General features: G+C 39.4%; 4 protein-coding genes across 13 annotated transcripts in view; 1 reads left to right on the top strand and 3 right to left on the bottom strand.

Annotated features, from left to right (window-relative positions):
* Nucleotides 1-17567, bottom strand: part of fcho1 (FCH and mu domain containing endocytic adaptor 1) — a 70093-nt gene extending 52526 nt beyond the window's left edge. For 2 of the 6 annotated variants that reach the window (XM_023293939.3, XM_023293943.3), the window contains exons 1-3: nt 16022-16134; nt 10233-10281; nt 614-664 (exon numbers count right to left, since the gene is read on the bottom strand). In XM_023293939.3, coding sequence (XP_023149707.1) covers nt 614-640 — 27 coding nt within the window. In that variant the 5' untranslated portion in view covers nt 641-664; nt 10233-10281; nt 16022-16134. Of the gene's footprint in view, nt 1-613; nt 665-10232; nt 10282-12804; nt 13043-16021; nt 16135-17360 lie in introns of those variants that run through there. The other 4 variants (XM_055014545.1, XM_023293940.2, XM_023293941.2 and 1 more) reach the window with 4 other exon arrangements.
* Nucleotides 17568-24922: 7355 nt separating this feature from the next.
* On the top strand, nt 24923-33261 carry prg4b (proteoglycan 4b). Of its 2 annotated transcripts, XM_023293932.3 has the most exons (15): nt 24923-25152; nt 25276-25354; nt 25696-25812; nt 26090-26212; nt 26633-26713; nt 26828-26887; nt 27499-27546; nt 27648-27920; nt 28224-28883; nt 29391-29477; nt 30508-30644; nt 30779-30935; nt 31065-31172; nt 31561-31689; nt 32723-33261. In XM_023293932.3, the coding sequence occupies exons 2-15, from the start codon at nt 25288-25290 to the stop codon at nt 32830-32832; spliced, it is 2157 nt and encodes a 718-aa protein (XP_023149700.1). In that variant the 5' UTR covers nt 24923-25152; nt 25276-25287; the 3' UTR covers nt 32833-33261. The 2 variants fall into 2 exon arrangements, with proteins under 2 accessions (XP_023149700.1, XP_023149701.1); XM_023293933.3 differs by lacking the exon at nt 26633-26713 and having other exon boundaries at nt 24924-25152.
* Nucleotides 32862-57986, bottom strand: tprb (translocated promoter region b, nuclear basket protein). Of its 4 annotated transcripts, none has more exons than XM_023293929.3 (51): nt 57813-57986; nt 57351-57455; nt 57170-57243; nt 56548-56644; nt 56360-56463; nt 55996-56160; nt 55702-55794; nt 55462-55542; nt 55032-55119; nt 54707-54847; nt 54496-54596; nt 54107-54304; nt 53774-53881; nt 53420-53646; nt 53081-53244; nt 52690-52832; nt 51917-52065; nt 51605-51767; nt 50248-50382; nt 50016-50156; nt 49650-49818; nt 49096-49262; nt 48135-48287; nt 47925-48041; nt 47028-47231; nt 46625-46812; nt 46271-46418; nt 45600-45737; nt 45268-45399; nt 44511-44641; nt 44175-44385; nt 43911-44057; nt 43517-43715; nt 43189-43382; nt 42726-42799; nt 41817-42013; nt 41283-41573; nt 40758-40912; nt 40566-40646; nt 39907-40095; nt 39632-39787; nt 37063-37180; nt 36132-36292; nt 35918-35977; nt 35711-35802; nt 35368-35477; nt 35144-35242; nt 34796-34952; nt 34468-34589; nt 34280-34375; nt 32862-33148 (listed from the first exon to the last, which is right to left on the bottom strand). In XM_023293929.3, the coding sequence occupies exons 1-51, from the start codon at nt 57961-57963 to the stop codon at nt 33099-33101; spliced, it is 7134 nt and encodes a 2377-aa protein (XP_023149697.2). In that variant the 5' UTR covers nt 57964-57986; the 3' UTR covers nt 32862-33098. The 4 variants fall into 4 exon arrangements, with proteins under 4 accessions (XP_023149697.2, XP_023149698.2, XP_054870515.1 ...); XM_023293930.3 differs by having other exon boundaries at nt 40575-40646; XM_055014540.1 differs by having other exon boundaries at nt 44190-44385.
* Nucleotides 57987-65073: 7087 nt separating this feature from the next.
* Nucleotides 65074-68662, bottom strand: pdcb (phosducin b). The gene is made up of 4 exons (XM_023293945.3): nt 68507-68662; nt 67214-67275; nt 66478-66626; nt 65074-66303 (listed from the first exon to the last, which is right to left on the bottom strand). Exons 2-4 carry the CDS (start codon nt 67257-67259, stop codon nt 65788-65790), a joined length of 711 nt encoding a protein of 236 aa, XP_023149713.1. The 5' UTR covers nt 67260-67275; nt 68507-68662; the 3' UTR covers nt 65074-65787.
* Nucleotides 68663-71158: the final 2496 nt, after the last annotated feature.

Raw genomic sequence — 71158 nt, 5'->3', positions numbered from 1 at the left:
ATTATCTGTACAGATGGCGCATTAATTTTTGAAACACAAACAATACTTGGGTCAAATCTGTACAAATAAATAGTGTGGGCTAAAATGTGACTTGAATAACCTTGTCCCTAAGGTTCAGCTACTATTGCTCAAGTATCACATTAGCCCTACTGACAACATAATCTTACGTTTGTGATAGGCACCACAGAGTCATAACAAACAAATATAATGACTTTAACATCAAGAAGTAAGTGAAGTAAGTAGTACCTCATAAATGCAAGTCATAAGCCATTTATATAGCACTGCAAGCATTACCTCTGTCTACAGAAGCTTGAGTAAGATTGCTTCTGATGTGGCAGAAAATGAAGTCTGAATACAAAATTGGTCTCTATTGTGTATGCTCTATAGCGAGCACTTCCTATGTACCTGACAAGCGGCAGGGAGCCAGAAGCACGGCTGTCCACAGTGAATATGAATGAAAAGATCAGTGACTCACAGCTGGGATTCAGCTATAATGGTTGAATAAGCTATAAGAAGCATGCTGAAGTTAAAGACCACTTAAAAATGAATTTCTCCATGCACATGTTCTGCATCAATATTCTGACTCACTTACAGGTTCTTCTCTGACACTCACCCAGAAGTTGTTCTGAAAGAAGGCCATCTTCACTCAGAGATTCACAGCAACCTGTAGAAAAAAAAAGAGATAGAGCTACTTTAGGGAAAAGGCTGACGTCAATGCATTTCTTTTTCAGTCTGTCTGCCCTCTGCTTTCTCCACACAACAGTCCAAGTGCTGGAGAGAACGACCTCAACGATGCCTTTCTGTTTCCTCTAACAGTCTGTACAGTGTTTTTATTTTCAGCCTTTTCTCTGCCCTCTGACAATAAACTGCAGTATCAAAGTCTCAGCAAATTGCACATAAACAAGCTTCCAGAGAGTCCTGGCTTTCTAAAAACTCCTGAGACACCTTCAGTGTAGGAACGGAGCTCCTGAGGAGCTTAACAAACGACTTCAAAGGATAAACTCAGAGGAAGGAGGCAGCCGAGGGAGGAGGAGTGACAGGAGAGATGGGAGAGAAAACAGGGAGGACCAGGGGATAAGAGATAGATCGATGGAGGGAACGAGGCAGAGGAGATGGAAGTAACCACCAAGGAGATGATCAGTGCTTGTGAAACAAAGAGAGGCAGTATTTGGCTAACATCACACCTACTGATGCTGTTACAGGAGAATATGCTTCCTAGCAAACATTTTGTTAATAATCCATCAACAAGACGATACATTGGTCAGTATTAACTCACTGCAGAAATGTTAAATATGGTGTGAAACTGTGACAGCATTTTATAGTTATATAGTTGTTCACCAGAGAGTAGTGACACGTTTATTTTTCAACTGGAAAATGCCTTACCCAGTACATTTCTTAGTTTCAATTGTTTACTAAACACATTTAATACGACCTTATCAAAAATGTATGAAATTAAATTGGCTAACATGTCTTTACTGGACTTTTAAACCTCTTAAAACTGCACAAACTACATTACTTCTATGGAAATACAGTGTGGTAGTGTGAATCGATGTTAGACTAAGTGAAATAATTATTTCTGGTCATTAAAGGTGAATCACAAAAGTCTGCCTTTAGTGTTTCTTACCAAAAGACACTCTGTGTATCTTCAATGTCTAGTAAACACACAGAATGCGTTTCCTTCCTCATAAAACAACCATAAAACAAAGACAGTTTTATGAATACTTTAAACTGAAATCTCTTCAGATTCATGTCTCCTAGTTGGCAGTCTTCTTCTTCCTTGTCTTTTGAGACACATTTCTTTGCGCATAAACACCACAAACTGTCAATCAGCCGAATTTATGTGGTTTGAACCCTGCAGCAGATTTTGAGTTGTGTCACCACCACAGTCACATGTACTTTTCTTTGACATCCACCAACCTCATTTTGACTGACAGGTTTTTCTTATGTGGATTATGAGAAATGTATAATGTATTAATAAATAATCCTACCTTTGTACCAGGCATAAGCACACAGATGGTCTTGGTATGGTGACCATGCTGAGGTAATGATTTGCATCCTAGCCTGTTACCACATGCAGTCTACGTGTGATCGCACAGAAAAAAAACACATATTATCCCACAACAAAGCATCTTGTGATTTACAGAAAACCGTTACTTACAGGGGACATATCATGCTCAGCTTTATTTTTATATTCTGGGGTTCCACTAGAGCTTCTTTGCATGACTCATAGTTTAACAAATCCTTATTTATCAGTCTGCCCGTTATGTAGCCCCTGCCTTAAACAGGCATTATTAACTTCTGGCCCTTTAAGGCCCCACACCCTAAAAACCCACTTTCTTCTGATTGGCCAGCTTCCAGAAGTCTGCAAAGGTGCGACACTCCTGCAACCTTCTCTTCCACAGAATATGGAGGTGGTAAACCTGCTAAGCAACATAATTTTTCCTTTTTGGTCTTAAATGTCAATTTCTCAAATCAATCTGCACACATTCGAGTCAAAATGTGTATCCAAAGCAAGTAGAAATCTGCAGCAACACAGATGACAGCAGAACATCTGTTTGATAAAGTGAAATTAGTATTTTAAACACATGTGGTTGATGAAATTTTTTCGAAGTATGTCCTAGTGAAGAGGTGTACATATGGGGAATGCATTAAAACGCCAGCTAAAGTAGAAAACAGCTGAATGGCAAGAAACACCAAAGGTAACATAGCTAGTAAAATGTTTTTCTGCCATCATCAAGTAACTGTGCAGTAACTCCTTGCGCTGCAGGTTATTTGGATGTTGAAGTACATTAAATAACTGTAATACTACTCAAGTAGACTGTTTTGTGAGAATGCATAGATAAATTTACCAGGAAGCCCATAGTTTGACTTAATGGGGCTGCTGTGCGTGGAGCACATTGCTGCACACAAACAAATTAGAAAAAAGAAAAAAAAAGAAACCATCTGAAGCCTAAGCAACTCTCTCACAGACATTATTTTACCTCATTATTAAAATCTTTGGCCACATTTGACATGAAGATCAAATTTTGTGACATCATACATGTGACAGAAAATACAAAAATGCACACAAACATGTAGTCTTCCACACTTTGACATTTGCCTTGTCCTGAATGCAGCGTTTTCATCAGTGTAGCATTTTTAATTGGCTGATGGAGGAAATGCACTGTTGTAGCAGCTGAGCATACACCTTTTGACCCTCAGTGCACACGCAGGTATTAACAAATTAAAGAAACACAAACACATTAAAGAAGCACACACGCAAAGCTCTGGAATCTGGCCCTGCCCTCTCCAAGAGAATCCATAATGTGGTAAGTGTTTCCCCAGGGCTGCTCTCATACAGGGTTCCTGTTATCTGTTATTCTGCTGACTGTGTGTGTTTTCAAGTATGAGTGTGTGTTCATGTGTATGTGCCGACAGCAGCCCTTTCCCTGAACTGGCACAGATCTGTTCAGGCTTGGTGACCTGGCATCAGGCAGCAGCAACACACATACAAATGAAACCAGTAAGACCTACAGTGCACGCACGCACGCACGCACGCACGCACGCACGCACGCACGCACGCACGCACGCACGCACGCACGCACGCACGCACGCACGCACGCACGCACGCACGCACGCGCACGCACACACACACACACACACACACACACACACACACACACACACACACACACACACACACACACACACCTCTCACACCTTGTTAATTAGCTGAGCAGTGGGACTGGTGGAGGCCCCGCTGACAGCTTTCTGTTTGGCAAAGCAGGACAGAGAAACACAGAAACACTGCAGAGCACAGCTACATGACAGACGACAGGAGAAGTCCACATTTCTTTTTAGAGATTTTCAGAAGAATTGTAACAATAATATTCTGTTATAGTTTCCCGCACTAATGACTATAAAGACCCTGTAATTAAAAATTGACAAATTTGTTAACTTTGCATGAAAAGGCTTCTTTGATTGGTTTAAAAACAACTATAGTAACACAACTTTCTGTGTTTTGCTATGTACACTTTGTCACCATGTGAGATTTTAAATTTTGCTTGCTCATTTCTAATTTGCATCTCCTAATTAACACACTGTTATCACCAAAAGAGTCTTCCTCTTTGGCCTTTGCTGTGATTAGCTGAACTTTGGGTTATGCATCACTGGTGTCTCAGGCAGTTTACTTGATGAAAAATCCAATATTCACAAGTGCAAAACAGGAAGATAGTACCAGTGCTTCAATTAAATGATTCAATAACAACAACATCTTGGAGATTAACATTTAAAATCTCAGAACACATTGTCAAAATGGTAAAGGTTTTTAACCCGCTACCAACCCACCACACGCTGTCTGGACAGATTTCTGTGGCAAAATACCCATGCAGGGGGACAGCGATCCTGACCAAACCACCAGATGGTTTCAGGCAAGCAGAAAGGGAGAGAGTCCGGGGGGACAACAGATAAAAACAGACATTCAACGATGGCGAGGGAGACAAAGCCACTTGTTTTCTCCTTGTGACAGCCCGGTGTGCCATATTGGAAACATACTGTAGATCTGAGCTAATTAGCCAGTTTACTTTAATCCTCATAGTTTTGACACAGCACAATCCAGAAACACAAGGACACAGACAGAGAGAGAGAGGTGTGCACCAGGACCCCATGTGGATACCTGCCACTGTGGGATGTATAGAAGTAGCTGACATCCAGCATTCTCCATCTGGTTCCAACTAGACATTCAGCTGAAATCAGCTCTGGAGCAAACAAAGCTCAGAGAAGAAATGGGACACACCGTGACCTTGATTTTTCACACTAAAGATAATTTTTTATCCAGAAATTAAATGTCAAGATAAATTCTGGTCTTGTTTAGAGTGTGTCCTCATGCGCCTTTTGGTTTAACCACAACATCAAATATCGACACAAATACTGAACTGTAAACACAATAAACAGATTCACAAAGAGGAGACAACCAAGGCATAGGCTTGACATTTAAAAAGACGGTCATTTTGAGTTGCCTCAGTGTATCGCAGCCAGTGTCACACTGTCTGCTATGGGATGCATTATTTATATGGCCGGTGTCTGAATAATCATTTTAAAGTTAATGAGGAATTTACAATTCTGCTATTTTTTTTCTGAAAATGGAATCATTTTCTGACCATGGATGCACCTGCCCTGACTGCAGATAAATCATATGACTGGCAGATACATGAGTTAATATTAATCTCAAAACTGCACAACCACAAAGAAAAAGACATTTTAAATATGTCGGAACAAAATGCAATTAATTACGGTAACTGGAATTTGTCTACTAAAAAAAATGCTAACAGCTGGTAAATAAACATCAATCCTGAATTGTCATCAATTCAGTTCCCTTGAAAGTGAATCAATTTAATGAATTAGATTCAGCTATGTTCGCTTAAGATGGTAAGATTCCTAGAAAACCAATGTCTGGTCACTGCTGCAGCATAAAATGATACCAGCGAGGGAGAATCTGTTACACAGACAATTGTATCAGTAATAATCAAACCAAACCTACCGTGCTATTCACTGGTCGCTGCACATCCAACTCCATGTCAAGGCAGCATTTCCTTCATATTATATAGCCTTTTTTTAATTACATTTTTCAAATTTTTTTTTAGCTCTTTTAATATCTTCCAAGATATGTGGGCCAATTCAAAAGGAAGCAGCTGTGCTCAGATTCTAACGCAGTAAATTCAAGGAACCTTAAGCTGCTCTTAAAGATAAATAAATTGGTCACAGAAAGGAAACAGTCTTCAGGGACTCTTACAAAGTGCAGTGAAAAAAGGGCCAATAACAGCATTTACTTGGTGTTGCTGTGAGCAGAAATTAACATAAAATTATTAGAAAATGCATTAAAAAAAAATAAGAACAATAAAACTTGGAGGGAAAAGTGTTACAAATATGCAGCTCGTTTCCTATTAAATGTAAGCTGAATTTAAAATGCCAGTTACCCGTGTCTTGTAATCCTGTTTTTTCTGCCGATCTGTTTACATTCGATCATGCCTGATCAACCCTAGTTTTTGACGCTAGATGACAACGTGTGACAGGTCAACACATAAACAAACAGACAAGCAGAAAGAGACAGCCTGAGGAAACAGAGCAGCAGCACAGCTACGGATAGTGCAGCGAAAATAAACACAAGGTTTGAGGAGAGGATCATATATTTAACAGAGAGAAAGCCAGCAGCCTTATCAATGAAGTCACACTAACCTCTTTTTCTGCCACCCTCACACTGCCTGACACCCCACAGATGGCTGCCATGAAAAATTAGGGCTTCAAAAAAGCAGATGGGGAGGAGTGAAAGAAAGTCTCCTCTATCAAGCAAAACTATCCACAACCCATTTAATTCCTGCAGGAAATAAATGATGCATCCTCTCCGCCCATACTAAGCACTGCTGTTTAATTTCCTTTCCTCTTGCTTTTGCCAGAGGTGGTCTACTAGCAGATGTCTCTCTGAAGGAAGGAGGGGGGAAGGTCAACACAAACTCCCACCTCCTCACCACCTCCACCTGCCTCTATCCCTGTTCTGGGTGAGAGAAAAGATGAGAGCGGTTGGGCAGAAACGACTCCCCATGAGTCTCCTCACAAACGCCAGAGAACAGCTTTCTCCCAGGACTCGAAGTGCAAAATAAAAATGGAATTGGGTTAAATGTAATGACACAGCTGAGTGTGGAATAAAGATGCTTGGCTAACCTCTGAACAGGCACATTTGTCATGAGCTCAGGGAGCAAAGCAGATGGGAGTAAGAAAATGATGTAAAGGAACGGCGGAAAGGAGGAGAAAAAAAGGACAGGTAGAGGTGAAAAACAGATGAGTGAAGCGAGGTGGGTGGATGGTGAGACTCGAAGATAACGCAAACAAAGACATATTGCAGAATCAGAGAGGTAAACATAAACAAGCTTCTGAACAGCTGAAGGACAAAATGAAAGAAGTGGCAAAAAGCTAAGTGACACAGCAGCTCAAGCATAAGTAAGACAGATGAACAGGGTTTTCTGAAAACTGAAGCAGGGACAGTTTTGTGAAGTTTATTCACTGAAAACAGCTATTGATTTGAACTTAGAAAGTGCCAGTGTCCTCTGTCAGAACAGTGAACGATCATAATAGCTTCACCAATACGACTAATAAATCAACTTATCAGTTTTTTAACTCCACTTTTAGACAGCAACATGTAAGAAGTGTATATCAGACTGTTGACTTCTGCCTGTGTCTATCCCAGCATTTCTCCAGACACCTCTGCCCAGCCAGCTAATGCATCTAAAGTCAGTAACAGTAGATGCTGTTTGTACTTTGAGGAATGAGCACAGTAGTTACAGTTGACATCGAGCTGCTCCAGGCAATCATCTGTCTATTAAGATTAATGTTCTCGTGTAACCATGTTATGAAACAAACAACAAGTAAGGTGTGGAGCACAGCACAACCAATCAGACTCCTGAATGTAGACCTGTGTGGGGGGCTCATCTTGGGCACCATGACGCTTTGAGCAAAACACAATTATCTGATCACTGTGCTAACATGCTCACAATGAAAATGCAAACATTGTGAGATTAAGCAGGACTAATGTTTACTATGTTCACCATCTTAGTTTAGCAGCTAACACACCGTGACACTGATGGAAATGTTGATAGCTTTGCACAAATTTAATCACAAACCAAAGAATTGGACAAATTTGACAAGAGAAAAAGTGAATAGATCACTGAAGTAATTTCACTTTATCCTGTAGAGAACATAAATATACTGTATCAAATTTAATGCCAATACAATGACTGAGATTATTTAGTCTGAACTGAATCTGTCAGACAGAAAGACCAGCACTATGCCACTAGCTTGACTATTTATGTCAAACTTTTATTGGTTCCAGCCTCTAAACTATGAGGACAACATTAGTTTCCTATCTTTGGGTTCTGGACCATTACCAGAGCAAAAATAATTTGAAGAGATCACCTGGTGATGCAGTGACGAACATTTTCACTGGTTTTGTCAATTTATCAAAAAAAAAAAAACTTGCAACAGATTGATTAATAATGAAGATATAAATTTGTTGCATGCTTCGTGTCCACACTTAAACACAATTAAATTGATAATTTACAGAGAGTCCAGGAGTGCAGTCAGATTTAGGACCATTACTTAAGTGCCGATGTGTGACAGAGAGAGAGGACAAGGACAAATAGGCTGAATTTGAGGAGCAGCTGGAGTTTACTGCACTGCAGATCGGTTCGTCTGTCCTTCAGTATTACTTTTAAACCCGATTTGGCGAAGCGTGGAGCAGAGATCATTTTGTGTCAGGCCTAATTTCCCCGTCAACGCCGCTGACAGTCTACTGCTCTTCTGTACCAGCGTGGGATGACTCACTGCTGTGGCTGGTAATTTAGAGCAACACTGCATCTGTGGACATTTAGTAGTTTCTTTCATGAATATAAAACTGTGTGGGTTGATCAGTCAAGTTCTTACTATTTTTGTACTAAAGAAGCAAACAAAGAGCTCATTTTGTATAATTATATCAGTCATCATCATTATATTTCCACACCTATGTTTGTCTTTGAAAGAAAAACAACATGAACCTGGAAGGTGATTACACATTTCACGTTCGCCTCACTTAGTGCCACAAAATAATTTATTGTTTGACAGCATCTGAAGACCACACCCATATTTATACTACATGAACAGGGATAGGCTCTAAGGTGCCAGGTGGACAAACATCTTAACCTGTCCAGTATCGTTCTTCTTTCATGCTCTGTTGATAGCTTTGCCACTACATGCTGTGCATGTAATTAATTTCTCCTTGTACTGATGAATTAATTAGTCAAACAACAGAAAATTAATCTGTATGTGAACGTTTCTTGCTAACTTTTGGCAACAAGCTACACTGAAGTAAGTTGATCTGAAGTTTCGGTCACATGATAACAGTCATGTAAGAGAGGAGGTCATCATAGCTATTTTATCAATTAATTTATCCTCTGAAATAATGAGTTATTCACATTGATTTTACTCTAATTTATGAACATGAATATCAGCAAATATTCTTGTTTGAAAAGCTGAAACTACAGTATTTTTTTTACTTTAAAAACCACCAGACTGTTTAACTGATTATTAAAATACCTGCTAAAAAAAAAAAAATCATCTATCTGTTGATTATTGCTCTAAGGTTTTCGGCTTTAAACTTGCAGTGCAGAGGTTTTGTTTTCCCCTCAGACAAACACTGCCCATGTGTACTCATGATGTGTACCTCACCATCAGTCACTTTTCTTTTTAAGACTGTAATCCTTCCTCTCATTTTTTTAGGACTTTTATCCAGAGCATCAGAAACTTTTCCTGAACGCTTCCTGCCACAGCAAGAGTTGGACAATGTAGCTGAAAAATTTAACACAATAAAAGATTTAATTTCAGTTGAGATGGATACTTTGATATTTTTTTAATTACCTATTTTTAATAAAAAAAAAAAACAACAGAAAGAGGTTTATTGAGAACAAAACAACCTTTTAAGAATTCCCTTCAGGATTAAAGAAGTTTCATATTACCTTATATATTTTTTAAGCTATCAAGTTTACCATGCCAGTAATTTTAATGTTAACACAGCAATGATGAACAAAAAAAACAATCTTCCATAGCTACATGAAAAAATAAGGGCATATTATAATTTCTAAGTAAATAAAGAAAGCATGTGGGGCGATTTGGGTGAAGCTGTTTACTACGCTGAGGTTAAAGTTCTGAATGGTTGTCTGGTATGATATGAGAGGTTCCATTATGAAGGAATACGACAGGCTGTTTATGAGCCTTTGAACACGCTGGGGGTTGTTCATACAACTGAACTTTGCATTTTCGTTGTTTTTTTTTTTTTAATGACAGTTTGCATCTAATGCATGCAGGCAAAACTAGTGAACAATCTACTGAACACATTTCTTATTGCTATTGATTCGCTGGTATATATCACTATCGTTTCATCACCCAGGCCTAGACTGCACCATACTCTTAGTTGCTGTAGCTTCCTCCGCTGGCAAACTTATCACTGTCAGTTGACAAAAGACGCATCACTACCAGTGTACCAGTGTGAGAATGTCACCAAAAACACCAGATTCAAAACACTAATATACTGCAAAGTATAGAAAGATTTACCTGCCACTGGTTTGTCGGGCAAGGATTTTAATGGACCAGATGTTCATTTCTGTGTAAAAGTCCCACACTCTAGCTTTAACCAGGTTTAAAAAAATGAAATAATCATTCAAGTCACTTACCAAGCAGAGACACCGGCTTGAATGCAGTAATATTCTCTAGTCTCAGCTTCTGAAATGTAAGAAATGTTTGTGTTATATCGTGTACAATTAATCTTTATGGATATGAATGTTTGGACAAGCCCAGAACAACCTAACACATAAGATGCCTGATGCTATAGATCAGATCAGTGCACATCAGGCCCTGATCCTATTAGACAGACAATATCCTGCCAGTGATTCACTGTTTGTCTATTAGAAGTAAAAGATGATTACTACAATCACTGACAACAGATTTGGCACTCTGAAATTGTCAGCACAGCCTACAAAGCCAAATGCATCAACTAAAGCACACTAAAACAGAGTCTGCACTTTGATGATGACAGACTGAAACCAACAATCACGTCACCGCCAACATGATGACTGAATTACACCCTGTATTTAATGACTAAGCAACAGTGTGCAGAGCTTTTCTCTTAAAGTGATCAACTGGCTTCTTGGTGAACGGTTGCTCGTGCCTTCAGTGACTGAGACCGAAAGAGAGGAGCAGTGAGACAGCAAACACAATAAACAGGAGGAGGCAGTGAAAGAGAAAGAAAAAGCAGAGTGATAAACACAACCCGGGCTGTCAGCTCCCCATTGTCCTGGCCTGAATGTGCTTTTGTCAATGCAGCATGCAGCTCCAGTCCAGTCTATGACAACGTGCCAGACGAGCATCACTTCCAAGCGCTGGCATGACCAGCTGTGTGAGAGCAGAGGTCTTTACACATCTACAGATGAGCATGTTTGATAGTGTTGAGTCTTCTGTAACACTGCAGATGACTGCATCTAAAGAGAGACTGGCAACTAATTTCCATCTGTTTTGTATTCTGTGTTATATTTTCTGCAAGGCCCCTGTTGACAAACTAACCAAGACATGTTTATTTTTCTCTGTCGTGATGAAAAAGAATCTCACCTTGAAATCTCAGCCTTTAACTCTTCAGGCTGAACTGTCAATAAAAAGCTGATATGCCAATCCAACTATTCAAACTACAGTCTTAACATACAAAACTAAAAGGAGCAGCAGGTCTACACAGTTAAGAAACGATAATGAGGGAATTTAACAACTAATGAAGTTGTTGTAGTACAACTAAATAATTCACCAACATAATGAAAAACACTGTTTTTGTTGTTGAACCATCTAATTACTTTCATGATCAATAATTCAGTCTACAGAGGAGAAAAAGTGCACATTGCAATAAACCAAAGTCAAAAATTACACCCTTCGTCTGACCAACAGTCTGAAGCCCAAAATTATAACCTTTAGACGATACAAAACAAAGACGGGCAGAGTTTGCATGTTCTGCGTGGGTTCTCAGTGGGTGCTTCCACTTCCTCCCAAAGACATGCTGAAGTTAATAGGTGATTCTAAATTGGCCGTAGGTGTGAATAAGAGTGATCATGATTCTCTCTATCGGATGTTACCATTTGAGAGGTAATGACAAGGAAATGTTTGACATTTTATCTCAGCAAATTACTTAAACGATTCTGTGATTTTCAAAGTTTTTGCAGGTGACTAATTGTTCCATCCCTGGAGCTAAAATATGTTTTCTTTTTATCTAGAGAACAAGTTGGGGTGTTTAATTGTCCAAAACCAACACATAGTCTATTTACAATGATATTAAGCCAAATAAATTACTTCATAAACCTGTGATTATGAATTGCTGTGGATAAATTTTCTGAAATTCGATGAATTAACACAGTCTCAATTGTAGTTATCTCACATTTGTTAAATTAAAAATAAATGGGAAAAAATGAAACAACATTTTAAATACACTTTACAACAATAGATTAGGAAGATCATTACCGAGTCCAACTATAAATTGTCATTTAATTTGAGGTTTCGCTCCTCGTGGCTGATTTTTGTTTCACACTGAGGTAATTAAAATAATCTCAAATTAAAATCACACTCCATGCGGCTGTTAGGTAAACCACCAACATAATATTCTTTATAATTCCCTTCCCCTTATCACGCCTTCCTACTGAGCACAGCATGAAATGAATCAGTAACCCAGAAACAGACCCAGGATCAGAGCCGGAGGGGCGAGCCCCCTCCATCATCCTGCCCCAGGATCCTCCCATCTGCCACAACAGGACCTTGGCTGGACTCATTCACAACCTCAGGCACAGGTCATGGTTTTACACCGAGTGCTCGTACAAGATTTCCCAGCAGTTTGTCACCTGTTCCCATCTGCATTTCAGACACGTAAACGTAACTCCACTCAACGTATACTGCATAGTACTGAAATGTATTGCACTGTAAATCAGGAGCTCTGAACTGAGAGAGTTCCGTTTATGTTTTCATTATGCAACAGGTCAGCTTCACTGTTTCCTGCTTCATATTTCCTGCCTCTGGGTCCTGCCCTGCTTGGCAAAGACGAGGGGAGGCCTTGCAGCACTCCAGCCCACATGACAGGCTACACATGTATAATTAATATTTGTCATGGGCACCCTATAACGTGTTGTACGAGAGCCAATAGGGAAGAAGGAAGGCAGGATCACAATAAGTAATAGTAATAAGATCTTTATGGGTCAAAGAAAGAGAAAGAGGAGTCACCAGGGATGTTGAGGAGCCCAGCTGATGAGATGTGCATGGCTGCAGCAGTCTGCACATGAGCATTCTTGGCCGTTTGAATAGTCAAGCAACAGAACTGTTCAGCAGGCTGTTGTCATAAAGTGTCAGCTCAGCACAGATATCTAGTCCTCTCAAATCTAAATGCAAAACGGGGAGCTCTTCTTATTCTCCTGCTCCTCTCATCTTCGTCGTCCTTTCTGCCAGCCTTCATAGCTGATGTCTGGAGGGGGGAAAAAAAATCAGGCTTTACAGCAGTGTTTGTGGTTTCGTAACTGGATGTGTGCTGCAAAACTGTGAGGAAACCACCTGTCAGCAAAAGCTTGAGGGTGTCACCAGAGGTTTGGGCACTTATTCACTCCCTATCGTCTGCTCAGGTGGCCAGCCTCCTCGCTTTCTGTGGCTGCATAAATAATGACTAACTACATATCTCAACTGGAGCGATTCATAGGTATCTTTGCTTGTGGCTTCCAACGACTGTATTGAGTTTGTTATGACAGTGTCAACAGGATAGAACAAAATGTCATCATTTTACTGAGGTGAAAACAAAAACATCACGACTGTCCATGTTTGAGGTCAACCAATTATCAGCTTTCTATTTGTCCTCACCAGCCACAACTGCATGTGGTCATTAAACTAGAACACAAAACTAAAACAGGCATGAATTTGTGTTATTTTTTTGTTTACAAAGTACATTTTAAAAACTTTGTGTTTATCAGCAAATTGATTAATCAACTAATCACTGCAGCAAAACTGAAGCGAAACCCTTTCTACAGGTTAACAACAGGTTCTTAACATCTCTAAACACTCCTTTGTTCTGACTGTCAAAACCCCCAATTTAATGTAAAAACTCCATGCAAAATTATCCCCAATGCCCTGGAACTGTTTCTGTAAAAACAGTAAACATATCGCACAGTGTTGGTCACTGTGGAATAACAGACATACAGTTTGTCTTTGGTCAGTGAATGAACAGTGAGCAAATGTGATTGGTGAAGATTGCACCTGTAAACTGAGGAGAGGGGATAAAAGACGACTGTTGCTCCTGACTGGGGTGCATTTTTCTTTATTTAATGATTGTAAACCCTGTACTTTAACTAATTTCTCTCCATCCCACTCACCCTGACTCACTTTCCCCACACCATCTCTTGTTGAAGTCAAAGCCCAAAGGAGACTCCTGTTTACCTCTTTGATATCAAAAGGCCCAACAGCAGTCAACTCGCAGCTCCTGCCATTTGCTTTCAGAGACTGAAAAACAAAACCAGCAGACAGACCATTGCAGCATCAGAAGACAGCTGTGCTACAGGCTGACAATGCAAACCCTGTGGCTTAGGCTATAGCTGTTTGCAAACTAAGTCATATGTCAGTGAAAAACTGAACATCTATCAGGCATTCAAAGGGGAATTCCAGACCGGTTTCTTTGGTGCAACCAGACAGAGGTCGACTTGCACTTTCAAAAAAGTGATGCAAGGAAGCCATAAAACCCGGAACTTACTCAAATCATTGTTTTGTTTCAACTCCTGCAGATATATTGTCCTACAAACTAAAACTCAATACACAATCTGCATTTTTTTAAAGACTATTTTCATCCTACTCTGCCTTTATTTGATGGAGTACAGTAAAAGGTGACAGGAAATGTGGAGAGAAAAGGGGGTTTGTAAATACAAATCACATGTTGTGGTCACAAACGAGCAGGCCAACATGAAACCCCCAAAATGATTTTTTATCATTAAGGTTTAAGGCATATGAACCATCATTAAATGTAGGAATATTTTTATTCCAGTGGTTTCAAACAATACTCGTACCTGATAACAGTTTAGGTTTTGATTCAATGTAAATGTTACTAACAGACTATGTTTAAATCCTTAATTTGAACTGACAGACCAAGTTACATTTTGAATACAGATTGTGGATTTAAAGTTTGAGGCCCACAAAGGAGAACCTTTTCCACACTGATCCTGCCCAGGATTTTGTTTGCAGTATAATCTTTTAAAAACTTATGCTTCAGTTCAATATTCACTACGTAATAGATTAAAAACATATGATGGAGCATTATCACATGAAATGCAATCAAAAGCTTGACAATCCCACATAGAGGACAGAATAAATTTGTAGAATTATTGACACAACAGCTCAAACCTCGATGAGTAAGATGTGCCGCATAAAGTCAATTTTAAATCAATCAATTGTTCAGTTCCATGCAGCAATTCCAGTTCAACTCAGTATCAAACTGAAATGTGAAATTACAGCTGAAAGGCATCATTCTCCAGTGGAGGCAAACAAATACCTGCCATAACTGTAAGAGTTCATGTAGGAGATGTAGGACAGTCCAGCTAACATCTGCAGTGATGAACAGCTCTCACTCCATCTAACCTAGAAACCCCATAATGTGTCCAGCAGAAAAACTAGGACTGGTTCTGATTCAGTTTGTGTTTGCTAAAGGGTCAGTGTTTTTTTTGTTTTTTTTTTTACCATTAATATCTAAGGTAGCTAGTGCCACAAGTGACATTACCCTTGTATAGCCAATACTATTAGGTGATTTTAGCTTGCTACAGACCGAGCTTATTTGTCATCCGTAATGTCTAGCGTTAACTTATCTTAGAAACACCTTCCTGGACTTAAATGGATTTTTAAAATATTAAATATCAACATCAATATCTGTCTCAAAAGCCCTGTATCAGTAGGGTTTAAGTCATACTTTTACATGATTGTTTAAACTTTTCTAGAAAGATTCCTCAGCACAAAAGGGACACATGAACATTTTTTTCGTTCAGTGCAATTCTGTGATATCCATTTTAGCCCACTGAATGGCAACAAATCCACATTAGCCCCAGAATGACAATGAAGCAGCATCAGAGAGCAGAAATAACCTGAGTGGGAGCCACACTATCAAACATATGTATGTCAGTAGGACTAATATCAAAATTCACTCCACTGAACCGGGACACACCTCGGTATATCATGCAAATGTTAAATTCCTCTACAAAAAAAAAACACAGCTAAAGTTCAAATTCAGTCTATGCATTATATTTTAAGCCCACACATTTACTTGTTAAGTTTTGTCTCCAGCGTTAGCTAAATTTCCCTCCGTTCATATGTCAAACAAGCGTGTCTCCATATCTCTCACAGCCGAGCGTTAGCGCAGTCCTTCGAGTCCATTTCTGAATTACAGAGGGAGCTAGAAACACAAAGAACATTTCATTACCTGGACAGAGTTTTCAGACAGCGCTTATAGTACATTTTCCATCCCCAGTCTTAAAGCAGCCTCGGTCCGACACTTGTGAGCACCCGGAGCTGTTCGAGCATTATAGTAGATACCCAGCAGCCTGCTCTCAGTATGAGCGCAAACTCCCTCCCTGCTCAACGCTCATTGGCTGAGCCCGTCCGTCAATCAGAGAGAGGCGCGGAGTAGGCATAGCAACCACATAAAGGCGGGTCAAAGAGTGTATAGCAGCAGCTCATTGGATAGATGTTTCCCAGGTAACATCCCCAAAGTTCAGAATTTAGAAATGCAATAAAATTAACATGAATGATTTCTGCGTTTGTACAGCAAAGTATAACAAACAGTAGGCAAAGTTTAGTCACCCAGTAACCTTTGTGGTGTGCTTTACTGTAGTGTTTCTACAGAGTAATGTTATTTCAGTGTTGAGGACTTGGAGTTTCTGCCCAATTTTACCTTTAAAATTGGAAAAAAAATCATTTTGTTCTACATTGTCATGGACTTTAATTCAATTTCTACTGTAGCCCTGAAGCATAAAACACAACACATCACACAACAATACTTCAAAACGCACAACAAAATCCCATACTAAAAAGTAGGGAAAACAATTCTTTATTGTCAGACAGAAACCAGGTCCATTTAGAGTTAACTGCCTTTTCTGTTTAGAGAAACATTACTGAGGTTTCTAAAATCTTCTTGTGCTTCACGAAATGTTGCTGAGTTTAATAAAATTAAGTGTTTTGTCAAACGTAGTTTTTTTTGTTTGTTTCAGCGTGTTCCGGCTCATTATTTAAGTTCCTAGACGAGTGAATTTTAAATCTGTTTAAATCAATTTGTCACATACATGATCATTCAAAAGTTTGGGGTCACCCACACAATCTTTTATTCATGTGCTAACATAATTGCACAAGAGTCTTCTAATCATCAGTTAGCTTTTTAGCACCATTAACTAACACAATGTAGCATTAGAACACGGGAGTGATGGTTGCTGGAAATGTTCCTCTGTATCCCTATGTAGATATTCCATTAAAAATCAGCCGTTTCCAGTTAGAATAGCAATTTATCACAATAACATTGTCTAGACTGTATTTCTGATTACTTTAATGTTATCCTCATTGAAAAAAACTGCTTTTCTTTCAAACATAAGGATTCCTAAGTGACCCCAAATTTCTGAACGATAGTGTACATATATTCCTACATTAGGACTGTCACAATATCAGATTTTCACTACACAATTATCACAGACAAAACTAATAAATATAATGTAATAGGAAATGTGGAGAAAAAAATTACTATCCTTTCTTATACTATGGGTCAGACTCACCTTGTTTTGTTCCTGCTCTAGCCACTGCCCTTCTTTCTCCTCCCTCCTTTTTTCTTCCTTCTCCCTTCTTCTTCCTGTCTTTGTCATCTGTCTCTTTTGTATTTCTCTCCTTCATTCTCCCTCTTGGTCTCCTTCTTCCTCCTGTTCTCTTTGTATCTGTCTCCCTTTGGATCCCTCTGTTTGTGTCTGTTGGTCTCTGCGTCTGTCTGTCTGCCTTGCTTGTCTCACTCACCTGCCTGCACTTTGCTGATTGCTGTAATGCACATCAGCTGCAGTAATCAGTTCATTCCATTCACCTGTTCTCCACCTCATCTCCACCTGTTTGAGCTCTGTGCTTTCATTCACTCCCCGCTCAACTCACATTCCGTCACAGACTCTGTTTCCCCTCCTTGGATTTAGTTCTCCACACCAAGCCCTGTGAACCCCTCATCTGCTTCAGGCCGTTGGACTCTCCTGTTTTCCCCCCCATCCTGGTTTTTCCCCACTTGGACTCTGTTTTGCTCCGACCTGTTCGTGGATATTCCCCAGCCTTCTGTCTGCCAGTTTTGTTCCCCCACTAACTTCTGGATTCCCTGTGCCCGCCTGCTTTGTTTTTGTTTTAATAAAGACCTGTCTGTCATATCTGTACCTGCGCCTGGGTTCTCCAACCCCCTCCCCCCCGATAACACATCTTTACTTTGATTGTGTTTCATCTCTTTTGGGCAAACGAATTAGATTCAAAATACAAGTACAGAGAGAGCTTGAAACTGCAACTGTACAAAAGCATTTCAAAAAAAATTGTAATTAGTGGATTATGAAAAGGCAACCAGATGAATTGATGATCAAAAGATCCACATGACCTAAAATCTGACATCAGTATAATATCAACTTAAACTACCTACAGTGTTGGTGTGTCAACCAGACAGTTACTGGATTGCAGGTGCTGCTATATATGATATTATGATGCATGTATTAGCATGATGTCAATACTTGATTTTTAAGATATTGTGGTTATTGTCAACATCAGTACACTGATACATCCATAGCCTTCCTGTAAATACAGTGCACTCACTGGCACTAATATATTAATGCTTACACGCTCATGCACAACACATACGGTAAACAAAGGCACATGCATATACACACAGTCTGCTTTTTATATTTAATTGTTCTTATCCTGTATCTGTTGATTCAGTTGTTTATTTAAATGACATGTGCTGCAATACATTTCCCTTTGTCACAAGATCTAAAAGCCAAGATGTCATGTTTGTAATGCTCCTCAGTTCCATCAAATTGTCTCTTTTAAACCTTTGAGATCACGGCTAGACTTTAAAAGAGATTTTTAGATAATGGTCCAGAGAGGTTGCAGTGATTAGAAGTGTAGCGTCAGGAGGTCTGTTAAGAGCAAACACACAGTAGAAACAGAGCTTCATCGTCGTCCTCTTCAATCAGTGCTCATCTATCATATTGACTTCTAGTCCACACTGTTGGGCTCCGTGGGTCTCACAGGCATCTGTTGTTTATCCTCAACAAGGAAAGCCGTACATGTGCACTGCCTTTTGCATACACAGAGGTGCAATTTAGAGCCAGAATACAATCCCTTTGTTTAATTGTTTTGTGTCTTTGGGATGAACTTGTCTTTCAGTAAAAACCCTCACAGGCTGCAGTGGGATAACCAAGAAAGGTGGCTCGATTTATCTTCTAATGTCACTGGATCTTAGTTGTAGTACAGTTAATGATCTGTGCAATTGAAAGGGAACGGCACCTTATTCTGGCCAAGGATAAACACTCTCCTTTGTTTCTATAAAGAAAGGGATAAATATCCAGTTATGTACAAGCAGAAAGCAGTATGCTGCATGCAATTTATGCACATCTTAGCAGGTGGTGGTTTGGAGGTCAGTAGATCGTCTTGTGATATGACCTATAAAATTTATTTTAAGACACTTTTAACCTGCATGTCTAATCCTGGAAATCAACAAATATGTGCACGAAATAGGAGTGCAGCTCGAAAAATGATGCTGTGATTACCGCAGGATACATTTCTGGGGGTGAGTGACAGGAATATATTTACCTCCACACCAACCTCCTCCTGACAGTCAGAGAAATGATGGCTGAGATAGTGACTGTGGGCCTGAAGGAGGTGATGACAGCAAGCTGATTGACTGTGAGAAAGTCAAGCTGTCCTCTCCATCAGTTCATCTATAAGGCCTGGAACATACGTATGGGCCAGTTGATGTGAGATATAGAGCCCAGGCATGCAATACTAAGTTCTACAGTGCTTAGGTTCTCAGAAGATGAGGACACAAACTACAGATAGGGAGTCTTAGCTGAAAATGGTTATGGATCAATTCAGCACTGCTGCAGCACCACGACATTGTCAACAGTGTGCTCTTCTGTAATTACTTGAATGAATGTGAGTGAATATATTGATGAAAAAATGAACAACAATGAAGTCTAATCATGATGACATAGCTTTTGATTTCCTGAACAGACTGTTAACAACTCTTATTGCTCTGCTTGTGAAAAGGTATGAATGTTGTTGCATTAGTTCTTACAACCAACAACCTGGTAGTTCATTTTAAATTGTGGTTGGTAACAAATATCAGTGCTAAACTTCTACATTCATGTCTTCTAGTTTGAGGTTGCAGCCAGTCATGATTTTGTAGGATATTTGAAATGTAGAAATGTGGCTAAAAATACCTGCAGTTGATGTTTTTGTTGATACCAGCTGTCATGACTGGCTGCTGTGCACTTTCACTTGTCCTTTCAGGTTCTGTTGCACATCAGGAACAGCAGCCAGAGTCCTCGGCTGGAGGTGTCAGTGCCTGATTTGATGTTTCGTGATGCAATATTGAAATCAATACAGGCTGCAGGAGAACATAATGTCAAAGAAAGTGTATATCTTTAGTGCATATCCTCTGTGCTGTTCTTTAGATTAGATTATCACCACTTCCACCTTCAGGTTTAAGTTGAGCTGTAGCCATGAAGGGAAAATTTGATGACAAAGTCACGAAGCAAGACATTTTAAGATATCCGAGGGTTCGATTTGTCACAAGACCAAAACAGAATTTCTCTTATCCCCATGTTGACTTTGAGATAACACGCAGGAGGATGACATACAAGCTGTGTGATTATACAAAAACCTGTTTTTGTCAACACTATGATTGGCAGTGTCCCTTACTTCCATCTGCAAACACAAATGAAAAAGGGGGATAATTATTTGAGCCTTTAATCCGCAGTAAAATCTCCCAAATAAAATCAAATGAGCTGTTGAATTTAATTATGTATCATCACTCCCTGCCACCTGTTGATGTGCCTATTTTTATCCAGCTCAAGTGTTACACCAGCTGATACGCTTTCATTTGTCTCCCTCTAAAGGTTCTTTCTGATCATGTTCTCATTTATCATATCAATACATTGTAAACAAAAGGAGTTTGACAAGCATTTTCACAATTTCGGCTGGATTTTGCAGAAGCTACATGAAGAGCTGTCACTGGTTAGGTCATTTCACTCACAGCTGTCTGATCTTCTTCTCACTGCCTAAAGGAGCCTGTGTGATGCAGTTTTATTTCAATGGAAACAAAAATCAAACAATAAAAACATGCAGGTTTATGAGACAAAGTGCTGTGGTTGTTCTCTAATTATAGCAGAGCAGGATTGTTGTGTTATTTCCTGCTTTGAACTCAACTTCAGTGTGCTTTTTTTTTTTTTTTTTTTTTTTTTTGCAGGAACACTTTGCACGCAGCCAGGAAGTTGCAGAGCTTCTATTATCAGTCTTACTTTCAATTTCGAAGTTGCAGAAACCAAAAATGAGGCCCAGTGTGTGAACTCACATGCTCTCTATCACCTCTCCTCCTGTGTGTCCCCCTGTTTCCGCTTCTCATCGGGCTCTTTCAAATCAGCTTAACTCCTGCTTGAGCAGACCGGCTGATTAAAGCTGCCAGCACAGAAGATGTCCTCCACTGCTCACAAGGCACAGACGCAGTTTTGGATCGAGAAAAACAAGCTTACTTTCCCCTCAGCGGTCCTCTAATCCCCCCAGGAGATCCAGTGTGTGGCACATCTATCTGTGGTAATAAGCACTTTGTGCCTGGTCTCAGTGATATTGCTGCCTTTAGCTGGCTGTATCTCTGTGCCAGGTGTCTGCCTCTCTGTGGGTTTGTTGGTCTGCAGGGGAGCTGAACAGAGATTCTGCTCAGGTCTGTGAACCATCAAGATAAAATGATGGAGAGGAAACCACATCATCTAACCTTTTTTTTCTAACTGTTAAAAAAATAGCTGTAAGGTCACATAAGAATTCTGCATTTCTTTTGGTTCTCTGGGGTTGCAAATCAATTATTTAAATTGTTGATAAATCTACTTGTTATTTTCTTGAGTAATTGTTCGGTTTGAAAATGTCTCGCGCGTTCCTATTTCCTAAAGCTTGAGGTGATGCCATCAACTTGATAGACAAGTCCACACAAATATATTCCGTTTATGATCACATAAAACAAACAAAAACATCATGTCAGCCACATGGCTCTTAATAATATACTGTATAGGTTGTCATTCCATATATCTTTGCAACACAGCATCTTGGGTAGTACTGGATGTGTCTTCTTTTATAATAGGAGGGTGAAGATGGTCAGACTGTCCACTACTATGAGACCGAGTTTGAACATTAAGTTTCAATATGTTACTGAAATGAGAGAGAAAATGGCAAACACATTAGTTTATACTGTATATGTACAATGAAATGCTGTACTTGGCGGGAGTGACACAAACTGACAGTGTAAGTTTGTTCATGTTAGTCAAACTGATTTCTCTATTTTTAAGCCTTACATGTTATTCAGTGTAGTATGTTGCTGCAGTCTTTCTGAACAAGAAAACGTATTCTTCTCTCAAAAGCAGGCTGTTGTTGAATATGTTCAAGAGGCACAAGAGGCAATAGTCTGGTAAGAGAAGACAGCTCCCACACCACAAACTTTTAATTGTCAGACTTAAATTAGATCGTTTTCTGCAATGCACTGCAGGAACTCTTCTGTCAGACTCTTGCAGAGCAGCACTGAGACTTATAAACACAAGGGGGCATGCTGAGTGTACTTTCTGAACTTTCATCTCCACAGTGTGGCACGTCCTGCTCTAAGTTTTTCAGATTAATATGATATGGGCCGGATGCATTCCGTTTTCAGAATGTTATAGTGGGGAAAGTGCTGTGTGGGTTTTTCCTGTAGCGTCTGTGTTTACCTGACTGTTTGGTTGGCCGAGTCATTTCAGCCAGATCCTGTTATTGTTATTGCCTTGACACAAGTGTACTAATGAGCAGTTTTCCTCTAATTGGACCATGACAGGATGGGAAAATACCAGACGCATGATATGGTCCATCAACACTCCCAACCACAAAACACCCACAGTGCAGACAAGCCCAAAATTTTAAAAATACATCAACACAGTAATCAGTCTTGCATATTACGAAGGATCCTGTTTGTTGTTGTTTGTGCAATGATAAAACCTATAGTAATCCTATAAACTTAGAGAGGAATCACAGCTAAATGTGGTAAATCTAGAGAGGCCCTGTTATAAAGTCTTAAGAGCATATAAATACACTGTTTAAAGTATAATTATTACGATTACCAGCTACCTCATAGTTTCCAACATGGAGATCAGAATCCTTCCAAGAGGATCCTGGATAAATCTGAGAGCTCATGAGATGGAACAAGTGAAGCAGGATGTTCAGAAAGATTGTTATGCTTCATTTAATTTTGTTTTTATGAATTACTGGATCATTCTGTTCCATTCAGACTTTGAAAACAATTTAAGAGAAGCAAAGAAAGAAACAAAATCAGTCTTTGGTTGAACCGAGATACAAACTGCTGTGAGATCCCTGTAGCGCATTTAAGAGGTTCAGAAGCCAGAGAGGCTGGAAAACCAGTGAATCAACTCATCCTTGTTTGTGTATTATGATCTCAGCTTTGAAGACCCCCTCTGTTGAAAATACCTTGTCCACATGTCCACTTGGTGTTTATGCTGGGAGACAGATCATGAGTGAAATAAGTAGTCATGTTTGTGACCTTGAGACTACTGTGTACTGGTGACAATCTCAAAAACACAGGTTCAGAGTTTTGGGTTTCATATGGAACAAACTAAGGAACCAATCCTGTCTACTTGTCAGGTGGAGCTTTCTGTACCATTATTCTTTTTCAAAATCGGTTTCTGGATTGAACATGTATGACTGAATTATTCTAACAATGCAATGGACTAGCTTTACAGAGTGAAACAAAGTCGTATGTGAGCTGTGGACATCATTGATCTGCACATTCTATAAGAAGGCAATGGTGTAGAGAATCACATCGAAGCCATTTTGAGACAGAATAGGAATATTTTCCTGGAAAAATTTACACCAAATTACATACAGTACTGTTCAAAAGTTTGGGGTCATCCAGGCAATTTCATGTTTTCCATGGAAACTAATTGCACAAGGGTTTTCTAATCATCAGTTAGCCTTTTAGCACCATTAGCTAACACAATATAGCATTAGAACACAGGAGTGATGGTTGCTGGAAATGTCCCTCTGTACCTCTATGTAGATATTCCATTAAAAATCAGCTGTTTCCAGATAGAATAGTCATTTACTACATTAACAATGTCTAGACTGTATTGACCCCAAACTCTTGAAGGATAGTGTACATATATTCCCACATTAGGACAGTCACAATATCAGATTTTCACTACACAATTATCACGGACAAAATAAATAAACATAATGTAATAGAAAATGTGAAAAAAAAAATTACTGTCCATGCTCATACTATGGGTCAGACTCATCTTTACTTTGTTTATTGTGTTTAATCTCTTTTGGGCAAACAAATTACAGTCAAAATACAAGTACAAAAGGTACAAAAAATGCTTTTCTTTCAAAAATAAGGACATTTCTAAGTGACCCCAAACTTTTAAACGGTAGTGTATGTAACTCTGATACACATGACATGAGCTTTGTGGTGTTTGATCAGTGACCATAGAGGGACTTTAGAACAAGAGCAGCCATGTATGCTTGTTATCAGCTTTGGACATCCTGTAAAGTCTTTATTTAACAGTACAAAGACACTTTCTGCCCACTGACAAAATAGCATTTTATCTTATTGATATTATATTTTATAGTATTTTATTTGAGTAGCCAAAAAACACAGCTGTCAACCTGAAATTATTGACATGCAGCCTATGTAAAAGCATAAAATTAGCTTTTATCCTCAAGCTACAATTTAATACGTGTTAAATGAAAAATATAATAAATATATTGTTTGCTGTATATAGTGCAAATGCAAGCAGTGATTATATGTTTTCTTATTTTAAAATGGCCCCAAGGAAGAGTAGCTGTTGCTAAGGTTGCAACTAACAGGAATCCAAAAAAAGAATTCAACCTTAAAGAAGTAGAAAGAAAAGACTTGACCTCAGCTAAGTGGGTTGACTGTCCATATGGTATTGATCTAATAAACCTCAAAACTCTGGCATGAAGTTAAAGTGTCCAGTTCTCCCATTTGTGACTGAACAGCGAGTCCCCGCCGCTGTTTTTTTTTTCTTCTTTTGCTCGGAAGTGTGTAAAGTCAGCCGTCTGTCTGGCACAGATGTGTGCTGATGTGCTTCCAGCTGTTTGTGGGGAATGGTGATGTCTGGACCTGTGGTCTGGACTAGAGGACCCTCCCTGCAGCCTGTGAGATCATCACACTTTTAATTAGACCGGATCTGCCAATTAACAGGAGGTGGACGGACTCTGGCAGGCTTTTAAAAGCAGAGTGAGTCCAAGCATGAGCAGTGTTCAGACAGAGGCTCACACGAGGTAGGTTACAGCTAAACTTCTATATGATGATGTTTTGGATCAAGACTGTCAGTCATGAATATAGAATCAGTGACGCCATAATGTGATTTATTTATTGTTCATGTGTCTTGTGTTCCGTTTCAGATTTACAGCAGGATGTCTTCCACAGCATTTTACACTGTTATTCTGCTGGCTTGTGCTTTGAAATTTAGTGCTAGTCAGAGTGAGTATAATTTATGTTACATTTGTATTGCATAGAGAAACATTTAATATAATTATTTTCTTTAATATCCTGTGCCAGAAATGTATTTTTGTGAAAGGTTTTTCCTAGAATGTAGCAAATGTTTTCTGTGTTTGTACTCGCTCATGTTTGCTCTGTTAATAATTATTTACTAGAGAGGGAACCTAAGGAGACACTATGTTTTCTGCTTAAGAAATCAATTTTTGTCTCTTTTGTGCAGACTGTGTCCTTCAGCAGACATGTTAACAGCACAGATGGGATCTTATTGTTCTACTTTCTGTCTTTCTCTGACTTTTTTTTCCTTTTTATGCCTTTCATAATAGCAAGCTGCAAAGGTCGATGTGGTGCTGAGTACTACAGGGGTTACATGTGCCAGTGTGACTATAACTGCCTCGCTTATGGAGAGTGCTGCAGAGACTTTGAATCTCAGTGCACCACAAGTGAGGCTTTTTTAAAAATATCTTTTCTTCCATAGAAACTTGATTTTGTGTTGCTGAATATAATTTTTTCACAAATAGACTGTAGTTTTCAAGTCAATCTATGACAGATATTTCAAAATTACACATTTTTTCCTTGCTGAGAGCAACATTTCATACGTTTTGAATTTTCCTTATAAATGACCATTCTTGCACTTGATGATGCAGTTTGTCAAATATATTTGTAGTCTCACTGTGTCCACGCCTGTTGTGTTGAGCCTGCTGTGTTTGTGTGCAACAGAAAACTCATGTCTCGGTCGATGTGGAGAACCTTTTAAGAGAGGCCGGCTGTGCAGCTGTGACCCTGACTGTGTGAAGTACAAGCAGTGTTGTCCAGATTACAAACTCCACTGTGATGCAGAAGGTAACCAACACATTCAGCCCTGTTGTATGTGTTTTTGCTGCATGTTAATCACTACAGATTTCCTTTACAGATGTATGCCCATCATAAAAGTAGTCATACATCTCAAATGTAGTGTATGATGTTTGGCGGTTATTTGATACATGATCTTTGAATGTAGTATTGATGGCTGTATGTTAAAATCAGTCTAATTATGCCAAACTGAGACTAGTAGATGTGCTACAGACTTTATGACCTGTGCATGACAGGTGGGAGATTAGAGAATCTATCTGACACGACAAATTAGTCATGATAAGACGGCCTGCATGTCCACCACCAGCATGCACAGCAGCATGTACAGCAGTACAACCATAGCATGCAGTGACCTGCACCCATGCATTGGGTTAAAGTTGACAATATTTTCTGTCTTGGCAATTACCACAGAAGAAATCAGTGGATCATCCAGTGCAACAGCACCAGTGAAGACTAATTCATGCGATAATATAAATAATAACAAACCCAAAGGTATAGTTTTCTTGGCAAAGGTTTTTCTTATTGCATTTTCAGTAATTAGGATTTAACGCAAATAGCTGTTTACAAAGCTATCCTGCTAATGTATATGCATGAATATTCCCACAGAACCAACTCTGAATGATGCAACGGAGCAACCTTCTACATTCAGCGAAGGAAACGATGCAGGTGAATGTATGCTTTTGGAAAATTAAATCATGAAGCGTATACAAAACTTTTTTTCCCACTTGATTCCAATAACAGAAACCAATGCTGTTCAAATGTCACCCAGAATGTTTTAGATTACATAATGGCTATTATAAGCTCAAGCAGTGGATCTAATAAGGCGTATGTTAGGAAGACTGCAGAAGGATGTTTATGGTTGGCTTCCACTCTGTGGCTGTGTCACGATGGTTTGCTTTGGGGGCCAAGTCTCAACAGAACAAGCCAAGAGCATCAATGTCAGGCCAAAGGAAACACAAGGAAGCAGTGTTGTCATGAGTGGACTGTGTGTAGGAGGGCTGGGCACAGGCTCAGTCACAAGAGAGGAAAGCAAAAAACGAAGCCAGGAAGGTTGACAGAACATTTTTCTTCAGGTTTTTAAAAAATTATCGTGTAGTTTTCTTTCAACCGTTTAATGGGTGGAAATACTTTTGCACCTTTAGTCAGAGTCAGGGAAAGAAATGCCAGGATATTTCTCTCAAATGCAGGAAAAATTAAATAGTCTTGATTATCACATTTGTGTTAACACAACCGATTAGGAACATTTATATTATGTGATCTTGCCTTATTTGCCACAGATGACTATGTGATTCCTCCAGACGGTCTAACAGATGAACTCAGCGATGGTGAGCATTGATGTCTCTGGATCATAAATCTAACAAAGCTCCTTCCCAGTCAAGTTTTATGAGTGTGCATACCTCTTCTCACCATGGTCACATTGTTGTAGATACTAACAGCAAGATCTATCCGGTTGATGACTTTTCCAACAATGGAGTGGAGGAGCTGGAGGCAAGTCCAATCCCAGAGACTAGCAGTGGTTATGGACCCACTACAGCTGACCTGCTGAGTCAAGGTTCTACTGATCCCACTGCGGTTACAGACACTATGGAGTTCACTACAGAGCCAGTTACAGTCCTTTCTCAAACAGAGACTCCTCCAGATGATGCTGACCTCTTCACCCTTGACAACACAACTGGAGAAGCTCCAACAGAGAGCACAGGTGTGTAATAAATGGTGTTATATAGGCGTTATGTACTGTTTACTATACTTGTTTGTGCAATGAATGTTTGTACTGTAAAGTGGTATTTTACAGGTTTAAATAGCTCAATGGAATATGGAAGTTATCGCCCATGTTTCTGTGAATGATAAATATTTTTGTTAAGGTGATGCACAATTGAGTATACACTATTTAATGTATGTAATGTATGAAGATATCTGCGTTCAGTAATGTTTCATCACTCATTATATTCTGTTCATGCTGCTGAGTTTATCAGAGTTTATTATCATGTTTGTCAACCTCCAGATGCCAGTGATTTTACCAGCTCCCCTGATGTAGGAACAGCTCCTCCTCAGCCAACAACAGCAGCTGATGCTGATTCCACTCAACCCACTGCAACCTCAGAACCCCAAACCGAACCTTCGACACCAACCAGCATCCCAGAGCTCGAGACAGAAGGGCAGTCAGAAATACCACCTACAGATGCAGTCTTTCCTTCTGAAGAGCCAGAGGCCACAACCGTTCCCTTCAGCACCGTCCCTGACCCTTCAACTCTGGACTCAACAGCCACTCCAGAGGAAACCACTTCAAACCCCAACACTGAGGACAACTCCGGCGACGTCACAACCAGCCCTCCGTCCTCTCTGGCAGACGTTGAAGATGATTCCACCAACATTTCTCCAGAGGGATCAGAGCTCGATGCTGCAACGACCGACCTCCCCTCGTCCACAACTGCAGTGCAGGATGACACCACAGATGATGTTCCACCAGAGATAACCACTGCTGATCCGCTAAAGGTCACTCCAAAGCCCACTAATCCTCCAACATCTGAACCCACCACTAAACCTCAGGACAAACCAGACCCATACAAACCCCTGCCAGATAAACCCACCTCCAAGCCTGAGACGAAGCCCCTGGATGTTGAGCAAACCTCAAACATAGAGGATACAAGAGGTTTCCAAGGAGGTAAGACATGTTCTAATCATCGATGCAGATCTTTAACACATCATACATAGAAAAAAAAAAACCTTTAAGACACATTTTTTGATTCGGAGAGGGGAAATTTCAACATAGGTATGGAATTTTCCATCCTGTGGGCTCTTCAAAAATCCAATTTATTTTTACGTGGCTGACATTCTTGCAGAGATGGAGGATTGTAGATTTCTCAGCCTAGTTTTATGAAGTTAATTGTTTCCTCATTATGCCTCTGGGTGAACAGACAAATGTTACGTGACAGCGGTGGCAGCTTTCTCACATTCTAAATGAATGCAAGAGCTCTCTGAAATTGAAAATCAAGCTCAGGTACTTTAAAGAATGGAAAAAAGACTGTTGACAATGTGAGAAAAGTCCCTGCAACTCCTGGAGCAGAAAATTCCACTGAACACCCACAAAACCAGCCTGCGATAGCATGTTTTTTTATTGCTTGTTTATCCAAACAGATGTTTTCCTCCAAAATGTGCTTTTTCTTCCCAGATGACAGCAACGATACAAACCTGTGCAGTGGGCGGCCAGTCGGTGCCGTCACCACCCTGAGGAACGGAACAGTAGCTGTGTTCAGAGGTTAGTGGCAGGCAGCTGTAGAATAGCTGATTTACATACAGGAGAGCAGGCATGGAAATAAAGTAGATTTACCCAGGAAACTCTGAAGATGGAAACCTTTGTACTTCGCGGCATTAACTGACAACTATAGTGACTAGTTGCTTTTAAAATTAAGAAAACAATATTACTATTAGCTGTCAGTTGTTCAACCAAAGAGGGATTTCATTTAACCAGTTTAAAATGATACAACGGAATGAGCAGATCTTCACACTGATGTCAGAACTGTGAATGTACACAGCAGAATTTTGATTTGTATGTTTTTCTACCCCCAAAATCATCATACATCCCCATGTACACTACCGGTCAAAAGTTAGGACACATTCCCATTCAGTTCTTTTTATTTATTTGTATTATTTTCTACATTGTAGATTAATACTGAATATTAACACTTTTTTGTTTACAACATAACTCCATATGTATTGTTTTATAGTTTTGATGTCTACAGTATTAATCTACAATGTATAAAATAATTTAATAGAAAACATTGAATGAGAAGTTGTGTCCAAACCTTTGACTGGTAGTGTACATTAGGTTAATCTTGTGACCTGTAGATGGGACCAGGCCCCTAGTTTGGGAACTGCTGGATTAAACTGTCAATAGTTAAAATTAGCTCCACTACAACCAGGTACAATAATAGCACGTAGTTCACACTGTACCTTTACATCACTACTGTTTATATAAGTAATGTTTATCTCTAATGGAGTATTTTTACATGTTGGATTTGTACTTTTTACTTAAGAACCCGACACCAATTCAAGAAGACTGATAATTAGTATTTGGAATCAATATATATATATATAATATATACATCTTCTTGTCAACATTTTGAAATTTGTTGGAATTTTGTTTAAATTAAGTGCATTAAGAAATGTATATATTTTACAGAACTGATTTTCAAAAGTAATGATAGTTGAAAAATGCTAATATCCGATTTGATGATCGTTACTTCCAATAGCTGGTAGATCCCTAATATGGATGTTACTTTTCTCAGGTCACTACTTCTGGTTTCTGGATAGAAACAGAGTTCCAGGTCCGGCTCGAGGCATCACACAGGTGTGGGGCGTCCCGTCCCCCGTCGACACTGTGTTTACCCGCTGCAACTGCCAGGGCAAAACGTACATTTTCAAGGTAAACTGACTTTGAGCGATTTCAGTTTGTGAACCTGGTTCTTCTCTGATGAAACCATCTCATATTTCTGCTACAGGTACATTACAGTTGGATGAGGTTGAGCTGTTTTGCTTTGTTCTACATTCTGCTCACAGGGAAACCAGTACTGGAGATTTGAAAATGACGCTTTAGACCCTGGGTATCCAAAAGCTGTTTCTACAGGCTTTGATGGGCTGCGTGGCCACATCACAGCTGCTCTGTCGGTACCTCAGCACCAGACGAGGAGAGAGTCTGTCTACTTCTTCAAGAGAGGTGATGAAATGAGTCAAGTTTTTCAAACAAAAAGGAGTGTAATTCTTTATTTCTCTCACTGCTTTTGGGTTATATATATCTTTTCAGTACTGAGTATGATGCTAATGCTCTGGATTCTGGTTCTTCCAGGGGGATATGTCCAGAAATATTCATACCAGTTTGGCACCAGTCCAACATGTAGCAGGAAGCCTCAATACGCCATTTACACAATCCGTAACCGGGTGGTTCGACAAGCAGGTAATTTAAGACAAGAAATTTGTATTTCAAATGTTTTGTGTGGTGAAAATTCAGATTAGGTAGAGTTTTATAAACGTGTGTTCTGGATGTTTGGCTGAAACACGTTTTGTTTGAGTTGCAACACATGCAGTTCCCTGAAAAAGTGAGTCATGGTTTGGTGGAAGGACGAGGGCACTGCTTGTAAATAACTGACAAGTGGAAACAAACGGCCTGTGTGTGGTTTATGGCAGCACCACTGCGCAAGTGTTGGGAGTTTTCTCAGAAAATATCAAAAACAAAGTCTATTAAATGTATAAAGAGTTCAACTGAAAGAACACTAGTCAAACAGGGCATCAAACATCCAGTTTGGTTTAGATGCAGTTTCTACATTTGATTGTTTTGCTCTCAGTGTCTGTTTTAGAGCCGGCCATCAACATCCGGACGACCTGGAGAGGCTTCCCCTCCACCATCACAGCTGCTGTGTCCATCCCCAACAACAGAGAACCAGAGGGATACAAATACTACGTCTTCTCCAGAAGTAAGTCATCAATACATGCTCTCATCTCACCTCACCTTCTCTTTCAACAGATTTGTCAATTAAGTAGTTAAAAAAAAAATCTGCCCAGTTTCAATCAATAAACTGTATTTAACAACTGAAGAATTCTGATTTGCCTTAAAATCTATCCATTCTTCAAACTGAGCATCAAATTCACATCATTATCTTATTCACTACTTTTTATATAACTGACTGATAGTTGGACTAAGGTTTATTCTAAAGTAAGCAGTAAAATGAGATATCATACGCCTCATTATCATTCCTTTGTGTCGTCACCGTAATTTTACGGTCGATTTAGTTTTACCGATCCTGGCTGACTTTCTCCAAAACAAGCTGGTTTAAAACACACTTTGCAATGCATAAATCTATTTCCAGATCTTAAATAAAAGCTGCAGAGGTGTTTAAGTAGGGATTGTGGTTTCCCTTCAGTTCTTTGTTAACAAAATGTCCTTGGTCAACTTCAAAAGTACAAATTGTCCTCTTTTCTGTCAGCAGAAAGCTGTTAACCTCATTCACATCACGTCTCAAATGAGGACCATGTGTGTGTTCGGGTGGGGTCCTGGACACATGTAAAGATCATTAAGGGTGGTGTCTATTCACCTACAGCTCAAATGCATTATAAAACACAACTGGCAAAAGGTTCCAGTAAGGTTCAGACCACGGTAAAATGTTCCATCTCAATGATACCAATAGTTTGGAAATAACTGGAGTTCCTGAGTAAAAGGAAAGAAACAGATCACACAGTTTAAAGCCTACAGTGTGTGTGACTTGTCAGGAGGGTTTACTGTCTAGCCATTTACGTCACTCACAAAACACAACAGCAGTCCTGTCGTGGTCGACAGCTGCCCAAGTGAATGTCTTAAAAACTTAAAAGTCAAGAGTGTAGGAAACAAGACTGCGTTATGCCAAATTTGTGTTCACTAAAATGGAAACTGAATGAAAAACACTCTAAACACCATTCATGAATGTAAATGCTACATAAACGCACCAACTAACCCTTCTGCTTCTTTTGCAGCAAAATCCTACAATGTGAGGATGAATGGTGAACGTCCTGTCATCGCTGCTCCTAAAGCCAACACTGCACCTCAGTCCAACGACATCTTCAAATGCCCAAAGAAAGTCTGACTGAAAAAAATCTGCCTTTCATGCCAAAGTCACTACAATTTTAAATTTTATTATATCCTTCTTAAAACACACTGCTTCAGCTTGGACTGTAATTACAAAAAGGTACTTTCCAAAGACATAGAAAAAACCAAACCCAAACAAAAGAAAACAACAAGCTTCAGAATAAGTGAACATTTTCAAGACTGAAGAGTGATAATAAATGTGTGATGTGTTTCTGACGGGAATGATGAGCTGTCTGGTTACAGTGGTCGAGTCTGATCAGTGGTTCATCTTGCGAATCGTCTCCCATGTATACCTCGAGAAGGAAAGGCTTGACCTAAAGAGGTGAAAAACATATTTTTAGACAAGTCTACTATACTGATGTAAAAATTCTTTACAGTGACTTTACAAACTGTGTTCATGAATAAACATTAAATGTATGATAATGTTTCCCATTTCTCTTTTCATCATTAAGAATGTAATTATAATAGATAAAATGCATTAAGTCTTGTGTTAGTGGGACATCAGAAATACAAAAAGTGTCTTTCCAAAGCTTTGTGCACGTTAAAATAATCTTTTTCTACAACATGGAAGTTAGTCAACATTTGAAATCAGAAGAAGTTGCTTCTAAATGTTTGGCCTGAAGTGTCGATAAATCAGTTTAAGATGATTTAGTGCAACAACTATTTTTAATTTATTAAAGAGCAATAATACTAAATGATTTTAGACACTTGAGATGAAATCTGCAATTTTACATGCGATTAACAATAAGGATGGAGTGTTAAAACATTTGTGGAAGCCTGCATTTTATTTAAATGACACATTGCAAAACCTTCACAGACAATCTAAATGTCTGATATGTGGTTGATTTTAATGTGAAAATATAAATGTAGATTAAAAAAAGCTATTAATTCCAGCATGTTGCCTGTTCTGAGCAGACTATCGGTTATGTCAGACAAGACAGGTGTAAATGTGAAGAGCATGTGCAACGACACAATGTCGACATTTTGCATTTTACAACCCTTCTCATGGTTATATGTTCAATCAAACTGTGTAGTTTACCAGAGCATGAGGAGAACTGTGGCAACAAAGTTGTTGTTCGCAGCTTTTAATCTGCTGCTGCTATTTGTATTCTGGTAGATTGTAGCTCAGCCCCATCACCAACTACTCCTTTTTGTAGTCACAATATCTGGATTCAAATAACATCAGCTAAGGCTGGGAGATATTTGTAATTTATCGGTTAAAAAAAATAGGCAGGGTAACATTACTATAAACACTGAGGAGATTTTGAGTCTTTCTTTGATGCTTTTTATTTTATTATTAAGTCATTCTGACCGGCTCTAACATTGAGTTGGAAAATTCTGAGGCACATTGAGGCTCTGAGCCTAGTTTTTCGTGGACCTGATTAACAGCACTGATCAGTATCACAACCACAAATAATCTGTTAGTGTCTTGTTTTAAACATTACCTCCTCTCTTCATGCGGCCACCTCGGCTCTCCGGCCAGCGCTGCAGCTGTCTGCTGGGTCCAGGTCGAGAAGGTTTAGGTGGAGCACTGCTTGTATCTATAAAAACAACACAGTAATCAGAACAAACACTCTTTAAGATAAACTAAAAGTGAAATTTGATGACATATTCCAGTGAGGCTACACAGTACCTGCAGAGCTGGAGGAAGGCTCCTGGCTGGTGGAGGGGATGCTGGCCTTGTCTGACGGCTGGCTTGGCTCCTCCATATCACCCTGAGACACCACTGGATCCACTGACACTTCAGCACTGGGCCTGAACAGACACATCAACAAACAAAATGGGATCTCAAATTATGTCAACAACATTCAAAGTCACGTTTACAAACCTGCTAACTCTTCCAGTGGGAAGCATTTGTGTATGTGACTAAGCTATTAAGATTAACAGCGGAAATAAAGTCACAAAAATAATTTTAAAAAAAACAAACTTACTGACAAACTGCTGAGAGGAGTGAGACTCACCTATCAGTGTCTGGCTCCAGGAAGACGTCGTCTCTCTCCTCCCCGGTACCGGCTGCTCCTGGCACGACCAGGCCTGGTGTGGATGTGCTTACTGTGGGAACCGACTGTGAGGCGTGCTCTGTTGTGTCGGACTGAGCAACCTCTGAGAAGACTGTCACTGGAAGAGAAGAACATGAAATCAAAATACACACTGACTATGCTGTCAGAATTCCCAAATTTGAAAGTCTTCCCCCAGTCTACAATGTTCAGAAAATACAGATGGTGTTGAATGTTGATAAAAAGAGAGGGTGTACACATAACAACAAACTGTTCCCTTCATACCAGACTGACAGGGAGATGGACTGATACCTGGTGCTGCAACTTGTAGGGGTGTAGTGGGAACGCTGCGCCCACCAGATTCCTCCTCATGAGTTGCTAAGAACAAAGGACTTTCATACATCCCAAGACCTACAAAGAAAAGATTTTGGCGTATTATGATAGTGTAATAGTTGAGGTGCAGAGCAAATAACTACAGCTTCCACAGCTTGGTCCTGTGTTCTCTGAAAAAGAACTTTAATAGAGTGGTAGATTACCTCCTTGTGAGGCAAGCTGTCCTAGGTCAGAGTGTGAGGAGGAGCTGGTCTGTGGCATGTCCTCTGAAGGACCAAACCTGAAGCGAGGCACTCCAGCCACTTGGGGAGAACTGACAAACAAAAGAAACAAAGACGAGTCACATGGCCATATGGTGAAATAATCCCAACACAGTTTAGTTTGTCTATATGTTTACATCAATTTGCAAATGACTTCATAAAATGCTCCACTGTTTGTTTTTTAAACAAAGAAGATATTTGCAAATCTGATCTGTGGTCATAGATTATGAACATGAGAGCAGGGCTCTTTTTCTTTCAACTGACCCTAGGGAGGCTCCGTACTTACTGAATGGCCTGGTCAAAACCATCAGAGCGGTGAGGCACCACCAGTGTGGGAGTGCTGGGAACCATCCTGTCATCCTCGTCAAAGAAGTGCTGCTGCAGAGGGAGAGAGGGCAGAAAAGGGTCAAAAACACACCAGTAGAACTGTGGCTCTTTCATTTGAATAAAGTACATAATTACTGGAAATTCACAGGTTTCCAGTGTAACTTACAGCACTGCCTGGCATCCCTGGAGTTAGTCTGCCCACTGACTGACGACGAACTGGGATCCGCTGTAAACGGAATTTTACACAACCGCTTAAAATCACATTAAAGGCCATTTCTACTGGGAAAACACATCTTTAAAGAGTAGTAGTAGGTATCAAAAGTAGCAACTATCAAAAAATAGTTATCTCTCTACAACGAAAGATTAGTCTTTCTACATACCTGAACCTGAGCGGGGGGCCCCAGTTCTGATGTTGGGGCAGGGTGGATGTTCAGGCGGGGCGGCAGCTGATGCATTGGTCTCCGTGGTGACTGGGGCATGCGTGTACCAGAACTTGTGATTGGTTGTTCTGTAGAAAAGGCCTCCATGGTGCTGGCCTCAACTAAAACAATATGAAAAGGTTCACATACACAGAGGAAGACAAATACATTGGTCCAGCGCAATAAGAAGTGTGAACAAAACTAGTTATTGAATCTATATTGAATTAAAGCATCTAAGACGCAGAGCAAAACTCATGCTTAAAATATTTCCTGCAAGCATAAACAAATTGTTAAAGTGGGAGAAAGTCTGATTTGAGGGAAGATGAGCACTGAACATAAAAAAGTAAATTTATGGATTAGCTTGAACAGAACTAAAAATGTGTAAAACACAAAGCTTAAAAAAAAGTGTTTCATAGACAAATGTAGAATATCTAAAATGAGAATAACATACTGGTATTAACATGGTAGAAATAGTTTCTGATGTAAAATAAGGACTGTTGTGTAAAAAGGAAAAATAAATATTTCAGCTGAGTTGCACTGCTTTCTACTCTAGTGTTTAGTTCGAAGAAACTATCTGGTCTCCATTTGTTTTATTTATTTAGTAATTTTATCTGTCCGATTGAAACCAACATGTACATTCTTCTAACCATTTATGGTTAAGACCCCTGTTACCATACAGGGCTTCAACATAAACAAAATAACTTGAATCATTTTGTATTTTTAAGGTGAAGCCTCTGTTTGAAAATGTCTCATTTGGCCACTCCCGTTCCCGTCAGACAGACAACATTATTACATCTTTCCTAGTCATCGTAAAGTGTCAGATAACTAATTGGATGGCGGGACAGTTTGTGAGCACATGTGGAGAATCTGAGGTAGATCTACGTATGCGCACTTGACAGGGTTTCCTGGATCTTACAGCTGGATGTCTGGGAATCTGCTGGCCTCTGGGTGGAGTCAGACGCCCCCAGACTCTCCTCTGTCTCAGTGCCCGGATCGGTTACATCAGCTCCCTGAGAAAGGAAAGAACAAAAGAAAATAATAAAGTTAAATGAGTGGTAAAAGACATCAAAGACCCTGAATAGAATTTTAAAAAGTTTGACAGGGTGAAAAAAAACAAAAAGAAGCTGAGAATAAAAGGTAAAGTGAAGAATGGCAGTAAAGGGAAAATCAGGAGTGGACTGCTGGGAGATGAAGTAGGGTATGGGATGGTTCCCACACACCGTGAATGCCAGGTTATACTGGCAGAGTAACACGTGCAGATTATCATTCATTTTCTCCCTATATGGAACAAAGATGCCCTTTAGAAAAGGTAAAACGATCTGGGTAAAAACATACATACACTTCCATTTATATGGGACTAAAATGTTGAGGAACCACACAGAAACCACACAGACAAACCAGAATCAGACACAATCATCAGTTTGTCGTTTTAAAGCTTTCTCTGATAATTAATTACATTTCAATTTCAAGCTCAGAATACTCAGAGCTCAGAGCCCAGGAGATTTGTTGGCTTGTCTGTACTGCTGTTTATTAAAACAGCTTTTAAAGCTAATACACAAAGTCAATTGGGAATAATTAGTTGTAACCAAAAAAATAAAAAATATTTTCTTTCTGCAAAATATTATTTTACTTTGTTTCCCAATATTGTTAGTTTCCAGCCTGACAAAAGAGACTACAAACAAACAAACCAAAAAAGATGGCAGAAAATTAAATAATCATGAAGCAGACAGACAATAAAATGTAAAAATAAAGCATAGTGCTGGTTTGACGACAGCTTCACGCAACACTTCAGCAGATTTGTCAGCTAACTGAAAGTAAATAAAATTCACGTAACACAGTAACACATTAATCCACTCTGTTGCACCTCCGAAGTGTCATCTTTTTTCCTGACTCTGTATGTGGGAGTACAAACCAGGTAACACACATAATTAAGGTTCTCTGGGTTCAAATTTCATTATAGAAGTAACTCAAAATTTGAGTAGTACACCAGTGCAGCGTTATTTTTTTTCCAATGTCATTATTCAGTGATCATCATCTCTGATTTATATTGTCTTTTTTTAAATGTTTTGTCTTTTTTGGCCTTTTATTGGATAGGTGTAGTGAAAGACAGACAGGAAACGGGGGAGAAGAGTCGGGGGAAAACTTGCAGCAAAGGGCCACTTGCGGGACCCGAACCCGGGACGCCGCGCCGGGGACCAGGCCCCGTACATGGGCCACCCGCCCAACCCGCCGAGCCACACGGGCACCCTTATATTGTCTTTTTTAAACCTTCGACCCAAGTACAGAATCAACAAAAAAAAGATAAAAAAGTAAAAGAAAAGTAAAAGAAAAACTGGTTATCACATGGAAACAACTGTCTTCGATACATATAAAATGCTTCATATTCAGAGGTGACAACGGTGGTCTGACAATATGCTTCTTCATTCTAAAAACATTTTGAACACAGTGTTTGGTTTGGTATTAGACTTCTTGCAGTATATGTGGGATCGCAGGATTTACTGAACAGAACAGCCCATTCATGTCTATGAACAAAATGTAGTGAAGGAGCGGTGCATCAGTTGTTTACTGGCTGTATCATGATAGTAGCATGGGCCTTTAAAATGAGGGCCGGAGGGTTGAACGGTTAATTTAAATATATAGTACAATGTCCAAACTACAGGAACTGCAATCTTTTAATAAAGGTAAAATGTGTCACAATATGCCATTTGAAATGCTGCTCTGTGTTGCTACAGAGATGCAACAGCCTACAAATCAAATTTTCAAGATGGAAGTGAACATTACTTACGTGGTACAGACCGCTGGAAAAATTGCATCATTTAATTATTTTTCCCCAGTGGCAAAAGAAAAAAACTACAATTTCCAGTAAAACTGTGACTCAAATTGCAATCACTATTACTGTGAAAATAATTTCGATACGATTTTTCTTACATATCAGTTAGCCCTACTAAACACAAGCTGTTGCACCTCTAGTGACACCTACAGTTTCTATTCAGCTGCTCGGTAATTAACAACTGCCTTCAAAAGTAATACATTAATTGTTTAAAGTCCAAACCCCCCACACAAACGCTTGGGTAAGATTTATGGATACCTCACTTCAAATACACTCTAACCTTTCAACTTTACACGCATGCAGATTACCAGTAATAGTAAATTAATTGTCCCTTTGCAGACACTGATTCATCCCACTGAATACGTACAACCAAGACAAGAGCAAAAGGTAAACAAGAAAAGTCAACACAGGCACAGCTTGCACACAGACAGAAAGTTACGACACGGGTAAAATGCAAGTGACAGTGGAAATGAGACAGTGTGGAAAAACTGAGTGTATGAGCTGGAAACGGAGCGTAAATCTCTAACTGGAAGCGTGGGAAGGGTTAACATTGTGAACGTTATGTGAACAACCAATTATAAAAGGTCAAACTTGGAACTGTGAGTATATTACGTGTCATAGTTAATCAAACCTCTGTGTCGTCTCCTTCATAGGCCTCGTTGCCATCTCCGCTCCCCTCGTTACTGTCCTCTCCTTCCTCCCCCATTCCCCCATCGTCGTCCTCCTCGTCTTCTTCATCTTCCTCCTCCTCCTCTTCATCGTCCTCTTCTTCCTCTTCATCATAGTCCTACAATAAAAAATGGTCAAATCAGAATGAACAGGAAACAAAGACATTTTTAAGGGAACTTTTTCATCATATTTAATGCCAGTTTAGGACCTTTTAAATGCACAGCACAAACTCTATACCTGCTCTTCTTCATCTTCATCCTCCTCTTCCTGGTCTTCATCACTCTCTGTGTCCGTTACTATGACGATCACTTCGTGCTGCAGCTGGTGAAGGGTGTCACTTTGGCTGAGGGTAACCTCTTGCTCCATCGCAATGGACTGAGAAGCTGAAGCTTCATCTGCTTCCTCCAACACTGGGAACTCCTCTGTCTGCAGGGTGATGAGCAGCAGATACAACATTCATTAATTTCAACTACTTTTGTTAATTACTGATAAAAGGCGTTTCCTATATGTCCTAAATTTATAGCGATATGAGATCACTTTATGGTTAAAGTGCAGCGGGCCAGAATTCTTCAAGTAGGTGACACAATGAGATGTTGACTGTAAAAACTTACAGGATATTTAGGAAAAATATCCTAACTTTGACTGACGAACCTCAAAACAATAGTGTTAATGGGAAAAATGAAGGAAGTAGTGAAACACTGAGGGTTTGTTACAGGTTTACTATTGCAATAAAACTGGCTGATAACCCTACTCTTATTTGCTTGTTTTTATCACAACAGAATATTATTAGAATAAATAATGTAGCATTATGACCTATAAAAGTAAAAACACATTTAACAGCATTCACAAAAGAAACTCATGAGAAGTTATAATTATTTTTGTCCGATTATGCAAACCTGGCTTGCCTCTGCACCATCTTGACCATCTGTTGGCACCACTCCTTCAGCCTCTGCACTGTCCTCAGCGAGCACCTCCTCCTAGGAAGACCACAGGACAATCAGAGCTGGACCAACAATTTTCCTTATAATGAAAAATAACAAAAACGCTTATGCTCCTGCAGATTTTCATGTGGTTTCCCTCCTCCTCACCTCAGGACCCACTCTCTGGATGATGCGCAGCTTCTTTGGTATAGGAGCCCTGGAGGTGTCTTCCTGTGTCGCCGAAGTTTCAGTGACCACAGTGTTGCTCTCCTCTTCTTCACGAGGCCTCTTGGACATCCCAGAGGTTCCTGGTGTTGCTGAAACTGGAGATACAGCATAGCTTATATTATGGAATTTCTTGGAGGCTAAAACAGTTATTTTAAAAATGTACCACACAGGAATTTTGGCTAAATGAAAATATTTTTAATGAATAAGCGGTATGTATGGATCCTACTGGGCAGGTCAAACAGTTATGCGGGTTTAAACCCAGATGTTAAATACAATATTATAACCACTTTATAATATGCACAGTAATTTCTTGACACTGAAGGTATTTTTCTGGATCATTCTTAACCTCTTTAAATAACCCTATACCATGCACATCCTATATTTTCCCAAATTAAAACAGTATTACAAAATTGTATTACTTTTCTGCATCCACCTATAATCATCTCAGCTTTCTCTGTTTCTCACCAGTGCCAAACACAGAGGAGGTGGAGGACGTTGAAGGCCATTCGACCTGCGAGCTAGGTGTCGCCTCAATCACCATAGGCGGTGGCTCCTGATTGGCTGGCTCAGTATGGGTCACACTCTGCTGCTGTGTTGGCTGAACAAATGCTGTGGCCTGTGTCTGGGTCTGCTGCACAGTCAGCATGGGGCTCGCTAATGTTGTCTGGACATTGGGGCTGGAGGAGCGCACAGAGCCACTGGCACTGCCGTACACAGTCACATGCTCCACCGGTGGGCCTTCAGTTGACTGCATGGCTGTTGAAAAGTACAGTGAAAAAAGATTTACCTAATTTAAGTCAAAATTAAAAATATTGTAAATTGTACCATACTTTATTTACTGAACCACCACCACATTTCAGTATACAACATTCGGATATGTTTCAGGGAACAGTCATAACCACATGACAATGTCTTTTTTTAAGCAAAGCTTAGGAGTGATAATCTGTTGGTTAGTTTCCCACTTTGGAAGAAGATTGTCTCTGAAACAATTTCACCTACCTTCCTGGGTCTCCACTTGTGTGGTGGGCATGACAGTAGCGGTGGGAGTTGGGGTGGGTACGGTAGCCGGGGTGATCATCGGTCTGATGCTTGCTCTTGGTGTGGGTTTGTTTCCTGGGTTGACGGGCTGTTTACTGGCTGTAGCAACTACAGGTGTTGGCTTAATGTTGGCAGTTGGAGGTTCCGAGGTGCTGGCACTGACAGAGGTAAGGACAAAGTACGTTTTAAGGATGTATCGAACACTATACTCTCTTCACCCCAGATTCAGACTACAACAGGTACACGTAGGTCTGCTAGCAGAGGGTGGCATTGCCCCTAACATCGAACACAGAAAGTCAAATGGGGCTGTGAATCTTCTAAAGACTGGCTGTGACTTTGCGCTTGTCATTGGCAATAGCAGATTGGACTGCAGCACTGCATGAATGATTATTGCTGAGGTGTACCGAGTAACATGGAATGGTCTGCCGCCTCCTGTCCCAAGCACAGTGGGTGGAGATGGCACAGCATTTCGGGAGAACTGGAATTTACCGACTGTGTTTGGGCACCGCAGATAGAAAGCATATACAAATCAAAGCACCTCCAAAGTCCAGCAGCTACTACTTTAATTTCAACTTGTGTATTTATGAATTAGGAAGGTTTCTATGATCATGATTCTCACTGCACAGCCTTTAACTTGTTTTCCTGATACATGGGTTGTCGGGCTGCACGTGGACGTCCACAGGAACATCGACAGACCCTCGTGGACTTGTGCAGATAAAGTTTACATTACACAGACACTTATGGACATGTGAAAAGCATAAAAAAGGTTGGGAAAAAAAGTGTGGTCACTTAAAATCTTTTATGTACTATGATGACCACTGACTCTGATTTGACGATTAATCTTACTGGCGTTTTTGTTTTAAATCATACCTGCCCCTGTCTGCAGCTGGGGTAGTCTTCAGACTGATCTGCCTTTGTTCTGTGCTCCTCTGCTGCTCTTGTGTCTTTTGTTTGGATTGAGAGACAAAACATAAAAGTTAAGGTAGATTTCATAAATCATGTCATTCGTCATCAAGAGTTATGAGAAAGTTATCAAAATGTACAGACGATTTCATTTTAAACCATAACACTGATGTAATCTCCCACTTTTTTGTTGAAACCAGTCAGCCTTTGCTCAAAGCTAGTTAATGACTGAACAAAAGTGCTGTGGTACTTTTCATGTTGGTTTGGTTTTAGCTTGCTTTTAATGCTTAATCAAGTTATCATGGATACTCATGTCTGCTGGATGAGGGTATAAAAATCAAAATAAAACATTTATGTTACTGCAAACTTGTATAATGAAAACACAAACTTTAAAAATGCCTGGCTTGTGAAAATGATACTGCACACTCACCTTGCTGGGACCTGCTTCAGGTGGTTCATCTCTTTGCTCTTGTCTCTCCTGTTGACCTCGCAGTTCTCTGAGTTCTCTCTCCTGTCGACTCAGACGGCCCTCATACTGAGACTTGAGTGCACTTACTCGCACTTCCAGCTCCTCTCGCTGCTGCTTTAACTGCTCATTTTCCTTCTGCAGTTGGTCTTTGGTGCCTTGATATAAAGTATTTAGGTGTGAGGTTTTCAATAAAACAAATGAGCAATACAACAAGAGTGGTAAAAGACAGAAAAGAAAACATAACTCACAGAAAATCTAAATTTTGGTTGTAATATAAGGACACACTCACCTATGAGCTGGTTGAGCTTCTGCTTAGCATTCACAAGAGTCTTCCTGGTCTTCTCCTCCTTCTCGGCCATCTGCTGCCTCAGTGTGTCCTCCTGAGAAGACTTATCCTGCAGTTCCTGCCTCAGCCTGTTCAGCTCTGCCTGCACCCTGGATGTCTGTTCCTGGGCATTACGCACCTCAGCCTCACGCTCTGTGACAACCTGCAGCAAGTGTGGAGCACTGTCAGAATACTGCCTTTTTGACAACTTTTTTTTTTCAGTAATGAAAGTTGTCAACTATGCAAGTTCGTCACATAGCAAGAAGAGTATCTCACTGCTAGAAGGCAAAGAAGAATATGACCCTGTCTAGTAGAAAAACTCTGTTAAAAGCTTTAGCTGACACTTGTGATGTTTAACCTTGTTGATGTTCTCCAGCTGTCCTTCCAGGTCTTTGGTTTTGCCTTCAGCCTGACTCAGAGAATCTCTGAGGCTCTGCAGCTCCTGAACCGAAGCTTGGCGAGCCTCTTCTTCTTGGGATGGGCCTGCTGTGGCTTCAGCTACCAGCTGGAGAATACGCAGTTTGACAGATCAACCTCAAAAGTGTCTGAAAGTGTCTGTTCATTATCAACTAAAATGCACAAAACAATTATGTAGTTATTTCAAGCTTTAGGAAACAACTACCTTGTCATGTTCCACCTTGAGCTCATCGTACTGGGTCTTGTAGCGCCGTCCAATTTTCTTAACCTGGGTGATAGTTCGCGCCTTCTCCTGGAGTTCCTGGTTCTTGGTCTCCAGCTCCTTCTTCAGTGTATTTCTCTCATCAGTAATCTTACTCGTATTGTCACGCAAGTTCTGTATTTGGTTCTGCAGGGACGTTGTGAAATTACTTGTCCTATTGAGAAGAATGAATTTGGGGACTAAATAGTAGGTCAGAACTGACATGACTGAAGAAAGGTCAACAAATTAACACTCACTATTATGCTCAGTTCAGCAGCTATATAATTCACAATCTCTCACCTGGCCACCTCTGCTTTAAGTCTGTTGTTCTCCTCAGTGAGTTGCTGGATGCGCTTAAGATTTGCCTCTTTCTCAGAATGTAGACGCTTGTACTCTTCTGGATCCGAGTCTTTCTGCTGGCTCACCAAATGCTACGAGAATATGAAACAGCTGAGCTAGTTGTGCAAACAGATCAAACATTAGAAGTACAACTTTTCTTAGAGTGCGGGACTTGAAAATATAAATGAACATAAGGGATCAAGAGACTTTACTGTCATTGTGCAGTACAAAGAAATTTGTAACAACATCGGTTACATTCAGGCCCGTTTTTAAAAAGTTTACACAATAATGATTAAGCCCTTCAGCAGCAGGTTAATTTCTGTTTTTCACAGGTCACCAAAATTTTTAACATGATTTCCATGGCAACATTCCCATATTGGTGCACTAGCAGTGATGCATTTTATGTCAACACGCATGAGTGGCTTGTCAGAGTTGAAAAGGAGAGCAACTGCAGCAACGGAGACGTGGTAGACTGCAGCAAATAAGAGTATGGTGGAAAACATAGGAAGGGTCCAATAAATGTTTCAGATACAAAAAGGGCACTTGATGTTCACAGAAATGATTACAATCTAATCTTTGTGTAATTATTCTTCCTGTCAGATGGGAGAAACCAAAATAGCTTCAACAAAAGAAATGTGGCAGAACATCCTATATTTTTCTGACTATGACAGGCCTCTTCATAGAAGAAGTATTGAATTAAGGTCTATTCTGCACTTACCTGAGTCCGAGCCTTCCAGCGCTTGATTTCATCTTCCAGTATCTTCTTCTCTGCCTGCAGGATGCCGCTCTTCTCACTTAGCTCAGAGTTAGCCTGCTGCAGTGGCATGATGTCTGACTCCAGCTTTTGGACCTGAAACACATGACATAATGTAAATGTAACCACCTACAATAATGCAATCATTAAGTAATGAGAGTGCACAAAACATGAATGTTTTAAGTGGTGAATGCACATAACTTTAACCATACTTTCATTTAATGTTGCAAAACAGAAAATATTTTTAGAGAATAGCATAGTACAGAAATGCACATCATAATTAACTATTAACACACCTTTGCTTGAGTTTGCTGCAGTTCTTGCTCCATCTTGTCCTTCTCCTCTCTCAGCGTTTTGTTGGACTCTACTAGGATGCTCATAGTTTCTGTCTTCTTCATCAGCTCGTCGTGCTGAGCCAGGGTCTTTGCTGTTACCTAAGACAGGTTAGCACTGGGGTTTCAATTTCATGTCGTATAAAGCAGATTTGACGGCTACGGGCGAGGTTACAGTTATTTGTATATTTGTGTCCACTAATTCAATCTTGTCAATCTTTATCTTTATTGGTCATTGCACATTTTCATATACAACGAAATTTCATTTGAGCTGCCCTGCCAATGACAGCTCCGGCTGCTGCGCAGTGCTGCGCGCACCTTTCTTGAAGAAAAAAAGAAAAAGGACATGTTGGGATCTGGGTAGGGATTGCAAAGGGTAAAAGAAAAAAAAATAAAAATTTGTGTTTCAGTAAGCAACATATCTTTGGTCTGACCTTGACCTCCTTGGAGTAAAGTGAGCAAATGCAGAATCATTCTCCATGGCTCAATATAAAGGACAGGTAAAGACATTCTGTAGAAGAGGCTCTGTAGTGGAGCCAACTGTATAGCTGACTTGTGAGCTCCATAAAGCTGCAATGTAGTAATCTAACCTTTTTAACTGCAAAACAAAGGAGCTGACACATATAAAAACCTACCTGCATCCTCTCCCTTGCAGCACTCAAACTGTCCTGCACCTCCTTCAGCTCTCGTTCCAGATGCTCGACCCTCAAACGGTGACGCAAACTCTCCCCCTGGGCAACCTCAAAACGAGACTCTGCAATCTCCTTTTCCCGACGCACAAACCTGCGATAGAGACCAGGAACCAAAGATGCTAGAAATACTAAAAACATGAATGAGCAGTCAAGGGCAGTATAACCAATGAAAATGTTAACAACAGTAACTTACTAGTATCCAATACCATTTTTTGGACTGTTTTTTCAGTTTACTAACATAGATTTGATGGGCTAGACTCCCTTAGCACAAGAAAGCATTGAAGATAAATGTGTTACCTGAGAATCTCAAGGAGTTGGTCTTGAGATTTTCCCTCCTCAGTCAGAGAAACGTTCAGGGAACTGTCACCGGCAGCACGCTGCAAATTGTCAGCCATCTTACTGCTCATCGTCTGGATTTGCTCATGTAGGAGGGAGTTCTGCTTCTGCAACTCCTCATAGCGGCTCTCCATCTTAGACATCTCTTCCTGCAAGATGAGGAAAAAAATCTAACTGTGACAACTCATTTCAGCAAAAAAAAACTAACTACTGAATGAATACAGTAATCCAACAGCCTTGTGATGAAGGGTTTTGTTAGGCTTACAACACTCAGATGTTGGATGAAACTTTCCTGTTATTTTGCAAACTTAACATCAATATATCTAATGTAGTCTGGTCACAGCTGTATATCTATAAAACCTACCTTGAGGATCTTTTCCTGCTCTTCCCAGGAGACCCTGGCTTCCAGCAACTCAGCACTGATCCTCTGAGCTCTCTCCTCTAGCTGGTGTCTGAGCTCACTGGCCTGCAGTGCCTGAGCCTTCGCAGCCTGCAGGGCTTCCACATCTGCTGCATGCAGCATCATCTCCCGCTCATACTTATCTTGAGCTTCAGCAGCCAACTTAGCCTTGAGGGTAGAGAAAGATTTGATATCATCTTCTTGTATTCTATTTCAGCGATTCATTTTCATATCAGCAGTTCATCTTCTTTAATGTTTCACTAAATCTACAATTTAAGCAAAAAAAATGCTCCCAACTGGAGTTTTCTTTTTTTGTTAAAATGCAATATTAAATAGAAGGCACACATTAATAAATAAGGAACAGACTAGAATCAGTGTAAAGTCTTTACAAAGACTTGACCAGTGCAACTGAAGCTTCATGGTCAAATCATCTGTTGCTGGTTATAAAATAGGTGCATTGTTTAGGATCTTTCAGTGCTTGATCCTTCATAGCATCTGGTTGGCAGTTTTACTAGATGCTGAGAGTTGTACAGATGGACGTTTGTAAAAATTTCTTGATGCTTGTAATTTATGCTCCTGATAAAACGGCCAAGTACTTCTCAAATATGGCTGGTTGTAAAGAGGGATATTTTATGAAACTGACAAGTTAGGAGTACAAGGAAATATGGCAGCATTTGGAGAGCATATTTAGCATGAATTTTCTCTGGAGTTATTTTAGAATAGACACCAAATGATTGCTTAACCGAATGCTTAACTGACTTAATGATGATTATTATTGACCCTAACAGGAATACTCTTACCAGAAAGTGATTATTTTTATGTTCTAACATTAAAAATGTACAGTTTTATTATCCAGCTTACCTGCTCCTGGCTGTCCTGTACAGCCTGCTGTTGCTGGGTCTCAGCTACTGCCACTTGCTGGAGCGCTGCCTGATGATCTGATTGGGCACTGCTTAGACTTCTCTTCAGAATATTAATCTAAATAGACACACCAAACCCAAATAACAATACGTATAAATATACATTTATGGTATACATATATTGATTGAAGCACAGTACAGGATTTCATACCTGATCCTCCAGAGAGGAGAGGGCTCTCCTCTTCTGCTCCTCCAAGTCTTGCTTCTCTTTCTCTGCTTCCAGGAGCTTTACTTCCAGCCTGCGGTGCTGCTCCTCAGCCTCCTTCATACGAGTCTCAATAGATGAACGTGCCTGCTCCGTTACCTGGTTATTAGGCATTTAAAATACAAGAAGTTTGTGGAAATGTACCAAAATGTTTTCAAAGCTAAACACTAGAACACACGTATACTCATTTAACATCTTTAAAACTTTACTACTTGAGTGGCAATACAAGCAAGATATATAAAAGAAATTATTTTTGGTTACTTGTAACATCATGTGTAATATTAAATGACAAAAAAAATCCTTTTAGTCTAAGAAAGACTGTGTTTCTACACATAATATTAGGTATTCCGTGATGAATGTGTGTTTGGTATTAATAAATCACCAAAAACTATCGAGGTGTCACATATAAGTCTGCTAGCAGATAGTCACATCGTCCCTAACATCCAACTCAGAAAAACACATTGGGCTCCTGTGAATTCTTCAAAACACTGTGCATTTGCGCTTTTTACAGGATATTGCTGATGTGTGCTGAAGTGAAAAAGTAAGTAGTTAGTGAAAACAAAGAGGCAATGGAGTACCCCCTGTCTCCTTTTGGCCCCTAACTGACTATGTATCATCTGATATCACATCTATATCATTTGTATTTTTATATAAAGTTAAAATGTTTAAGAACTAAAACTTAACTGACAAAAAATAATCTTGCAATTTGCTTACCAACAAACCTTCTCCCTTTCTTTCTATCTGATCAACACCGTGGGCTTATAAATGTAATGGTAAAACATCTGTCTCCAGTACAAACTTTCAGCAATTTTACCCATTTACATCTTTTTTGTGGTTGCACTGAATTGTTGTATGAGAAGAGGAACACTTCACAGTTTGTGGTTTGTGCCATGATTGTGTCCCCAACCTGTTTCTCTTTGTCCAGGGACTCCTCCAGGCTCTGAGCCATGGCTCTGTACTGCTCCATGCTGGAGGTGGCTGCCCTGAGGCTCTCCGCCAGCTCCTCTGCCCTGGTTTCAGCCAGCTGCAGGCGGCCTTGTAGGTCCTCCCTGTCTTGATCTGAACTCTGCAAGCCTTTAAGTGAGAGATGGAGATGACAGTCAGTAAATGATTTTAGGAGGCAAGGATGCATTATGGAGTAATAAAAATACCATTGCATTGTTACAAGTCTGTGCTTAAAACCCACAAACTTTTGAAAGAGCATGGTTTAGACATTTTACTGGCTTCTTTTACTGGATCTCGTATAAACAGGAACTAGTGAGACTATAGCATCCATACAAAAGTAGGTTAAGACTAAAACTAGGTCAGTCCCGAACACTGGACAGTTGTAAACTGTAAACAATTTACTTGAGTCTTATTATTTTCCCAAATATACAAACTAATATTTTAATGCACATTTTAATGCACAACAATTACGCTGAAAATAATCTTAAAAGAAACTACAAAATATTCAACGCCTACCTCTGATGATAGGTGTGGATGGGGAGCTCAGATTGTGACGTGCTTCAAAGCTGCCTTGCTGTCCCCTGAGGCTGTTGAGCTCCAACTCGGCAGCATTCAGCAGCTCCTTGGTTTTCTGTTGTAAAGTCACCTGTGTCTCAAACTGCCTCTTTGTATCCATTAATTGGACCTGTGCATGAGAAATGAGTTACATTAAGAAATACAGTATCTGTAAATTCCTTTCTGTCCTTTAGACCTCATCAACTTTTGGCCTTAAAAAAAGTGTCTGCAGTCAGGCTCTTAAGATATGACCTACAGTTTTGATGCTTTTGGGTAAAATCCTTTATCTTAAATCAATGCAGGAAAAGGGGTTTATTTGATGCTTACTTCCTGGTTTCTGCTGAGCAGGTGGCGCTGTTCCACTTCATGTTCAAGCCTCTTCTGGAGCTGTGAGATTTCTCGTTCCTGCTTCTCAAGCTGGCTGTTGAGACGCTGACGTGTATCAGTCTCTGAACGCTCAAGAGTGGCCTAGAAGAACAGAGCAGTTACCATTTTGAGGTTTGTTCACGTGTATGTGTGAGAGAGTCAGACAATAAGTAAAAAATCACTTTTAGATTACCTGAATAGCCTGAAGGTTGGTCAGCAGCAGGTTCTGGCTCTGTTGTTGACTCAGGATTGTCTCTTTCTCTTGATTCAGCCTGGACTCTACTAGCTTAAGCATATCTCTTTCCTTACGCAGGTTCTCAGCACGGCCCTAAAATGCACAATAAGGTAAGTCTATGGTATCTGTTTCAGCATTTCTCCAAGCAGTGACACATTTCAAATCAAACACAACTGTAATTTACTTTGAGACTGATAACGACACTAATTCAGGTGGCCCCTATACCCTCTCACTTCATCACCAAGTCTAACTCATGGCTGTGTGTCTCTTAGATTCTCTGAAGGAGTGGGGTACAAACACATTGGCAAGCTTTGGGAAGCTCCTGCCTTTCTCTGATTGAGACAGGATCTTTCAATCAGCATTGTAGCTATTTATACGGCTTTTAGATTGATATATTCAGTTGACTTCATGTGTTTAAAGAATGAATAATAAAACATTCCATAATGTTCCAACTTGTCTTTGTTGCTATCATCTTTCTTGTTCATTATTATTACCGTAATTATAACAACAATAAAAATAAACTTTATTTAGGCACTTTTTAAAAAGTAGAAAGTCTTGTACAGGGAAAAAATCTTGTAAAAATAATGAAATCATGAAATAAAATTCAGCCACAAAATTACAGCGGACAAATAAACATTATTTTATCATACGGTGTCTTGTGACTTCTTGTGTTTGCATTCATTATTTTCACAAATGTTTTTGTATTTCATAAAATATTTTGTCTTTTTTTTTTTTGCTGTGTTAGACATGAGAAAAAACTTACAGGTTATAAATAGTCATTTATTATTATTATTATTATTATTATTATTATTATTATTATTATTATTATTATTATTATTACTATTATTATTACTATTATTATTATTATTATTATTATAAATGTTAATAAAGAACAACAAAGAAGGTAAGAATGAAGTCAAGGGGAATCATTTCAGAACATTATTTCATACTATTCTTTCACACAATGCAAAGCTAATATCTTTGAAATGTTTTCACTAAAGCCATTTAGTTATATTTACTACTGAGGTAGTCCTTGTGAAATAACCACATAGAACCTGTATTTGAAGGTGTTTGGAGTTTTCTATGCCCCAACATAAAGCAGGTGCTGCACTTGCAATGAGTGAGGTTTTTAAGTCTGTATCAATGCAGACTCCATGTTTGCGGACTTTATTACACTCTCACTTAATGCTAGTTGGTTTGGAATGGTACTTAACGTGATGGACCCTTACCAAGAAAGCACAAGCGATGTGCAAGTAAGTAGTGTCCAGGTAGTGAACTTGGTCTCAGTCACACACATGAAAATGGAAACACAAACCTCAGCCATAGTGAGCTTCTCCTTGGCAGCTCTCAGATCCTCATTTAGTGTGTGGCTGGTCTGCTCAAGCTTCTGTGTGGCAGCAGACATCTTCTGCCCTTTCTCTCTTAGAGAGGCAATCTCTTTCCTGTAGCCCTCAACGTTGTCCTGGAGCATCTCATACCTGAAATTGCAGAAGTGGACGTCACTTTTTGAGGCCAGTGAACACATGTAAAACCAATGGCCAAGTGTTGTTTGAATTAAAGTTACATTGGAACAGTAGGTACAATTCATATCTTACAAATCCTACTGTTCCTGTTTTTTCAACCTTACCTCTTGGAGGCAAACTCTAGCTGGGTAGATATCTTGGCATTTTGGGAGCGGAGGTCAGAGAGCTGCTCCTGTAGCTTCTCGTTGTGCTCGGTCATTGCCTTACCACTTTCCATGCGTTCCTTCTTATAGCTGGAGAACACCTCCTGCAACTGCAAATCCAACCACATATTTTCATTTACTTCCACAGCAGAGTTAGTTTTGCTGACAGAGTGTTTTTTATGGGGCACAAATTAAACGTTACCCCTTCCTTTGATCTATTACTAACTCTGTAATCAAACGTTAATCCCTAGTTGTGAGAGTTCAATTAATTGGGCATATATCTGTAGTTCAATAATCTTGACAGAATTTCATTTTCTGCTGACCATTTAATAAATAAGAAACAAGAATCACTGACTTTTCAGAAGTGATGCAGTGTCTAACGAAACAAATAAATATTTACACTGACATTAAAGTTATAATTCTTTGCTTCACAAGCAAAAAATACAAGCTTGCGTACATTGCATCAAAATTGCAAATATCGTTCTATATAATCAAATATGTAAAAGTAATAGACTTCCTAATGTAGGCACACTGCCATCTGGTGGCCAACATAACCCATACCATACCATAACCCAATCTTGTCACATACAAAGGTGAGCCTTCACTCAAATGTTGATCCGCAGGTAGTCTCTCAGTAAGAAAGAGAAATTGGGAGGACTGAAGTCATGAAACTGCTTCATGGGCAACTGTCAAACATCTCACAATTCCAGCCTTGTGGCAGATGCAGCACTCACCTGTCGCAAAGCTGCCTTGGCCTCCAAAACTTCAGCAGACTCTGTAGCCATGGAGACGAGTGCAGTGGGCGTCCCTGTAGTGGGAGTGGCGGCAGGTGAACGTCGGGGGGTAGAGGTCAGAGAGAACTCCTCAGGTGGTGCACCTTAAGGACAAACAATCAGGAGTTTAGACACGCAAGTAGAATAGTAACAACACTATTGTGGCTAAGGATAAAGGACATTTTAAGATCCAACTGAAATCACACTTTAAAATGCTAAATAACCATAATTACATCCATTATTATTACATCAAATCATTAATCTCCCCTCCTTTGTGTTACAAAGAGGTAAAGGTGCATGTTCTGAGCTGTTTTTCTTGCATATCACTTTATCTCTCTCTTGCTTGCAATACCTTGTTGTGGGAAGCTGACTCCTGTTGCCTGAGCCAGTAACACGCGGTACATGTCCCTCTGCCTCACGATGGACTCCGTCATCTTTACCTGCTGGCTGCGCTGTTCCTTCAGAGACTCCAGCTCAGCCTGAGCTTTCTCCAAACTCTGCTCCAGCTCCCCTCGCCTGAGACAGTATATTGCAATTAGCCCCACTGACAGACTGATCTCTTTGGTTACTGACAAATGTGTGCTTATTAATACAAAATGTAGGCTAAAATAGCATTTTGGGTATTTGTTGTTTGCTACTCTTGTTCATCAACATTTTTTGTCACAACTGCGATGATAACATTGTAACATACTTATTGCCAGTGGCCTCGAACTCCTCTTTCTCTTGGGCATCACTGAGCTCTCTCAGTGCTACAAGAAGACGCTGGTTCTGCTTCTGAAGCTCCTCTACACTGCGGAAGGTCACCAAGTGCTGGCTGATCACCTCTGATGTGCTGCTGACATCGGCTGAGCTCACCTCCTCGTCATGAAGCACATGGTTTCCACGAGCTTCTTCTAGCTCAATCAGCAGCACACGCACCTGGCAAGTATGACAAACAATTGGACAGAAAGTAAGAATTTTGATTTTGATGATCGATTGTCTTTAATTCTGAAAAAAAAAAAAAAGCCAATCACAATCCTGGAATAAAAAAAGAGCTTTATCCCACCTGCTGAGCCATGTCTGCCAGCTGGAGTTCACATCTCTGGTTCTCTCTCTCCAGGACTGAGGAGCGTTTGTTGGCCTCATCAGCCTCATTCTGCAGGCGATGAACCTCCTGTAACAAACACACATAATTCAAATGATTTGGCATTGATTACTTTAAATCCAAATGGTAGTGAGTGGTATGGAATGCACTATTTACTAACCATGTTAACTGTTTTCACATCGTTGTATAAAAAGTATTCATTGAATGAATTACAAAATTTCCTCAATGCAACTCAAGCAAATTTCATTAACTGGAAAACCCCATTCCACATACATACTGGTCTGCACTACACACCTTAACAGCCTGCTCCAGCTTGGCAGAAAGACTGGCCACAGACTTCTGCATACGCTCATGCTCATCCCGCTGCCGTTTGAGGATTGGCGCTTTCGCTTCGACTTCCTGCACAATGTCGTCTAGATATTTGTTGACCCGCTTGTTCTCCAGACGCTCCAACTGCAGCTGCTCCTGGCTCTCCACATATGCTGTATACAACTGAAAAAACATGTCGTCTCATGTCAAAATAGGATAAAGCTAAGAGAAAGCAGCTGTGTCATGCTGTTACTTCAACACAACGGCATAAGAAATTAGCACAAGCAAGACATTACAACCATTGTGGAAGCATGTAACACTTTTGCATGTTTTATTTGAGTGCAATATGAGTGTTGAAAAGAAGCTTTACATACCTCAGTCAGCTTCATTCCAGGTTTTATCTTGGAAACAGCGGCTGCTGTTGGTGACATTGTCATTTGCTCCTCTGTCAGGACAGCTGCTGTACCAACAGGGCCTTCGCAGAAACAGAAAGGGGCATATTGTAAATCATGTATTTGAGGAAAATTACAAGGTGTAATCCCATATTAAAAAGACAAAAACTGGACTAGAATCAACGCAACTGACCTCGAAGTTTAGAGCTTGACAGCAGTTTGTTGGCATTGTCCAGCTCTCTCTCAAGGCTCTGAATCCTGTCCTTTAACTCGCCAACAGTCGTGTCTGTGGCACCATTCATTTTTTGACACTTTTCCTCAAGAGCCTTGTTTGCTGTGGAGGAATGGAGAAATTGTTGTGGAATATCAACAACTGGATACTAAGTTAGCAATTAGTCACAAATCTAGAACACTAAGTTAAGCATAGTAAGACACTGTCATTCTCGGGATAAATCAAGTACCAAATAATGGGAATAGCAGTTTATGGTTATAAAGGTCATTCTGTGACAGCTTTGTACCTTCTCCAGCGTCTTTTAGAAGCTTATGCAGCTCCTCCACTGCTTGACTCAGTTCTTCACTTTTTGCATCAGAATCTGCTGCTGCTCCCTACCAGAGCAAACTTATTGGTGAACAAAAATACTCTGCGAGAAGGGACGCAGTTAATCATTTCGGTCACTGTAAACAGAAAGCTTGATAAAACTAAAAGAAAACATTTACATTAACATATGTTGTATCGCACCTCCCATTTGAACTGTTGTTAGAAAAATAATTCTCACAAATTACCTATTTAAATTTTATCCTAAGAAAACTCATCTATATGATTAAGATAAAAGTCACAGAGTATAGTAGTTGCATAATTTGAAGTTGTGAAACAGTGACACTTGAAGCTAGAGCTAATGTTCTTATGACACACAGTAACAGGTGGCTTACTTTCACACATTTACATACCTTGTATAAATTTGAAAGCTTAATGTTGGCATTCAGCTCATTTGTGAACTTCTCCTCCATGGTGGTGTGTTGCTCCTTGGCCTAAAATAAGTAAATATTCAGCCACTCGCCTTAATGAAAACATTTCACCACAAGTGCATCACTACTAAAGTAAACTAATGTTTTTGCTGCAAAATATACATTGCAACAAAGTAACATACTGTGTCTATTTAAGACTACAATAGCTGAAAACACACATACTTCTTTCAGTTTACTGATCATATCCTCATTTTGTTTTTGAAGATGCTCATTTGAAGTCTTCAAACCTGCCACTTGATCTTGGAGTTTGTTCACCTGGCAATCACAGGGATAAAAAACAGCAAAGAGAAAGTTAACATGAGTGTTGACGGAACGTAACTATTAAAGATTTGAACTGCAAAGTCTGCAGTAATCTACATGTCCATGAACCTCAGCAAGTCCCACAAAATGCTTCAAGATCTGACTACAATTTTTGACACAGTTACTGTAAAATGTAAACACAGACAAGAGACTTACCTCATCATCTTTATTCTCCAGAGCGCATTTCAGCTCCAGGATCTCGTTACCCTTTTGCCTGGACAGGGACAGCAGTTCTTCACTTTTGGCCTTAAGCTCCTCATTCAGCCAAGATGTTTGGCCATGTAGCAGCTCTTTCTCTTGTTCCATACGCTTCTCCTTGTACTGGAAAGGCAAACAACCACAACTTCAATCAGTAATTTGCTTATAAGGACAAATGAAAAAGGTAGAATAGATGAATAAATAAATAAAATGAAAACAAATACATGAAAATAGAAGGATAAACTGTTTACAAAGTCATTTCCTCTGCAGGCCAGGCTGGTGTTAACATGTTCAATCAATATGAAAATAGAAAATAACTCACTTTGATGTTGACTTCAGCTGCTTCAAGTTCATCTAATTTCATTTGCAGAGCCATCTTAGAGGTGTTTACTTCCACCAACTTGTCACTGAGTTGCCTCACATCATCTAGTGGAGCAAAGTAATATTAGTACAAACTCTTCACGTCATTTCAAGAGTATGAACTCTCTTAGATAATTTATATCCCCATACCATTTAAATGTTCTACTTCCAAGGATCTCCTGTCCAGTGTTCGCACAAGTTCTCGCTTTTCTGTCTCCAGTTCCTCTTTGCCTTTTGACAGCAAGGTCTAAACAAATGCAGTATTTCAACCACGGTGATTACAAATGAAATGCAACCTATAAGTTATATCTGGCATACTGCTGATATCAATGTAACTGTTAAATTCACCAGTCAATACATTTTTGCAAAATCTCCAATGCATAGAAATAAATGATAACCAAAACTACATCATGCAAACCACCAACAAACTTGTTAGCAAACGTCTACTGTTCTAAAAGGCCAACAAGAGATGGTTTTCATACATGTGTGGAAATTTGTGTTGACAAAGGCATGTTAAAATTAAATTGTGAACAACTGTATCATCACGGCTTGTTAGTAATAAATAAACCCATCTGTAAACACCTATCAGTTACATTAATTTTACAATAGTGTTTCATCTGCTACTCAGCCATCACTAGAGGAAGTTTTTAGGTTTTAATCCTTACAAATTCCATAAAATGTAGCAGCACCAAATCATATTGCCTATAACGGGGTATAAGTAACCCTGCAACTAACAGTTTGATGATCAGCATGGCTGTTTTGCTTGACTTACCTGCTCTGATGACAACCTCTCCTGGGCTGATTCATATTCGCTGTTCTTCACTCGTACACTTTTGAGTTCCTCGCCTAAAGAACAGATTTTTGATGAAAATCATTATCGTGAAAAAATGCAATCCAATGAAACGGCGTCAAATTTAAGTCTGTATATAATACAATAACAAGTAAACTCTTACCGAGCTTGGTAAACTCTTCTTTGAGTTTATGATGTTCTTGAGTCTGGGACAAAAATTCTTCCTGACATTGAGCAAGCTGTTTAACTTTTTCAAAGAACTGTTGCTCTGTAAAGAGAAGGTCAATGAACAAGTTAACATTACTGGTGAAAATCTACTAGCGTTGCTTACTGTTCAGTGTCATCTTATTTACGTCAAAACTCAGAGGTTAGCGCAGGGGTGAGCTAGTGCTAGCATAAGTTAGCTTCACATGGTGGTTACTGATAAGCTGCAGTTTACCCAAACGTTAACGGTAGTACACATCCCCAGAGCAGTTGGTAGACGTTAGGACGGCGTGTGGGTAATATGTTATTCAAAGAAACCGTATATAAACTGACTTTAGCCCGCACGCCAACAGGTTTGCATGGCGAGCAAAGCCAAACATTTTAGCACCGTTAGCTAGCAACATAACAGACAATAACTCACCGCTGTCAACCCGATATTGCTCCTGATGCGCTTTTAATGAGTCTATTTCATATTGCTGGTCTGAAAGAATTCTCTCGAGTTTGTTTTGAAGTGTTTTTGGTAGTTTGGATATCTCCGAACCTTCCAGCTCCTGCAGCAGAAGTGCCGCCATTTTTCCGACAACAATACGGGCACGCGCAGTTGACGATTTGATGTCGATGGCGCTGAAGCATTGTGGGAAATGTATTCCTTTCACGTGAATCTGAGTTTTAGCTTTGTCGAGAAGCGATAGGCTGTTTTTTTTTTAACGCAGACCATGATACAGTCACGTGCAAAAGTACTTCAAAACTAGGGTCAGGGGTTCTTACAAAATGCCTAAGTGCATTTTAGACTGAAACCAATTGCTTTATTAATGCAATTTGTCCTCCTTGTTGACCTCTGCCGTTGACTGGTTAGCTACACGCTTAGCTACGGACGGTCAGCAGATGGCGCCAACACATTTGACAGGTGAGTATCTCAGTGCACATGCAGGCAGTGTCGTATGTGTGTAGGGTCACTAAAAAGGTTAGCAAAGTGTGTGCTCTTGTGAACTCCTGGGAAATTTAGAGATGACAAAGCTACGACCACCTGCCAACCACAGCAGTTATAGTGAAACACATGATTAAATTTTTCCTCATAAGGTCAGTGGCTTTAAAGGAAAAACATCATCCTATAATAGGTTTTGTACAGAGTTAAGACACTATATTTGTTTTGCTATCATTTGTTTATTGCTTGTTAACAAAGTGCATTCCTTACATTTTAAGCTTAATGTGAAAATATCGATGCTCATGATGATATTGGATGCTATGCATGACCAGAAAAACAGTCCTGCTTTTGGTACTATGTCTAGAAATTTGGAGGGCTATAGATACACGCATACAGCATAGGCATGGTTTAACGTTTGAGTTTTAGTAGCAAAATTTTTCACAGATTGCTTTTTTGTGCCTGTTAGAATTTGGACCAATGACCTAAATATTTTAAAAATCTCTGCTCTTGCTTTGCGCAACATCTTAGTAATATTCTCAACGCCAGAGTTTGAAGTGAGGAGCTTGTCTTCATATCCTACAAAGCATCATGCTCTCTGTTATATTGTACACTTAAACAGTATAACATCAGATAAAAATTTGCAAAGAGCATTTTAGTTTTACAAGCTATTAACAGCAGACACCCAATAAGGCTTTTGAAAATTTGCAAGAGGTTCTTGGAGAGTGAATGTGTAAAATTCATCACTAAGGTTTTGTTTTGATTTATGTGTACAGCAACATTATAATTCTTGTAAGATTGACATACCTTTAGTTTCCATTACTGCTCTATACAGGGGCTTTTAGTGCTCCCACAGTTTCGGTTTTAGTTGCTTGTTTACTGCGTCCCTGGTGACATAGGCCTGGAAGGTATTCAGACCCTGTTGGGGCCAGTTTTGACAAATACCTTAGTGGCTTATTGATTCATAGTCAGCATGATGCTTCCACAAGACAAAAGAAAGCATGAACGTGAGAGGTGTTGAGGCAAACTTTTGCCCCAGGCATCAACTATTTTCTTACACAGGGCTGTCATGCCTGGATGCCAAGATGTACAGTAACCTATAGCAACACTACCGAGTAAACCTCTTGATCTGAGTCAGCCGTGTTGGTTGTTGTCGGCACTTGTCATCGGCATGAAACCCATATCTATGCATAACAATCCATGAGTGTTTAAGGTAGCTGAGGAATGAATCACGCTGACATGTGACTTCCTCTCTTAAGTTCTATACAATTCTGAAAAATGTGATTTAAATCCTGAAGACCTTTGGATGTGTAGTTACTTGAACATTTTATCCATTCACTCATCTTGTGTTTGTATCCTTTGTATACTCATTCAACCAAATAGTAACGTGAACCTAGCCTATGAAATACCAGTATGACCAACATACATGTAGACTGTCATTAGGGAGTGCTAGGCGCTTGTTCATTTTCTTTCTGTGGCAATTACAGTTTTGTTACTCACTTTCATTCTTATACGCCTGATCTATGTCTCTCATTCCGTCCCTCCTTCAGTTGTCTTTTAACAGTGTCCTCACTTCACCTTTGTTTTAGTAATAACAATAGTTTTCTGTGTGGGATTGTGTTGATATTGTGGTTGTGTTGTTTTCTACTCATTTGTAAAGTAATTGCTTGTTTTTACAAAATACCCACAAGTTTAATGTCATCAGGCATAAATGAGTCAAACAACAACATTTACATCATCACTTGATCATTGAAATTAATGAGTCACGAGGATCTTAACAATATGTAAACAATGTAGCAAAAAATAGGCTTTCATTTATGGTGACAGCCAGTGAACACATTTAGCAGTTATGTCATCTCACCCACATCCACTGTCCATATTTGGTAAAGTGCGCTTCAAACCGGGTCTGACATCACCTCAGTGTAACTGGTTTTATGTGGGTGAACTAGAGCGTAACAGCTGGGTTTTCCAAGAGTCCAAACATAAAAATCACAAAGGTTCTCCAATTAGCAAAGCAGTATAAACAAAGGGGGAATCAACACGTCAGAATGGGGGTGGGATCAGGTGGTCAGTGCAGGGGTAAACATTGAGGTAAACAGCGGAGCAATGAGTCAAGTGATGCTTTTTGGTGCTGGTCCAAGTGGAAAGTTCACTGCTTTATTAGGGTAATTTGGCTGGGTGAGTCTAGAGCCTTCCCAAATCTGTAACATGCAAAAAGCTGCTCGGGACTTTACCCAGCAAAGTTATCCAGATAGATCAGTAATCCTGTACTGATTGACTCACTTCCTAATGTATTTTAGATATAAAGCCTGATGTCCCGTTATTTTTCAGTTAAACCAGGAAAAAACAAGTGTCAATCATTGGAAAAGAGAGAATTTAACCACCAAACTAAATACACTCAGCTCAAGCCAAAGAAGCAAGAAATCTAGCATTTCAAGGCTAATGCATGCAGTGTTTACAAAAACAGCATTTTACCACATGAAGAACATCTCAATGGTGAGACAGTTTCTTTCGCTGAGCACCAAAAAGGGACTAATGCACCAAAGAATGCAAAAGATCGACTAAAAATTCTGCCAAAATCTGATGCATGAGTGCTGATTAAGACTCAAGCCATTGCACTGGTTAGCTGCTAGTTTTCAAATGGTTTTCAGAATTCTTAAATTCTTTAATTAATTTATAAAGTAGTACATGGAATGTTATATAATCAAGAGCTATATAATCAAAGTTTGACTGCTTAATTGATGGTCAGATACCCATGCTTTGAGTATGTATCTGCCAAATAGAATATTGATTTAAAATATGTCCTCTCACTTGTGATTGGTTTTATTTTTTACATACAAATTCCTCATCTTATATTGAGGAGAATCTGCTCTCAGCTCTTGTGAGGACTCACATTTAGTTCTCACATTGCTTCTTGTTGGACGGATGCTATACATATTGTATAAGGCTGCGATGTATGACTGAAACTTAGAGGACTACTCTGATGTAATAGCTCCTGTAGACTGTGTGAATTTTATGTGCAAATGGTGGCACACATTTACTGAAGAGTAAAACTGGGGTGTTTTGGGTAGCTGACAGCCCTCTTACATTCAGCGCTGTAGTCTAGGTCAACAGAAACAACTGTGGCTGACAAGTTTGGGCACCTTAGCAAAACCTCTCACCTTAGGAAAACCTCCTGTGGGAGGTATCAGAGAGGTTTGATAAACCTTAGACACGCTACTGTGTAAAAATTAGGCATTACCAGCTTGAGGCTACACAAGTCATGCCAGATGTGGTGCTGTAGAATCACAAACACATGTATATCCTCAGAGAAATATGTGTTAGCGTGTCACACTTCAGTAGCTCTTCTGCTAAGAGTAATTAGATCAAGAGCTCCTTTGCAGGCAATATGTGAGAAATTACTGGAACTTACTTCCACAAAGCCACATAAAAGTGAATCCCTTGGAATGTGTTTTCAGGTGCTTTTCCAAAAGTATTTTGTGTTATAGAGACGCCAAATAAAGCTCACATGCTGTGCACGATTCCCTATTTAACAGTGGATTTGAGATTGACTTAAACCTGTTGTTTGTATTTGAACACACAGCTGTAAAAGCACGCTGTCCACACTTGCTATTGAAGTTTCAATCTTAATCCTGCAACCAGAATGGCATGTGTAAGACATACGTATGCATTCAGACAGACTTTAAACAAAACAAGACCGGTCAAGGGAAACAGAAACAGGAGGGTTTTCAGCCTGCTTTTAAACAATGTTACTGTTGGACTGCAAAAGACATTTCAGCAGCTGGGACCGCAAAGCCAAGAGCCGTATCACCAGTTGTGTTTTAAATCTCTGAACAGTTAGAAGGCCTGAATCAGATGACATAAGAGCGGCTTCATATTGAGTGAGAGTGTCAGAGAGGTAATTTGGAGAAATACTGTTTAGTCAAGAAGTAAAACTTACATGTCAGTTCTTAAACTAAACACAAGCCTATGCAGGGGTCTGAGAACAGGTGTCGTGTGATCAGATCTAGTCGTTTTTGTTAGGCCTCTGGTTGTCTGTCCACAGTGTTTGGTCTGTGATGGCATCCAGATTTCTGTCTTGTGTTGTACTTCTCAGTGAAAAAGAGACTAGTACAGATGTATAGCAATACCTCCTGCTGAAGAGGGGCTTAACACCATCTTTATTGTTTTCTGACTTGTCCTCTTTAGGCTGGAGGAAGTTCAAGTGTTTATTTCTTGATGCAAATGAACAATGATTTCACTGGACTAAAATTTCCAGGGGCAGGTGTGGCATTTGTGTCATCAGCATGTAGATGATAGCATATCTTGTTTATCCATTAAGTGGCCAAGAGGCAGCATGTACAGTCTGAAGAGTAGTGGGCCGAATATCAACCCTGAAGGCACATTGCAGATAGTCTAGGCGTTTTTTTTTAGCAGTGAAGTTCCCAAGAATCAAAGAATATAGTCATTCCTTTAGATAAGATGCAAACCAGCTGGAAAGTCCTAACTGCTTATGTCTTTCAGTCAAGATATTATGATCAGTGGCCTAAATATGATAAAACCAAGATAGACACATCACCAATAACTCACAGACCACAATTACTTAAAACAACTGTGTCATCAGTGTTGTTTTCTTGGAAAGCAGATAAAAATGTATCATCATGAACCACTTTTTAAATTATTTTCCAGAGAAATTCTGAAATTGTCTAGATTGGTTATACAATTGCAGATTTAAGAGGAAAAAATCCAGATTAAGGATGCTTTTCACTGGAAGCACTGACAACTATAACCGTCATTAATCATCCCATTAGGACTTGATACAGTACGCCGCCTCTGCCCGCTGCCCAGTTATGCTATAGCTGGAAGGGGAGCCACTCTCCAGATACAGTGTGATATGTTGGGTGTGTGAAGAATGGAAGATGTTTCATAATGTGGGAGTGTTTTGTTGAGTATATATTGATGTAACTCCTGTGGTGTTCAAATACTCAGATCTGTGTGTCTGTGTGTGGGATGGTGTTATTAAATTTTGTTTCATAAATGACTTTGATATCTGATTAAGCACAGTAGACAGTACATTTCTTGACTGGACTGACTGAATGTGTTTTTATGGGGGTGTTACGTGAGGAGAGAGCAGGTAGAACTGCTGAGGGTTTGAACTGCTGCTGTTCAAATCTTCATTAGTGAGAAGGTGAACAGATCAGCAGTGCATTGGGAAAGAACGAATGAGGGAAGATCTTTTCCTAAGAACAAGAATGAAGCACTGTTCTTCTCAATGAATATCCCAGTTGTTACATTTTGAAGTGTAGGTACATGTGGCTTGTAGCTGTCAACAACCTTTTCTATTTCAGTCTTTTTGCTACTTTTGTTGAGTCCTCCAATATTATTTTTTTCTTTCTTCTTATCAGTAAATTATTTTGCTAGAGGATAATACTTATGTTTTCAAAATGTTGTTTCCAAAACGTTGGGACTTTTTGATGAAGCATTACATGCGACTGTCTAATATTATGTTAAGGAGAGGAAATTTGTTGCTATAGTGATTAACATTTTAAGGAGAAATTTAACATTAAAGAGCAAGCAGCCATTCATTTAGCAGCAGCTGTGTTTGCTGCCTGCCAAGTTTATCAAGGTTTAAAAGACAAATCTGAAGTGATTCTATACTGATAATACAAATCTTGCGCATAAATTCTATAAGGATTTATAAGAATGAGTGGTCTAGATTTCTTTTAAAAACCCTGTTTCCTCCAGTAGCAGTGAATGTGCTTGTGTGGTTAAGTGTTTGGCAGGTTCTACAGAAATGAGACAACTTAATTTGCCTATCAAATTGTGGGATAGCATTGCAAGTCTTAAAAGTCTTAACTGGCTTTTATGATGTGGTTTTGGCATGCCTGGAGCTCACTGGAGTCACGGGGAAGTCAAGTCTGTGCTACAAGAAAGATGAGTTTATTTAACATGTGACAACCAGCTTCCACAAACGAGCAGAGAGATATGCACATTTTCTTACCTCGGTGCTTCTGTTTTAAATGCACTATTCTACAATTCTTGCAAAACTGGCATGGCCCTTTATACAAAGAAGCATTCCTAAGGAAAGAGAATTCATACACTGAGATTCAGACAAAGGTTCTGAAAGGAAACTTTCAAACTATATCACCTACATAAAATGCAGTCACTTGAGGATGTTGTAATGAAGTATCATTGTAGGATGAATCTCCTGATAATGGTAGTGTTAGAGTGAAGGCGAATGAGTTGGAGATGCATTTTGCAAGTCTGTCTCAGTCTGTAAGAACCACACACAAGATATTTCAAGAAGATGAAGACATTGACGATTTGGAAAATATGCCAGTTTATTTTATTGCACAGAATCATTTCAGAAGATTGATGCTACTTTCTTCTCTTATGCTCCCAGCATCTCTTAGACTGACGAGTTTAACGCTAAACACAAAAATTTATGTACAAATTAGACTTTCTTGGTCATAGTGATGAGTGTTATCATGGAAACCAACGGAAAAATGAAAATTAAACAATGAAATGCAACAAAAAAATGTACTTAGTCATAAATCAAGAGAAGGTGTTTTATCCTGTTCCAGCATCCAGTTTAAAATATTACTCACATTCTTATCAAATTCAAACATGATGATGATGCTGACATTGTGTTGAGTCAAGGACTTGTTAAATGAGTTTCACATTGAGAAAAAGAAAGCCAAGACTCAGTTTCTTCCTTGCATTTTTGCAAAACTTTCTTTCACTTTCACAATATAAAAGACACAGAAATGACTGAATGAACTCCTTTTTGTTCACATTTTATTGATGAAAATAAACCTCATGAATATTTTTTTCCAGACACAATACTCACTTCCCACCACATTGGCTTAAGAAGCAAGTTAAGTTTTCTATGTTAGAGGACATATTTCCACAAAAATATTTTCACATCAAAAGTACTTTGGCCTCTTAAGTCTAAGAGTTGCTGTTCAGTTAAGCTCTCTAAAGGTTTTTTAAAATTTTGGCTGAATACCACAGAGACATCAGATATACAAGTGTTTAATAATGTAGCACATTTGGGTGTGTCAGTTGTGTCAACGCTGGTTTTTATAAATAACTTGTACTCAGATCGAAGCAAATGCTACAAAATACTACGAATAAACATTTCAATAAGTACATACATCATGTAATATTTACTAACATTTCAAAAGAAACAATGCAATTATAATTACAAGTAGCCAGTATAAAATAAAAGCTGTATCTCCTCATGTTACTGTAACCCAACCCATAAACAGAAGCACCCATATGTGGGACACTCAGGATTCTTCATCAACTGGATGTAAAATTTCTCTTTCAGAGGATGATCCTCAATCACTAGTGAGCTAGTGGAGATGTTATGGTTTTCCTATTTGCTGAAGACCAAAAGGATAACTTGTCTTATTTGATAAATTGTCTTGATTAGATCTCTTTCCAGGACGTGACACAGCTTCTTTTCATCCTCAGCAACCAAACTCTTTGTTTACTCTATATCATTTTCTTCTTCATCATCCATCCCAGGCAGCTCTTTCTCCGGCAGCAGGCCATAGCTGTTGAGGAAGGCCTCAACGTCGGTGGCAAAGAACTCCTCATTTAAATGCTGTGTGCAGGCTAGGAAGTTCCCTAGTAGCTCTCCAGCCTTGTACACCAGCAGCGTAGGCAAAAATTCATCCGAGAAACGCTCGGCAGCACCAGATGCGACAGCGTCAATCCTGCAGAACTTTACGGTGGGGTACTCAGTGGCCAAGCAGTCAAGGCAGTTGTTGAGCTCCTCACAACCTTTGATCCCGATCTTGTAAATGTGGACAACCACCACTGTGGTGTGATGCTCTTTCTCAATGACTTCTAGGAAAGCCTCCCCACTGTCCAGGTCATGCACACCTTCAAACTTGGGCCCAAAGCTGAGCTTGTCATGCATCTCTTGCATACATCGTCTTCTGTACTTCTTAAGACATCCTTCGTCCTCCTCCTTCAGCAGTTCATACTCCTGGACGCTCATCTAAAAATGACATTGAAACAATACTTTCAATATATATTTGCTGTGGTTTTGTAATATTTGCAGTTTCTAATGGTTCTGAAACTTTATGCACAGTGTCTAAAGATTGCAATCAATCTAATCAATGTTTGCTAATAATATAAAGTGAGTCTGCAGTAGGTGGATACTGGGTTGTACCTTGCGGTTTAGGTTTGCTCTGGTGTCATCTCTTGACTTGCTGGGTGACGACATCTGTCTCAACAGCTCTCTCTTTGCAGGAGGCAAGTTTTGCTGGTCCATACTTTCCAACTTAAACCTCCTCCAGTCATTGATGACTCCTTTTGGACCTACGGAAAAAAACAAATAGCTGTTGTATTAAGGAGGATCATGACCAATGTCTATGACTTTTACTAATATGGTTGGGTAGGGATAAAACAGACAAAGACAGGAAACATATTTTGGCAATAAGGATTCAGTCATAGTCCAGCAAGAGTAATTTGGCTGTAGTTTCATACAGCAGCTGTTTTTGTTTTAAGGAACAACTAAACAGTAATACTGGAAATTGAATATAGGATTTCAAGCTTGTTTGTAAAATAATGATTTGCAGCTGCAGTATAAGGCATTGGTGGGTAACGTGTCCTGTTTTAGATTGGGATTATGTTAACCCTCCAGGAAGTGCACTAATTACTCCAGTGTTGCATAAGAAAAAGAAGATTAGAGCATCTTTTAAACTGCCACAGAACTACAAATCTGCACTCTGCTATGCTGTGGCTTCTTTCTATCTGTTTAGACCCGGTTTCTCAGTGTACAGTTTGTTTTGTCCTCATATGAACGCAGCTCTGTTAAATTAATAGCGTAAACAGAAAGATCCACCTGACCCATAAGCACAAATCACAAAGCAGGTACTGTGTGACATTTGAAAGCCTGCTCTCACCTGTGTGGGTCACGGTCTCTTCCATATCGATCAGGTTGTTAGACATTTTTCCAGTTAGCTGCCTGTAAGACAAAAAAAAAAAAAAAGAAGAATCAGACTCAACAATTCATTTACATGACGTGGACATGATCTGCATTCTGACGGCTTTTGATGTTTGAAATAATAATAATTTTACCCGTTTTGAATTGAAAAACTTGTTTGTTGTCACTGACCAATCATACAGTTGTACAGCTACAGATTTGAAATCTTTGCACTGTGACAGAGCTTCTGGATACCAAGCGAGTCCCTTGACATTTAATTAAATTAATGCAGTCTAAGAGGATTAGTGGCCTGCAACAGATCTGTATTGCTCGCTGTTGGCCATGAAGCTACTGTTTGAAGACGGAACAGACTAAAATCATGAAACCATGAAGAAGAAAAAAAGAAAACTCATACAATAAAAACAACAATGTAAGAACTTCAATATATATGTGTCCATACAACACAAGTGATGCATATGTTTATATGTTGAGTGATATATAATGATATACTTTCAGGCTTCATGTTATGATGTGTGATGTTATGTGCTCATAAACTGCAATAGTTGCACCTGTGAAAATGTACAACTAGTCCAGATATAAATTTTTTGTCGCTTTTTGGATATACTTGGCGCTACACGCTGCTTTGCAATGTCTATGGTGTCATTGTCTGTACTGTTAGATGCTATGACGTATAGAGAGCCGATATCCGATTGGATTAATGGCCTATCCCCAGTGTTTCAATTAGCAGAGTCCTATCTCCCTGCTTGCAGTCACGATGCTGGCCTGGTCTGATGATCTTTACGGCCATCTCTCTAACTCCCATTTCACGAGTCTACTGTGATTAGTTCCAGCATGAGCAAATGAAGCCATGTATAAATGCTTCAGTTATGTTTCTGCATCTGTGGAAGCACTGACAAAAATTATTGTAACCAGCTGACTTCAGAGTATACACAAACCCATGACTAGATTCAAGACCAAAAAAAAGAATTATTTGTTCTTATTCTGTGCAGAAGCATTTACTTTAACAAGAAACCAGTTTAACAGAAAGTTGCAAAACCTGTCGTTTGGATACCTAATGATGAGACACAGTACAAATGGAAAATTATCAAAATGAAAAATTAAGATGGTCCTTCCAAATGCATTTGAAAACACATAGGTAAAAAAAAAAATCTTGTGCTACATCGAAGTGAAACTAAACTTCTCTTCAAATCTCTGGACATTTGTACACAAGCTTTAGCTGATTTTGGTCAATTGTTAAGAGAAAGTTTCTTACCTCCCACAGTCACAGTAAAGTCCTCCTTTGCGTCAGTAGCTAACTTTGCACTGGTCTACACTCGATCACTTCACCGAGCTATCTGTTGCTGAATGGTGTGTGTTTTCGTGTGCATGCGTGTGTCTTCTCCAGCCAATGAGCTCGGTCCAATGGAGATTTCAAAAAAAGACCCTACAGACCAAACAGAAATAGAGCAGAGATCCTAAGAGGATTTCACTTCAGGAATTAGAAGCCTCTACTTGATAAAGGCCTGACTGCACACAATGAAGAGAGAGAATGCTAAAAAGAGAGTGAGAGAACTGGACACTTCTTTTTTTTTAAGCTTTGCAAAGTTTATTTTGTCTTCTTTGTTAATCAAGGAATTGAATAATGACTTACTCAGGCAGTCGAAGAGAGCTTTTCCTATTCAAGAGCAGCACAGAAGCGCTACTGTGTCGCATTTAACTGTTAAAAACAGCATCTCAAGAGTTAACTCATGCAAGAGCACCATATCCTAGAGATGAACTTTCAGATAAATTGATAAATTGCCTGCTTCTCCCGGGCATAAAGCTTCACACGTAATGAGCACATGATGCGAGTCTTTCAAAACATAAAACACTGCTAGCTTCGGGTGGGGAATATCTAGTGATGCTTCATCATGTGCTTCTTGACTATTTTCAAGACAAAAAGGGCCACTGTAGTCTTTTCTAGGTTCTTTCTCTTTACAAGTAGCTTTAAAGTCACACTTAGGCATTCTTTTAATGTTTACAAAGATGTAAAAATGTTCTGGTATGTATTAAAAAAAAGACAATAGAAGCATCTGTACATTTACAGATACAGTTAGTAATACAGATAGTTACAATTTTACTATGTTGGTTGTAAATATGTCTGAACTTTTATACTAAGAAATACAAATACTAAGAATATGTAGGGCAATAATATCAAAATGAAGGTTTTGGCCTGGTTTGGCCATTAAACTCCATGAATTTTAATTTATGAGAAGTCAGGTTCAGAGGTCCAAAACAAACTTATATTAAAATGCTGTGTTTCTTGTTATAATGTTATCATAAGATCCTACTTGTCGATCTTGTCTCAGGAATTTATGCTTTAAAGGGGTGAAAGAAGTATTAAGATGTTATACTCTGGAAAAAGAATTAATACGTCAATATTAGCATATTCAATTACAAGTAAAAGTTATGAGGTCAGCATATTACCTAAGTAGATATATACATGAGTATTATGAGTTAAATGTGTTATACTAGTATATGGTTGATTTGATATACAATGTTATTATAATGTAACAAGAACATTTTAATGTGCATTTTGTAAGCTGATAATCAGTTTCTCATATTATTATGGTATATAATTGCAGTGGAGTAAAAAGTTTAACAGTTCCCTCTGAAATGTAGTGGTGCTGAAATATAGAGTAAGTTTAGAAGTACTATATACCTTCCATCACTCCTGCTTCTGTAGTGTAAAGAAAGTAGCTTGTTGTATTCATCAGTCCAAACACTGGCAAAGGTCTCCATGTTTGTTATATAATGGGAACATCTTCCCTGCAAAAAGTGAGTGTCAGCACTTCTTTACACTTTGTTGTGACAGTGTGGTTATTACTACAGAAATTCACAGAGTTTCAAGCAGAACAATCTATATTCATTATCTAATCTTCATTCGGTATATTTCCACACACAGCCGTGTGAAAAGAAACCTCAATCACCCCTAATACTCTGTCTTTCCCCGCATGCCTGACTGTAAGCTTTCCTTTAACTGAGTGCTGAATACGCTGCAGTGCAAATAGAACGAGTAAATGCTCTCCACACCCATGCAATATTTTCTGAGGCAGCTCATGCAACCGTGTTTGACTTCTGTCCTTCGTCTCTGTGTCTCTGCCCTGTATTTATTGGCTTAAAGGATTACTGGACTTTTTTATTCAGGCACACGGGAATGTATGTCAGGTGGGGTTTCATTCTTCTCAGTCACTTGTTAAGAATAGGCTTCTTAAAATGGAATTCAGCCCATTATTTTGCACCTTTTGTTCTAAAAATGTCTGTCAGAAGCAGCTTACGGTCCAATATTAGCCTCATTATCTATCTATCTATCTATCTATCTTTCTATCTATCTATCTATCTATCTATCTATCTATCTATCTATCTATCTATCTATCTATCTATCTATCTATCACAAAAACTATACATTTCTTCTTTATGATTAACTAGTTACTGGTGCACAAATGAATATGGGTGCACTTAGACAAACGCATTTTAGAAAGAAAAACAGACCATCAATTTCTCAATAAAACCTGTTTTTCTTATTCTTCATATAATGCTGACATTTCTGTCAACATTATAATGTGTTCAAAGGAGAGGACTGGTGTGAAGTTGAATCTATTTGGACAAAATTACCTAAACAAAAATCTCACACTCTTTACAGGCCTACACCAGTAACAGATTGTGGGTCAGAGCAATCCTTCCAAGTAGAACAAACACCCCTTAAAACCTTAAAGACTAAAGGAAGTAGGCAGGCATTTCAGGTGCAGAGGAATGTGTGTCAGTGCCCCATGCGGAGTCTCTCTGTTGCATGATCATGGATCACTAGATCACTCCACTTGGCTGGAAAACGGTGCAACTCCAGGTCAGATCTTTGATAGCTCTTTTAAACACTAGAGGTCAGACT

This window comes from Amphiprion ocellaris, chromosome 2 (genome assembly GCF_022539595.1).
Source record: "Amphiprion ocellaris isolate individual 3 ecotype Okinawa chromosome 2, ASM2253959v1, whole genome shotgun sequence".
Lineage (NCBI taxonomy): Eukaryota > Metazoa > Chordata > Actinopteri > Pomacentridae > Amphiprion > Amphiprion ocellaris.
This window is presented reverse-complemented; position numbering and strand designations above follow the sequence as displayed.

Excerpts from the sequence above, each read along its gene's own strand:
- prg4b (XM_023293932.3), top strand. The coding sequence starts at position 25,288 with ATGTCTTCCACAGCATTTTACACTGTTATTCTGCTGGCTTGTGCTTTG. Across the intron at positions 25,355-25,695 it reads GAAATTTAGTGCTAGTCAGA|CAAGCTGCAAAGGTCGATGT; the intron begins GTGAGTATAATT and ends CTTTCATAATAG. Across the intron at positions 28,884-29,390 it reads TACAAGAGGTTTCCAAGGAG|ATGACAGCAACGATACAAAC; the intron begins GTAAGACATGTT and ends TTTTCTTCCCAG.
- tprb (XM_023293929.3), bottom strand. The coding sequence starts at position 57,963 with ATGGCGGCACTTCTGCTGCAGGAGCTGGAAGGTTCGGAGATATCCAAA. Across the intron at positions 43,716-43,910 it reads AGCTGGAGAACATCAACAAG|GTTGTCACAGAGCGTGAGGC; the intron begins GTTAAACATCAC and ends CACTTGCTGCAG. Across the intron at positions 40,647-40,757 it reads TCCAGAGAGTGGGTCCTGAG|GAGGAGGTGCTCGCTGAGGA; the intron begins GTGAGGAGGAGG and ends TGGTCTTCCTAG.
- pdcb (XM_023293945.3), bottom strand. The coding sequence starts at position 67,259 with ATGTCTAACAACCTGATCGATATGGAAGAGACCGTGACCCACACAG. Across the intron at positions 66,627-67,213 it reads AGAGACCGTGACCCACACAG|GTCCAAAAGGAGTCATCAAT; the intron begins GTGAGAGCAGGC and ends TTTTTTCCGTAG. Across the intron at positions 66,304-66,477 it reads GAGCAAACCTAAACCGCAAG|ATGAGCGTCCAGGAGTATGA; the intron begins GTACAACCCAGT and ends TGTCATTTTTAG.